Here is a 72,089-nt window from a genome sequence, read left to right as displayed (position 1 = left end):
TTCATCTTGGACTGCAGAAGCACAGTTTTGTTCATGAGGGCAGAGATTTATGTGGCTACATGCACGCAAGCATACTCATTTTGTTGACTTGCTGAGGTATACACGTCAGGTATCAGAGTGGATAGGCACAAGCTGTACGCTAGAGATTGAGACTCCAAGTGCTGTATCACAGACCATTTTATATATTTTGTCCAGAGCAGCTACTTCATACAATCTGCAAGACAAAGTTCCTCTTGGGTTTTCTTTCTGTCACACCTCAGTGCTTTGGATGTATGAATGCTCTGTACCTGGATAATGCAGGCAAGAAGAACCACTGGCAGAGCCCAGTGTTGAATCCATCACACCATCAGAGATAAGACTATGTGCTGTGATAATGCTTTATGCATCAAAAGCAGTTTGTTATTCAAAGTCAACCTGGTTTGAGATGTGATTCAGGTAACGGTGAACTTCCTGGCAGAAGGAAGCAGGAACACGTAACCCAAAGCCATCCCCATCACCCCATCAGCATGACTAATGAAGGTGATGCGTGCTGAAAGAGTGAAGAAGAGAGTATCTTTCCTTGAAGAAAGAGAAATGGAATTGAGACCATAACGTTTTATGGTTTAACATCTATATAAAGGGGTCTGAAATATCCATCAGCTCCATATCTACTATAGTTAGTGGATATACCTATTAATGGCTATTAGAAATCCAAGGTTTTCAGACAGATTAGGATGTGTGTGATATGGAAGACAAAACAAAGGAATATTTGCTTTATTCTTAATGAATATCTTGCCCAGATATTCATTAAGACTACATTCTAAGATAGGTAGCTACTTAGTCTAATACTTAACTTGTCCTTCTTAACTTCTGATCAAAAGATTTGCAAATTCACACTCTCAGAATGGTATATTGGAAAGGCAAATCTTGGAAAGAAAGATAAGAATAAGAAAAGCTCAGCTTTTTTTTTTTTTTTTTTTTAACATGATTCCCATCCTGACTGCATCTTTGCGTGAGACGTTTTAAATATTTAAGACTAAGACTTATAGCCTAATTTTCTATGCATAGACCCCCTTAGGTATGATTTAATTAACAAGGGGTGCTTGAATACACTAGTAATGATAATTACTGCCCCTTCTTTATTCCACTGGAGCAAACAGATTTCCTGTCAACTCACAACCAAGCCTCGTGATTCTTTTCGAGCTGAGCAGAAGAATCTACAACAGACAGAGGTCATGCTGACTACAGCCCTGAGAACAACACTATTTTTTATTGATTTCCTTTGTCCTCTAAAAAAAATAAATTTAAGTCCTCAGTCCTGTAGCTTAATGTTTGATCTGGCCAGAACTGCACTCCAGTAGTTGAATAAATGACCCATAAATTTTCAGTACTATATAGTTGTTTTATGTTTAAAAGCGCTCATATAAAATTTCATTAGCCCATAACTTTTCGTAGTATATTGGTTAACATAAGGAGAGTTCTAACCAAGTAAAATATAGTTATGTCATCTTTATTATTCCCCTACCAATAACCAGGCACAACTTTCAGACCTGATGTAAGAGGGCATATCTTAATCTCAGTCATTAGGGTCTGTCTTTAGCTCCTGATGTCAAAAGTTAGAAAAAGGAAGCCTGTTAGATGAAAGAGAATGTCAGTATTTGATGTACAACCCCCCTTTTCAACCCCATTTCTTGCCCATAAAATTTATATCCATAGAAAATCTGAACATTTTTCTAGCACTATTCTCAAGCTTTTATTTCCCAAGCTTTGTCATACACTTCACCTAAGAAATTATGAGTTTCATTTACATTTACTCTGAATCAATATGTTAATTACTTTAGTCTCTATGTGTGTAACAGAATTAATGAGAGAAAAAGAAAATGCATCTTTCAACCCCCCTTATTTTCTGAACATCTATGAAAGTTCTGTAACTGAAATCAAGACAGAAAACTCATGGAAGTGTTGGAAGAAAGTGTTGGAAGAAGTGCTGTAAAGAAAGGCCAACTTATTCTCTTACTTTCTCTTGCTCAGTGGATAATTGTTTTATACAAAGTAGAACAGCTCAAACACGTGAACTTTACAAGAACATCACCTTTTTCCACCAAAGTGGGAGCAGTTGCAGTTCAAATCTTTCCTTCTCATTAGCCCATCCAGGTTGGACCCTGGCTCCCATGTTTCTGGGAATTTTTCCAGTTAGAGGGTTAACTGCTGATGGAAGGAAAAAGCAAGATTTAAGTAGAACTTAAGCATGATTTTGACAAAACTAAAATGTGAATGAACTTGTTTGTTTGTCTGAATAAGTTCTACTAAGCAGCGCTCTATATCATTTATGTTAATTCAATTGATTTTGAGGACATAACTGCAGTAATAAAATATAAAAATAAACCAAGGTTCCCATGATTGCTCATATGGCTAATTGTTAGCTTCTCTAGTACTACTTTGGCTTATGCTAACTCCTAGTCAACTCCAATGCAGTTTTGAAAATAATTGAGGCAACTGTTTAGGAAGGGAAAAAAAAAACAGATGCAAACAATGCCATCACTTGCCATCAAAGCCACAAAACAGTCTTAGCACACTTTGCAAGAATAGTCATAGCCAGCCTGTAATTTCCTATTTCAGACTGTGCCAGATTCTCTGTAATAGGCAGCAGGTTATCTAAAAATTGAGGCTTAAAAAAGACAAGTATCAACTTTCTCTGTACCTTCCTTCATCAGTAGGGTACATTTTAATTCTTTTTTCCTTTGTTGGTATAATTAAGTAGACTGTACTCTGTGATGCATAGCCATCATCTGGCAACAGCCCAGTTACTGCACAAAAACAGGTGAAAATCTTATCTCATCAATTTGAGAATGCATCTATTATCTGGAAACCTTGGAAGGACAACAGACATAAACTACAGCTATTGTTTGCCCTAGCGGCAAGGAAAGACTCCTGATTAGTGATTATTTACAAACAAGAACACAGAGGTCAAATAGCATGATGCTTTTATGTTGGCCTTCTGAGAGACTGCACATAAAAACATGTTTGATGGATAAAACAAGTACTACTGATCATGATATAAAGGGCTTGTTTTTTTTTTTTCTAACTAGGGACATTTGCCGATGGTATTACCTCTGTTTAGCAAAAAGAATATTCACATATGGGGAAAACAGGTTCACTGGGAAAATGCCAGCAAGATGAAATTAAAGCAGCAAAGGAGTAGGAAGCTTTCAACAAATGAGAAACTGGAAAAAAAAAAGGCAGCACCTTCTCATCTGTGAGGCTGCCATCTGGGGAGAATTTTTATCCTGTTTGCCTTTCTTTACAGCAACAAAAGATGCTGGCTGAAAAAGCAAACAAACCATAGTCACTTTGCAAAATGCAGGTGGTGCTTATGAAGCATTGCTTGGGATTCTCCATGCTAGAGGAGGCTTCCCAAGGTGAGGGAACAGCTGCTGCAGAGGGGAGATATGCTTATGGAGCAGCTCTGGACTGATCCTAGGAGGGTGCAGATTGTTTTCCCAAGCAGTGCCTGAGGGCACAGAGCAGCCCACTCTTTATAATTTGCTCTTCAAATCACTATTCCTTCTGATATGCAGATTGCTATGTCCTTCTGACAGTCTTTGTTCCCAAGCTGTAACTGAAGTTCAGCTCCATCTCACTGTTGACCTATAATGTAAGCTGCAGGGAGAAGGGAGACCATGGTATGTTTGGGACACAGCGGTGGATCCTGTTCTACAGTGACAAAATGGTCACAGCAAGGAGATGACAGCAGGAATGAAAATAAATCAGCAGCAAGATTTTTATTTGTTAAGTTTTAAACACTCTTTTGTGAACTTTCTTGCAAGTCAACCTAAAATAGAGCAAATCAAATTTAGTGTCTGTGGGGGGAATAAAAGAACAGAAGATGATTTCCTTTCTCTTTAATTCCTCGGGCAAAACACATTGAAAAGTACCTGTACAATATTAATGCAGTGTAGAATAACTCCAAGAAGACTAAGAGAAAGACAGCTCAATTCCTCCACTTAAGGAACCAAGCAGATGCAGGTTCAAATTTCAGACAAACCAGGTCTGGACACTGAAGTACCCAAACAGTACTGTGGGCATAAAGCTAGTTTCTTTTCTAAGGGTAAATGCCTGCTCCTGGTATCTATGTAAATAAAATCTTGGCTACCTTATGGCTATGTTTATATGCACTCCTTTTACTGCACTTGAGTAACAAGAACAACATGGTGCTTTTAGAGCTCACATGAGCCACCATTATATTAAGGCTTATCAACAGGAGATGTTAGGTGTTAAGCATCTTCGAAAACTATACCTTTTATTTAGGTGCAAAGCTATCACAAATTCTTTTTAGGATTATTATTTTTTCTTCTGCTCACGCCTGGCTTTTTTCCTTTACTTGGTGGAACATGATCAGTTTTTTATATCATGATGTCCAGAACTGAAAACTGAATTGTTCTGGCTCAAAACCTGCAGAACAAGGAGGCATATCTTCTCAATCTGAGGTTAAATGTACTCACATCTTACTACTAGAGACATACAGAAAAATCTTTCTACCCATAATTCACTGCCCAATCAATTATTTTCTAAGAGATTTTACATTTCAACAGTTTTATGGCTAAAGCTCATATCAGAACCATTTTAACTGATATGCTGAGGAGGACCATTTCGTGCTTCTGTCTAGAAGAAGTATCACATTTTCACTTGATGAATGCTTCTTGGACCAGCTTTTCTGGTTTAAGCCAGAAAACTGCATCTCTTGAGAATGCTTTGCTCTCTGAAGAATACATTTAGATGTGTGCCAGCTTTTCAACTGTAAAATCTATAAAATAATGTCATGGTGTTTTAATGCAATGTTTTATGAGGATAAGTTTTCTATTGTTTTTTAAGTTTCATGAGTACTGGCATGAAAAGCATTACAGAAATGACTGAATATGTTACTCTGACATTCAGGGCTTAAAATTCCTCCTCAGCACTGAGCTTTGTGTTGCTTGGACTACTACTTCCTCTTGCATGTGACTTCATGGAATCAACTCTTGACTGTCTTCTGCAGATAGTTTGAATCCTTCTCATCTTCCTGTTTGATTTATTGGCTCTTATTTACTCATTTGAATCAATCTTTTCCAAAAATCTTTCAAATTTCATACCATCTGCAAATATTAATGCTGTTACAGACTTCCTTATCTGTAAAACACACAGGACAGAAGTACACGTCCATCAAAAGAAAGATGTAAAATAATGGTTTTTCTGAAAAAAAAAAAAATCTATTTGTAATATATCACTGACCAAAATTATTTGTATTATTGCATGGAAATACTGGATATATATGAATTGTTGACATGAACAGCACAGTCAGGTAGGTTATACAGACTTGTTTCTCACCTGGCAAGATCTGATTCAACCAGGGATGAACCTAATCTAGTAAATCTTTGCTGACATCCACTGAATTTCTAGGGTCCTATATTAACCATCTGTTAGAGTGATTTCACGACATAAAAATATCCGAAAGCTTCTGAGAAGTAATAAGTTACATTTATAAACACATATGTTCAAAGAATTTGAGGCCAAAAACTTTGTAAATATTGAAAGCACATTTACTTAGAGAATCTAATGTCATTTTTTGTAGCTGTGTCTTCTTTCAAAGCCTACAGTTCTCAGCTGCCAAACCAAGCAGTGCAAATCAAATTTGTTTTAATGTGGGCTTTAAAAGGCCTCTGTCTTGTGTCTCAAATCAGTAGGGCAAAACTAGGAGCACAAAACAAAACTATATACAAATACCTGTAAAAAAAAGTTTAGATTTGGATTTCTGGCTCCTGAAGTTTGTATTCAATATATAATATATTGTATTCAATATATTCAATATATTCAATATATATTCAATATATTGCAACATGACCCCATTATGTAAGCTGAAGATGTGAAAATAAATAAATACATAAGTAAAATGTTATATTACTACTTTTTCCAGAGGACTATCATGATGGGAGTTTGCATAGTGCTATTTTTCATCTCCTACTATTAACTGGAAAAAAGTAATACAACAACAGGGTTCATCTTGCAATGAAATACTCCAAATTTTTAAACTAGAATTTGTTCACAAAACTGTACTGATCATCATGATTCATGGAGGTACTTAAACACTGTAGATATTTGTGACATCCTATCATGTCCCTCTACTCACAATTAGCACTGAAGCAATATAAAATATAACACCAGATATAATGGCTGTTAAATGAGATCAAACATTCTTAAAATAAGTCAGTGCATGTGGATACCATAAAGCACTTACAATACATTCAGTCATATCTAGTAGGCAGCACAGAAAAACAGTGCAAGATTCTGGAAAAAAAATATCATATTCTGATTCTCATACCGCTGTTTGTGTTCTCTGCTTGATTCCCTTTCTTTTAGTAAGTACCTGATTATCAGTGCTCCAAGTTAAAAAATGTTGTATCTAATTATTCTCACAGCTATTTCAATTATGGTCAAACAGGATGGAAGTTACTTTAATTGTCTTAATACTTCAAGATTTAGAAGATTACTCTTGAAGCATCTAAAAGCACATCCTTCTCTGCTTTCTCCTTGCTCCCTGGGAAGAGAGAGTTATCTGACAGCCTAACCTGGTGTTAAAAGAAGGTGCCCCCCTACTGTCACAGTAGTTCAGAAGATTGCTTCCTTGCCATGCTGCTGGACAAAGAGAATAAGCAGGTGCATGTATAAGTATTTGTGAGAGCACCACCCGTGCTTACCCCAGGGATGATGTTCAGCAGTGAACATGATTCCTTAGCTCTATCTGAACTGTCCATCTACAGATTTAGAAGGGCAAGGATGTCTGAGAATCAAATTTATCCACTCTGAGGATTTTTTTTCCTTCAGACACAGGGCAGCAACTTAAGGGTCTACAGATTTGACATGGTCCCCCACCACCCCTTATCTCAAAATTGGAGAGAGATGGATTTGAAGGGTAGACTATTCGGTGGATAAGGAATTGGTTGGAAGTTTGCAGCCAGAGGGCTGTGGTCAATGACTCAATGTTCAGGTGGAGGCCAGTGGTCCATCTTGGAAACCATGCACTTTAACATCTTTATCAATGACATGACAATGGGATTGTGTGCACAGGTTTGCTGATCATACCAAGCTGAGTGGGGCAAGTGATACAGCAGAAGGAAGCGATGCCATCTGGAGGGCCCTTGATAAATTCAAAAGTTGGGCTCGCATGAACTTAATGAGGTTCAACAAAGCAATTTGCAAAGGTAGCCCCTGCTGAAAAGGACTTGGGGATCCTGGTAGATAAAAAACTTAACATGAGCCAGCAATATGTGCTTGCAGCCCTGAAGACCAATAGTTTCCTGGGCTGCACCAGAAGAGGAGTAGCCAGCAGGACAGGGTAGGTGATTGACCCCCTCTGCTCTGCCCTCAATTGGAGTACTAAATTCAAGTCTAGGGCGCCCAGCACAGGAGGGATGCAGAGCTTTTGTAAAGTGTCCAGAGGAGGGCCACAAAGATGATCAGAGGGCTGGAGCACCTCTCCTATGAAGGCAAACTGAATAAAAAAGGCTTGTTCAGTCTGGAGAAGAGAAAGCTGCAGGGAGACCTCATTACAGCTTTCAGTATTCAAAGGGAGATTATAAATAAGAGGGGAATCAATTTATTATACCAGTAGATAACAGTAGAACAAGTGGGAATGATTTTAATCTAAAGGAGGGGAGATTTGGATTAGATGTCAGGGGGAAGTTTTTCACTGAGAAGCCTGTACAGAACGGCTGTGGATGCCCCATCCCTGGAGATGTCTAAGGCCAGGCTGGATGGGGCCTCAGACAATTTCATCTAGTGCTTAATCTAACAGTTGGTGATCCAGCCTGGGGCAGGGATGCTGAAACTTGGTGATCTGTGAGGTCCCTTCCAACCCAAGCCATTTTATGATTCTATAATTTTCCTCAATTAGTCACCTGACTCTTCCTATGAGACAGTCAGTCATATTTTGTATATGATCAATCTGAAATTTTAACATAAAGACTTCCAAGGTGAAATTAATCCCTCTTTTGAAAAAAAAATATATATATAATTAACATTATATAATAGTAATTATATAATACTGTTATATAATAATCAAGATGCTGATTTCAGATATTAAACAATGTGAAACAGGATATCTTTCTGAATTATATAAATGTATACATTTTTCAAGCTGGAAAAGACTGTGTTTGTAGAATTTCCCAATTTTGATGAACTTTATGATGGCAGAACAGAAAGCTCGAAGAAAATTTTCTATTATCCCTGGTAATAAAAACCGCTCCCACACTTTCCTGCACAAGAGTAAAACTGAGGTTACTTTACTTCTGGTGCTCTGCTTAAAAACAAGCGTATGTTTCCAAAACGCTAGCAAACACTATATTACTTCTTAAATAGACTTCTAATAGAAAAAGAGTCTTTATATCTGAAGTATAGTTGATAGCACAGAGTGGCAAGCATCTCTATTTCATTTTGATTACGTGTCCCCATCTTCACTCTGGTTATAAATACATTGGCAATTCTCCAGAGAAGTGTCATAGCTTAATAGTCACTTTTCTCCTGAACTGTGATAAATATAGGGTAATGTAATTAATGCAGCAGGAAGAAAAATGCTGCTCTTTGAGGGGGAGAATTCATAAGTTCCCTCATGTTGTCCTAGCAACTTCGTGGAGTTGACATAGATTCTTCTCTTTGAAGGAGGAGTAAGTATATGTCATTTCAGAAACAGTGGTGTTATCTGTCAAATTACCTTGAGCACTGAATAGAATAAATACTGTTTTTGCAGTCTGACTTGGAAAAAAAAAAAAAGCCCTGCATGCAAAAATTTATAAAATAGATAATCAAGTAGATGAACTTCGGCTCAACTCAAAGTTCCCCAAAATAAACAGAAACAGACTTGTATGTTTCAGTAGTTCTATCTGAAAGACTAAGTCTCTTTAAAAATCAAAGCTGAATTTCTTTATTAACCCCCTCAATAAATTACAAGAGAATTGTGTCAGCATACTGTAAAAACTTTGGTCCTGCATCACTAACAGGAGAAAAAACTTCTTCGCATTTAGTGACAAGAGGAATGGTTTCAAATTAAAAGAGGAGAGAATTAATGTACATATTAGGAGGAAAATTCGTTACTTGGAGGGTGGTGAGGTACTGGCAAAGGCTGCTGAAATAAGCTGTGGATGCCTCATCCCTGGAGGTGCTCAAGGCCAGATTGGATGGGCACTGGGCAGCCTGATCTAGTGCATACTCTGCCCACAGGGTAGGTCCATTCCAACTTAAGTCTTTCTGTGATTCTGTGATGATTATTGATGTTTCTGCCTGTTCCTGGAGATCATAGACCTCTAAAGAAGATAAAGTAAAATGTATAGTGCTATCAGTTTGACCATTCTTCCTTGGGATTATCCTTTGGTTTGAGCTGCTTTGAGTAGTTCCTTTTGGAAACAATTCTCTCTCTTGTCCAAATACTGGCAATTCACAGCTTTCTTCCTAATCTGCACAGAAGTGATCTGCTTGTGTTCGGTTCCTTTCCTGCTGGGCAGCCTCCATCAAGTTTTTCTGCTAGATGAACTTTGTGTTAACATCAAATAAAGTCTGTAGTTTCCTTCATTTTCAGTTCCCAGACCTGTACCTGCTCCCTGTTCATCCTCCCATCACATGCTTCTGCTATTGTGTTTCTTTATCTATTCTTTTAAGGATTTCCCTTCAGTGCTCTTTCTTGGCTTGGATAATTCCTCCTTCACCTGTATGACAGCTGCAGCTCAAATCCTATCCTCTCTGGAGACCAACTATTCCCCCTCAGTTCCAGGCTGCCTCTCATCTTCCTCTGACAACTCCTCAAAAGGCTCAGATTTGATGTTCTCCCAGCTGTCTCTGTTTCCTGTTCATAAACTGTTGATTTTCACTGCTCCTTTCTGGTTAATGTAGATTCAGGTTTGCTTTTTTTTTTTTTTTTCTCCAGTCAGTATGAAGACCGAGGTTGCTGCTTTTACAAGATGCTCAATCTGCCCTTGAATCAAAGACACATGCTCTGAATCTCAAGTATACACAGGTTTATTTGACTTCAAAGGAGCATGAAAATATGGACAAAAATAATAATTATATGGAAAAAAATAATAATTATATTCTCCTCCTCTAGAAATAGCCAGACAAGGGAAAATATTGTGGAGCAATTACTTCTACTACGATTCCTCAGGGCTGGCAATGGACTTCAGAATGTATAACATTTTCATAAATGATTCTGAAATAAGGCTAATACAATCTTGAAACAGCTACAGATGACAAAAAGAGGTGGAATGAAAACATCTATACAGAATGATCTGGAGTACATCAACATACAAAACAATTCATGCCCACAAGCTATTGTAATAAAATCAAATTCACATTATACATCCAGAAAGAAAAATGCAAATCATATCTACAGAATGGATGTGTATTGGCAAAGCAGTGACTTAACAGGAATCTAGAATTGAAACAGACAAGGAGAGACCCACAGGGATGCTGAGTCCAAGCAGTGAAGCAGAGGCAAACCAAGCAGCAGGACAGGTCAAGTCAAATTCAGATTGGAAATAAGATTAAGTTCCAGCTGCAACAGTAATTAAACAAGACCTTCAAATCAAGACAGAGCACATCTTTGAAAGAAAGTCACAATCTTTAGTTCTATAAATCTATTATAGCTTAATGAACAAGCAATCAAAGGAAACAAGGATTCAGACTGAAGTTGTACTTTTGCTGCCCCCTGGAGACTCTTCCCATTGAACTAAGGACCTCAAAAGTAAACCATGACATCCATAAAGTTTTTAAGTCTGCACAGTAACACTTGAAATTGAAATAGCAGGTTTGTTTTCTTCAGCTTAGTTCATTATTTTCTCTGGTTTTTGGCCTTTCTTAGCAAAGAGTACTAAGTAAAACCAACAGTCAGAATGCATCATAAAGGAGACACAGACTATATAATGCAGACAGAAATCGACTTATTAGGCCAGATGCTCTATCACCGTAAATCACTGTAGGCACATTGTTTTCTCTCAGCTGCACTGAAAAATATCTAATTCCCAAAACTGGGCTTTTGCTAGAAAAGGTTTTCACATAACCTAGAAGATATATTAACACATGTCAAATAGTTACAAGATGCTGCAAAAGATTTTGTGATGTTGTTCAAGAGGTCCATAAGAAAGTATGGAGTAAGAAGGTGTGGAAGAGACTATAAGAAGATTTAAAATGCATCAAAGTGCTATTAATTCAACCAAATAGTCCTATTCAGTTAATCAATTCTTGCTTCCCTAAGGTCAGGATGACATCAGAAACACCACACATCTATTGTTTAATTTGCCTGTTACAAAGTGCGAAGTACTCTGAATTCCAGTTTGTGCTATTCAACAGTTATTGTTAAGCTGAATTCTAAATAATGATGTAATGAGGATCACTGTAAAGAGCCAGCCTGTCTCTCTCTTTGGAAGATAACACTTCCTAGGCCAACCCGGTCTTAACAGAAACAAACCAAACCTCACATACCTTGTCACCAGAATAATGCTCCATCAGTGTTATGCAGTTAGGAATGAGTCACTGATAGATCTAAAGAACAATACGTAGGTTTCGGAGAAGAAAAGTACCACAAAAAAAAAATTAATCACTGTATTGAATTATCTTTGCTCAGGATCCACGCAAGGAGACTCATGAAAAACTTTCCTGAGAAAACTACTGATTGTAGGGGGTTCCCAATCCTGCTCCTCAAAGTGCCTATATCTGACTGGGAAAGGACTTTACCTTTCAAGGATAACACAAGATTTTCTTAACGGGCTTGTGGAGATGTGTGTTAGCCCTCAATAGTGCAAATTTCTATTTGTTCCTTTCATATCTCTTAGAAAAATGACATTTTTCCCTAAGTAGATAAAGCCTTAGCATCTCTCACCACACTTTCTGGGGGATGCTGATAGTAGACATGTATGACCATCCCATCAAACACACAACTAGTCATTTTCTTCTGAAGGCAATCATAGAATCATAAAATGGCATGTGTTGGAAGGGACATCAAGGATCATCAAGTTTCACCACCCCTGACATAGGCAGGGTTGCCAACTGCTAGATTAAGCAGTAGATGAGATTGCCCAGGGCCCCTATCCAGCCTGGCCTTGAACATCTCCATCCACAACCACTCTGGGCAATTTGTTTCAACACCTCACCCCCTTCTTAGTGAAAAACTCTTCTGTTTTTCTTTTTTCCGATAGGCCTTTCATGGAACCTTTCCACATCATTAAAAGTTTAGTTAATATTACCAAAAACAAAAAAAAAGAAAAAAAGAAAAGATTGCCAAGCCTTGTGTGCCTGTGAACAGGATAACACAAGATTTTCTTAATGGGCTTGTGGAGATAAGTCTGAATACAAACTTGTGGACCTGTGTCCTTCTGCTTCAGTATCCTCCAACAAGGCTAACATGTTTCAAAGTAAGACAAGCCCATTAAGTACAGCTACAGGGCAACGTGATGCTTAAGAAACCAGTTTCCTCCATTTGGATATATAAAGGCTGTCTGATGTCCTGAAGTGCGTATCTTTATGTCCTTTTTTGATAAAGTCTTTATTATTTTAATTTCCTCTAATGTTTCATGAGATTTTCTCATTATCTATTACCCTTTTTTATTCCTATTATGCTTCTGGCTTCAATGATATCAAGAGACAGTAAGGTTCAGAGGTTAATTGTGCCTTGTATTTAAAAAAAGTACTTCCTTCTTTAACTGTGTTCATCTTTAAATAAAGCTAAAATAGAAAGTGAAAAAAGAAATCAATTTAAGATAAAAATGAAAGAAAAAAAGAGTGAGTTAAATTATGACACTCAAATAATTCTTTCCTGGATGCCTTGGGGAAAACTTGATGGCACTCAGAATTTAATGCAAATTGCCACTGTTAAGGTTAGATTAAAAAGAAAATTTAAAAAAATAACTCTTAATCAGCTCCTCAGCGGGTGTGAATCAGCTTAGTTCTTTGGGAGTTATTGAGCCTGAAGTGATTTATACCATCTGAAGATCATGCCCTTTGATCTTTAGCTATCTAATCATTTTTATCGATCTCCAGTGGTCTTCTTTTAACATATGTACATCTTTGTTATGCCACAGCATAAAGAAACAGACACGTACTTCACCCAAGGTCTCACCCTCCTTCTTCCTCTAGATGACCTTGCTGTTCATTAATTACAGAATCTACTTTATCCTTTTTTACAGCAAATACTACTGATCTCCATTTAGTTTGTGACCCACCATGCAGTTAGTAACTCCCCATGTCATATTAATAATGCTCCCTCCCTGCTTGCAAACATGTACCTCTCACCATGTATTTTGCACTTAGACTTCCTGAATTTCATATCACTGATCTCGAATAACTTACACATTTATAATTCAAAATGATCTCGATTAATTATGTCCTTTACTTTCATTCTTTCTCCAGGAACTGCTGTCCTTTCTAACTATAAACTCAGCTCTGCATCAGAATCGTTTTATTCCAGAAATGTAACAAGTAGTACAACACCAGCATATTGCTGGCCAGGCAGCTAACTACTGAGACTCAATATACCAAAGCTCAAAATCAAAGACTGTCAGATCTAGTTTACTATTTTTATTGATATAGCTGTTAAAATTCACATAAAAAAAATCTTAACCTCTCAGTTTTAAATACTCTTTCCAACAGCTACTCCAAGGAGTTCACAGGTCCTTCTGCAAGGCATAATCTAAAAATGTAACACGCATACTCTCAAATCTTACAAAAAATAATAGGATTCCTAAGACAACTACCAATTTGTGCAAAAGGACTCTTAATATATCCTTCAGGTTTTACTTAACTCAAGAGTCTGTATTTCAAACAGTTAGGGGCAAAATTCACACTATTTACACCTCCAGGGGTTTAACTCATTTGTCATTTGTTCATAAGTATCTTGGGACATTTAACATGCCCTTGGACAAATTAAACATTCACATGAAGCTGACAGATATGTTAAAGTACATAATGGAAGCTCTATATTCCTCTGGTCCAGGAAACTTTCTGAGAAACCAAGAGATAAGTTGAAATGGGATAACAGCATCTTAAGAAGCACTTCAAGTTTAAGAAGCTGAATTGTTCCTTATAGATTTCTATACCAAATTAAAAATATGCCATTTAGTATGTTGGTGTTTGTTTATGCATAAGAATCACAGAAATGGAAGGGTCAGAAGCGACCTCTGGAAATCACCTAGTCCAACCCCCTGCTAAAGCAGGTTCTCTATAGAAGATTACACAGGAAGGTGTCCAGGAGGGTTTTGAGTATTTCCAGAGAAGTAATCCACAATCACTCTCGCACAGCCTGTTTCAGTGCTCTGTTATCTTCAAAGAATTTCTTTCACATGCTCCTCTGGAACTTTGTGTTCCAGTGTGTGACCTTGTCCTGTCACTGGGCACTGCTGAGAAGAGCCTGGGCCCATGTGCTCGACTCTTGCCCAAACTTGGATTTGTGTGAAGGACACTCCTATACACAGGAAGACTATATTGCAGCTATGCTTTTTTATGCCTCTAGTCTACGTTTGCTTCTGACAGTTAATGAGTCAAAAAAGAGTTGTTCAAATCTGCTTGACGTACTCTATAAAAAAAGTCTTTAAAAGAACTGAGCACACAGACCTCATCTCTGCCTGCACGCCTTCCACTTGCTGGAAGAAAATGACGAAGCAGTTGACATATTCAATGACAAAAAGTACAGTATCTCTATTTTCAGTGTCAGCCAGCAACCAGAACTATTCCTGTGGACATGTGTTTGCAATGTAGGCAGTAGTTCTTTCTTTCTGAAAGATCTAAGGAATACAAGTGCAATTCTGCTTTTCATCCTCACTATAAACCTTTTGTTGTGCTCTCCTACTGAGATGTATCTTATCTCTTTGTCTTCAATATGCACTTAGAGGTGGAAAAGCAATGTATAGGTTTCTCTGCCAAGAACATATAGCTGACTCTCTCTTTTGCTCTCTACAGATGCAGACATTGCTGCCTGCAAAATGTCACAATGCCTGGAAGACATTAGTTCCTGTGCAAGGAGCAGCAGACTCATCCTGACCCTACAGAAGACATAACAATGATCCACAGATGAAAGTACTTTAAAGAATTAGCTGGGGCATACCCTGTTTCTTTCATCAGAAATAACAGTCTTCTATTCAACAAAATTGTATGAAAATGCTGAATTCTGTTTCACTGCTGATTAAACAGTGACAATCATCATTTGTGAAGGAAATACAACAAAAAGAACCATTTCCCATTAAGTGCACACATTTAAGAATAGTATTTCCAGACAAAGCTGAGCGCCTGTTGACAAAATTACAAAATATGTCTGGATTTTATAAAATTGAGCCTGTAATCTACTGAAGTACAGAGGGGGAGTGCGGTGATAGATTGAGTAATGGCAGCAAAGCTGTCCAAAGGAACCTGCATCAAGGTCTGATCCTGCATCTCAAAGAAATTAACAGAAAGTAAAATCACTGCTTTCAGGGGCCTTAAAAAAATGGTTCATTCAACCATATAAAGGATTGTGTAAAGCTTAACACAGCCAGGTACATAGGAGAGGTGATTTAACATTTTTCTCCTATACCAGAAGCTGGCTATAAATAAATGAAGCATGGGAGCTGTGGGGCTTCCCCTTCCAGCTGTGGAGGTACCTCTCCCCTGTTGTCAAGCTATCACCAAGGGTCAGATTTCAGCTGTGATGCACTGAAGTATAGTTCCATGACCCTGCTTCCAGATTGACAGTGACATGACATTGATGCGATGCCATATCAAATGCCTTTTACACTGGTTTAAAGTTTTTAAAGTCAGAATCTTTCTACTCAGAAGTCAGTCTTTCTCAGAGGTTTTGCTAAAGTGCTGCTGCAGGAGAGACACAAAGACACTTAACTGTATCATAAACACACTTCTTCACCTAAGGATTCCTATGTAGACACTAAATTATACAACTGTACAGGATTTTCCTCTTTTGACTTCTAAAGATGTTCCAAGAGGCCTTCAAAAAGGGCCTTCAAAATGGAAATAGTGTGACATTTCTATCAGGAGTAATCATTGCACAGTTCAGAACCTCCTTACTCACCAGTGGAGAAGAGTTGGACCTTCTTTATTCATCCACTGCAAGACCTAGAACAGTACAGGCATTTTCAGGAAAGAAAATAATATTTCAGAGGAATAATAATGTTGTGCAACATCACTTACATATCTAGTTTCTTTAATAACGATTTGCATTTCAGATTGAAAAAAGATTTGAAATAATCTACTGCCTTCCATCTAATTATGAAAATTATTAAAATAACACAATTTAGTGCTAATGTACTAAAAATTTACTAATGTAATTTTGCTCAGATGATTAAAATCATACAGAAGAAAGATCCTAGAGAGAATTGTGTGAGAATTAGATTTTCACAAGAGAAAAATAAATTACCTTGGATAAACGATGAAATAATCTGTTACTTAAATCACCTGACAACACAATTACTCTCCCAATCACTGGAAGAAGTAATCCCAACTCTTTCGAGCCCGGGCATTTGCAGTTGCTGCAGGAGCTGTCTGAGTATAGCTTTCTTTTTCACTTTCTCCACCTGCTGGCCATGCTGAAAAGCAGCACAGCACCTACACAAAAACATCTGACTTCAATGAATCACATCTAGGTACTTCCATAGGTTATTAATAAAGTCTTTCTGTTCTATTTTTTACTGTTAAAAGTGAGATCAGAAACAAGGCACTCAAACAACACTGAAAGAAAGGACAAAAGGTTGTTAAAGTTCTTCAAAAAGCAGAAAATGACACTCAATTGAAGCATTTTGTATCTGCTTAGATTCCAAATACAAAAAAAAAAAAGAGTAATTGCTGGACTAAACTGGACAGAAAGGGTCGATGTTAACGCTCACAGCATTATCAGACCATTGCTAATAGGTGATGTGATGCATACACTACTGGGTATGAAGTCCCTGAAACAACCTCACAAAACATTTAATACAACAGATGAAAAAAGGGGGAAAGAAAGGGGGAAGGGAGAAAAAGGGGGCAAAGTGGGGGGAAGGGGGAAGGACCACAGTAATGAAACCCATACAGTTACACAGTAAAACAGAGATGATGGTAGCAATACTTGTTCTGTGCTTCATGATGGATCAAAGGCCAGTAGAGGTGGCTGCAGAGTAAAAGCATCATTTCTGGGAAGGTCATGCATCCAAAGAAAAATTTAAAATAACACCACCACCACCACAAACATGTTTTACTGCCAAAAATAAGGCAAATTGAAAACTATTTTCTCCATATTTTCTCCCTAAGAAAAGGGTAAATGATTTTCTCTTCCTCTCTCAGTTCCATGTTTATTCACTGCATTCAAAAACACTTAGATGAAGCCTAGAATTTGAAGTAAAATGCTGTCATGTCACAGCTTTTACAGTATTATGTATACACCCCACACAGTATCAATTAGCAGTGAGTTTCTTGCTTTTACAGCAAAGTAGTCATCGAAGCATTCAAAATCCAGGGCAGGATTTCTGGGAGAACATTGCTTTTTTTTTTTTTTGTACACAGTGCCTGGCTAGCTGTCAAACAACAGGGCAGACGGGCAGCTTGACTGATGGTGTTTCCAAAACACGGCAGGTGCTTGCAGCTTCAGCAGGCAGTGCTTGGCCCTTAAGCATGCACACCACCACGTATATGGGTAGGGTTGAATTTGCTGAGCCCTTATGCAGTTTTGTAAGGAGCACAAGGTGGCTTGTTGGGAGGTTAATGCAGATAGATTCAGTGATCCCTGAATGATTAACATCCTTCTTTGCTGTTACAGAGCTTTGCCATGACGCTCGTGCTGCAAAAGAATTTGAAGTTATACTCACCTATTTAGAGTTGCTGAAAGCTGTTATAATGAAATTGGGTAGGGAAGAATGGAACTGAGTTGTGATTGATAAGCAGATTTCACCTGGCAGAATTTTAGCAGCACCCCATTAGGAGCTACTTACAGCAGAAATTGTAAGAAGTAACTGAGCACTGTGAAGTATGTCTACCTGAAAAATATGAAGTGATACGAGGAAGGAACTACACAAATTCAGCAGGTCCAAAAACAGCAGACAATCAGAATCACAATTCATAAAGCCTAATCATGAAACCACTGCTTCAGGAGAGGAAATACACCAAAACCCCAAAGGAAAATTTTAAGATGTTCCTCTCAGATGCAGCATGATACAACAATCAGTAGAGGTGATCGTGAAAGGTATACCTTGTAATAGGATGATGGCATTATATTCCAGGAGAATATCCTAATAAGTGTAGTATTTGTTTGAAAATACTCCTTCAGTCATACAAATTAGCAGCAGTAACAAAACACAACCAAGCAGGTGTGCATGTCTGACTTCAGCTGATGCTAGATGTTCACATACTTTAGTGAACCCCTGCCCCAGTATCTGATGTAGCCGCCACTTGGTCATTTTTTTCAGATTTTATTCTTCATTTCTGCTGATTTTGAAATATGTGCCATTATGATGGCAAAGCTCATGATTGCTCAAGTCTTGCTTATTTTATATTGCTAGATAAAATTAGAATTCAGCTTAAAAAAAAAATCACATTCTTTAGATCACTGAAACATTAATTATCCTTTAAAACTGAATCTGAATAAACAAGCCCCAAAACTTGCCATACCTTCAGGCCCATATTTGCTGTCAGACAAGCTGACAGACTTCCTCTAAAGGCTTAAGGCTACCTAGTAATTCATAACATGAAGCATACACAGTAATTTCATAAACAGACAATGTAAATGATACAAACACAGAAAAATTAACTGGTTTGAAATGTGCCAGAGAAGACTTCCGAAGATGCATATAGATATTCCAAAAGGAAAAATAATCTCTTTTTGTTACATTTCAGATGAAAACCTAAATTTCAGTCCTTTACTGAGGCACAAGAGAGGAACCATTCAGATTTTTCTTATGCCAAATATTATCTGTAGATTTTATGAAAACGTAACTCTTCTACACATGCTTTTATAACATTTCCAGCTACCAGCATTTCTGTGATTATAATCTGTCATCTAACTCTCCTGTCTCTGTGTGTTGTGACTATCAATAACAGCAACTGTTTTCCCCCTACAATGACAGGTTTCAAATAAAGCTAAATTTACTAATGGGTAGTGATGGCAGTAAACTAGGCAGCAAAATGACAGTGTATAATCAATGATTGAGACTTCAGGCTCAACCCGCTTGTGTAAACAGGTTTTTATTAAGAGTTTTTATCCACTACTGGCCGTCATCTATTGTGAAAATGGAATATTATATTAATGATCTTCTAAGACTGTGGATCATAGAGAAAGAAACAAGATACAGTAATCATATAAAATAGATTTTTTTATGCTCTTAGCACTTACCTTCAGATGTATGTTTAAGCTAACATTTCTATAAAAAATAAGGAGAAAGAACATTCCATTACCAATTCTCCAAACAAAGAAGACTAACTACAGATTTGTTGGATGGCTGGCCACCTGCAGTGATATCAAACTGAGAACAGCGACTGAGAATTTGAGACAGATCTATATGTTGGTGAGTTTAGGACACAAAGTCTATTCAAAGGAAATAATGTGCTATATTAATATATTAATATGCTAGTTAGCATAGCATTTCATAAACAAAAAGAGTTTTAGAACACTAGAGTATTAGCATGAGTATTTGTAACTTCAGTCAGTCAGGCATGTATTTCTTTCTCCTTTTGTCAGAAAAAAGGAAATAAAAACAATCCTTTTCAGCTTCTGAACCCCAACTTAATGCAAATCCATCTGACTTAAGGCCTGCACAGGTGAGTGAATTCTAATTCAGGAAATCACATTTTTAGTCAAGCATACTGTACCACAGCAAGAATCATCAGGGAAGATGGCAATAACTGGAAAATAATTTTAAGTCTGTTTCTGGTTTTTACATGTGGAAACGAAATCTTCACCTGGAGGAGTCACCAAATATACCAGTAAATAAGCATCTCAAGGAGCTCTTCTTACTCTGCATGTAGCCAAACAAAAGCTAAGGCAACAACATCACTTGATTACATGTGAGTAATATATATATATCATTCCATGTCTTTTTCTTAACTCATGCCCTTCATAAGCAAACCATTTTTCAGAAATTATTACAACAGTAACTACATATTATCTTACTATGCTGTCCCACTCCAGGGAGCTGTACTTTAAATGGCTTACTCTCCTTTTCCTTATTCCAACAACTTAACTACATGCAAATACCCCTCAAAGTATAAAGTTTCTCTCTTTTAAAATGTTTATGCCCTGTAATCTTTGTAACAAAGTACTGATTAGTGTTATAGTCAAGATGTTGTATATGCCATTGCAGAGCCTTTAGGAAAGGCTCAGTCAACCACTGCCCCTGTTAGAGGAAGGCAAGGGAGCTGTACACACACAGCACATTAGATAACGTAACACACGATCTACTGCAATTATTAGGTTAGTTACCTTTTCCCAGGATCAGAAGAGAAATGTAAAAGGAGAGAAGGAGAACGCGACACTTCAGAGAGTTCTTTGCAATCTGCTAGCTGAAAGGCAAGGAAGTAAACAAAGCGGCTTTGAAACTGTTCTGAAAATTTTTCCAGTTTCATCTTTCACTATTCCTCTGCTTGGTCTTCAATTGTTTCCTTCCTTTGTTTTTCAGACTCTGTGTGTTCTTACAGAATTCTCAGATGCATTACTCACTCAGCCCTAGATTTCTTTGTCCTGTAATCAGTTCCAAGTTCTAACCTTCATAATTTCTCAAAGTTTTTCGTCAAATCAGTAATCATTTTGAATCAGTACAAAAGAAAGAAGGAATGGTATGTTTTTGGTTTTGGTTTTGTTTTGTTTTTTTTTTTTTTTAAGAAAAACAAACAAAATCCAGAAATATACACATATTTTACTATAATCTTTTCATATCAATGGTACAGAAAGTAAAATATAGGAGAACTTGTAAACTAACTAGAAAAATAAAATAGATTGGAACAAGAAGAGAAGCCTCCAAATTTTGCAGGTTCTCATGCACTAAACAGTCCCAAAGTCAGTCAAACACACGTACACAAGCTACAACATAAGTGGCAGCATTTTATCATCGTATATGTTTTTTCTTTTTAATAGTCTCAGACTGTCTTAGCTCCTCAGTCCCATGAGCATATGGACAAGATTCAGAAGGCAAAGAACAACCGTCAGGATGATGAATGAAAAACCAACAGAGACGTGTTTTAAATGCTTCAGCTGAAAGGCATCGTTTTACTTCAGGCTTAGTTTTCCTTGACGGCTTCTCTTTTCTCCAGTCACGAATATGAACTCTCCCATCTAAAACTAAGATTAAAAACAGAAATTCAGCTGTTAATATACAGCCATGGGAATCGTACTGGAAAAAATGCATAGTGACAGTCAGCAAATAACATATTTTCAACAAATGGATCACTCAGACAAAACTAAATGTACCATTTATACAGAAATAGAAAGTAATACACAAGAAACTGAAGTAATATAGAGATAATCTAAAGAAAAATAATTTATTTCCCTGTGAGATGTTTTACTATCATGCTGAGGCATCTTTTTAGCATCTTCATAGAGGGTGTTTATAGAGGTAGGGTTTTTGTTTACCAAAATCCATTAAAATAATTTATACTAAAATGCTCAGAATCTAGACTGAAATTTAGACTTCTCAGTCAAGTTTAACTGGATAGGAGGAGTAAAACTGATAACCAAAAAAAGCCAAGCCAAACAAAAAAAAGACCTATTGATTCCTTACCTTCAAATACTTGATGATTGTTCTTGAGCAGTGTTTGCAGGCCTCCATATTCACTTTTCAGCCTCTTTAAAGTCTCCTTATTTAAATGTTCTGCTACTTCTTTCAAGGAAAGGCTTTCTGCAATAGATGATAGTGTAGCTATGAAAATGTATATATCTAAAATCCTAGTGAACCCTAACTTCTGCATAAATTACTGCTTATGAACAGAACCTAAGAATTACCTATCAGTACTACAGCAATGCTGTGCTTTCAACATCACAAATATGAAATATTTTCTATGTATGTAGTCTGTACAATGGCAGTTTTCATTCAACAGTGCTAAAGTCAGAATTTGTCTCCTCCCTTTTTTTTTTCTCTTCAGTAACATACAATCTTCACTGTGCCAAGCATGTATATGAACGTAGTAAAAAGAAAATGACTCAAAGGCACTTCTATAACAACAATATATAACAAAGTACAGCAAGTAAATAATGAAATGGATGCAGGAAAATGGAACTTACTGAGCGCTTATAAAATAAACAGCAACTTCTTTTCATTCTAAGGCTAAAACAACTAAATATTGCTCATTATGTTGTAAACAAATGGCACTTCAAAGCACTTCTTAGAGAATTATAGCAAGTTATTATCCAAAAATATATTTCAAATCCTTTCCATCTAGATGCAAAGTTATGTTTCTGAACACAACAGCTTTGTTGTTGTTTGTTGTTGGTTTTTTTTTTTTAATTGATTCTGTCCTAGTATGTAAGTATCGAGTAAAAGAAAAACGAGAGAAGTTTCAAAATACATTTATGCACCTTATTTGCACTTCAGGGTGCAAAATAAAACACCACAAAAAAAACAAAAACAAAAACTTTGCTACAATACTGTTGTAAGGATAGGAAGCAGTACATATAGTTGCTTTAAAACAGTTCTGGATCACCCAAAAGAGGCAGCAGTTACAATCCAGTGATAAAGGGGGAATAGTATCTTTCCTGAGGATCAGTGCTCACTGAATGTTCCAAAGGAGGTGATCTCCAAGCAGAGATGATTCCCTTGTGGCTGCCAGCCCTTAAATGAGGTTAGGGAAGGTGAACCCTGGGTCCTTCCAGTCACACAGGTGAATGGCTTCCATCTGTGCTTCCAAGGGCTGGCCATGTTCTTTCAAGAGGTAATCATTGGCTAAGGTCATAACCTAACTGCTCCTACACACTGTTCATAGTATTTCCTAAAGTCTATCTTACTTGCCAAATTTACAACCATAAATTCATCAGAAAATACACCCTTCACCAGCAGAAGCAAAAGGCAATGGAACAATGTTAGACAGACTATCTCACCTCCTTGATTCCAGGTATTCTTATTTCCACCATGCGTATTAAAACATGATTTTGCAGGGACTGCATTTAACAGCAAGTTTGCCACATTCAGAACAACACCATCTACAAAATCCCGAGGGAGGGCAGCACAATTTCTAGTTTGTTCTACTTTTTCTCTGGGTTGAAATCCAGGCATCCAAATTCCAGTAGCAGTCTCCATCACATTTTCAGGGAGCTCTGAACTTGCTCCTTTGCACACAGAGTGATCATTATCATTAAATCCATCTTCTCTGTCACGTGTAACCACAGCACAGGTCTGACGATTACGAATAAACTGTGTTATCTGCTCATCCATCAAAGAATGTTCTGTAGGTGAATAGATCCTGTTTCTTCCAATAAGGCACACCTATCTTAGCAGAAACAAGATACATTTCTATTTATATTGTAGCATTTATACAGTCTATTTCCTATATCAGAGTATTCACTCAACAACCAACATGTCTTATACAGGCTTCTACACCTAACTGCCAGATGTCCATTGGAACCCTATGCTCATTAACATCTGAGGGTTTTTTTTTTTTTATTTTATTTTTTTATTTATTATTTTTTTTTTCCAGTTTTAGCTTTTAAATACTGGTGACACGGAAAAAATCCAGCAGCCAAGCCATAACTCATTTTGCCATACAAACACAGCTCCCAAATATAAATAGTCTGACAGATTATTAAAAAAAATAAAGCTGAACACCTCTTTCTGCTCCAGAAACATTTCACTTTGAAATTCTTGATAAGAAAACCTACAAAGCTAAGTGCAAGTAACCAATATTGGCATATGGAAAAATTAAAGCAATATAAAGTGTAAGAGTTTCCCATCCTTCAGAGAAGTATATAATAAATAACCATAAACCATTTCATCCTCTCTTGTATTTCAGGTTGTAACTCATCAGTCCAAAATTACCCTTTTTGTTGATGGAATTCTAAGGCAGTCTTCTTCCACATGAAAACCACAGACACGTCCCACTTCAGCAACAAAATCAAGATATTCTCTGTACTGAGTCTTCTTGCTTTGTCTTCGGCTGTATTTTCCATGGAAATTGAAGAAGCAACATGGCAGCACAAAGTACCTACATGAATAGGAAGACCTACAAGAAGGACAATGAACTGCTAAACAGAAAGTTATTTCCAAGAACACACAAATTTAAGAAATTACCCATCAGATAATAGCAATGATGTAAAGTTTTATGAAGTGACAAAGCTTCAAGAATTTATATTTACATGATACTACTTCAGGATATTTATTGGTAAATTATTTGCTATAGTAAGTTACTGTGCCAACTTTGCAGAAATAAATCTCTAGGCAATTAATTTATTTTTAAACAAACTTCACATCTAAGAAATAAATACAAAATTAATTTTGAAATTTGAAAGCAGAATGCTACACTGAATTCTGTGATAAAATAAATACATCTTTCGTGTTCTTCCAAAGGAAAAGAGAAACACTTCATAAAAAATAATCAATTGCCATCATAAGAAGCAAATCTTGCAAGAACAGCTGGTGGGGTTACAAAAGAAGCAGTCTTCACCAAGCATCCATAGGCAATAATATTTCTATTAAATTCCACTCCTCCTGCTTCCCTAGGACCACCAAATACCTGGCAGCAATCACAGGTATCCATGGAGTTAATTCATCTGAATGGTTTCCTATCAGCCAGTCAGTATCTGGAAAGAGATGACTGTCACCTGGCACGATAGAAGACTCCTTTAAAAAAAATATATAGATAGATTTTATTAAAAGTTTCTTTAATTCTATTTGTTAATAAAGCACTAATATATATGTAAATAAATATCATATGTCACTTATGATTTCTTGCTACTTGTCACATTCATTTCTGCTATGTGTATTTTCAGAGTCCTACTCCCTGAATCCTGTTGTGCTTAAATTGTTCCTAACCTCATAAAAACAAGAATGAGGAACTTTAAATACAATCCCTCTTTAAACTGATTTTACTTTCCAGTTTTTTGAAGATTGTGATTGCAATCAGTTACCACAATGCCAATACAGCAGCAAGCCATAGACTCACGAGTTGGAAGACACCCTTATAGGTCATTTAGTCCAACTGCCTTGCAATGAACAGGGACACCAACAGCACAACTGAGTACTCAGAGCCCTGTCCAGCCTGACCTTGCATGTCTCCAAGGACAGCACATGCACCACCTCTCCAGGCAACCTGTGCCAATGCCTCACCATCCTTATAAGGAGGTTTTTTTTGTTTTTTGTTTTTTAAACAATATTCAATCTAAATTTCCCCTCTTTTAGTTTGAAACCATTTCTTCTTGTCCTGTCGCAACAGTCTCTGCTAAAGAGCCTGTCCCCTTTTTCTTACAGCCTCCTTTTACACACCCAAAGTCTGCTCTCAGGTTTTTCCAGAGTATTCTCTTCTCAGGCAGAACAGCCCCAGCTCTCTCAGCCTGTCCTCGTTTTTGCAGTCTCTCTCTAGACATGCTCTAAAGGGTCCATCTCTCTCCTTTTCTGTTGAGCCTCTTTTGAGGTTCAGCACTTTTGTTCCAAACAGCACAGTGCAGTACAAGATCAGAGTTACACTCAGAGTGACTCTGTTGTTAATTCACAACTTTGGATATTAACATATTTTATCAAGTACAGCATTGCAAACAAAGCTGTTCGCAATTGTACTTCCAGTAAAATCAAGGATTGTCTCCTAGTGTTATGTTTGCACAAGTAATAGGAAATCACCGTCTTCAGCTGAAAAATAAGCAAACTGCAAATATGCAAGAACATGATACAGCATTGCTCTATTAATACTCCCTTATAGCTACCTCTAGTACGTATGGGTGGCACTATACCAAAGCCATATAATGCTTTAGACAATTGTCTACAATCCACTGTGTTTAACTGTATTTTTATCAACACAGTCTGAAGCAATGAACAAGCAAATAAAGTTACATACATTTGCATAATACCTCTAAATGAGTTTCTGGTCCATACATGTCCCATATTTTTCTTCTCCTCACGTCAATTCCTCGACCTAAGTGCTGAAATATTTGACCAACAAAGTGTCATTTTTAAGTACCATTTTTAGTAGAAATTCTCAAACAAATCTATGTATTAGCACTAACTTCTTCAGTCACACAACAAAATACAGCTTCATTTCAGGCAAAAGTCACTAGTCTATACAGTCCTTGCTGGAAGAACAACCATCCAACCACTGAAGTGATTTATTGGTGTCTAAATACACTTTTTCTTGCACAAGCTGGTAAGAAAAGGAATAACTGGAAATTAAGTTAGAAACAAAAAATTCATTAAGTAACTGTATATGAAGTTCAGAATCCTGTGTAGAAGTAATATGTACTGCAAATTAAATACTAATTAGTCTCATGAAACTTTCAGACAATTTTTGATAGACAATAATGTAATTGTCAATGGGGTAGAAAAAAGAAACATCCACAGGGAAATACAGCATCCAGTATCAGACCAAATTTTTCTGGTCATACAAGAACAAGGTTTTTTTAATGAATGCTTCCTCTGCAATTTTATTAGGTTTTCCCAGAAGTTCTAAATGAAATTTTCTGAGACTGACAGACCCAATGGCACTGAATTTTGTTGGATCTCAGAGAGCTTCTTTGCTACTTTTGTTTCAAAACATGTATCTCAAGAATCTGAATTTTGCTGCTGCCAAAAAAGCAACACCCCCAGAAACTAAGCTCATTGGTTAGGCCTTTCAAAATATGAAATCTCACAGCTGCTTTTTATGTACAAAAACATTTTCAGGCTTTGATGAGTAGACTTCAGTTTTAATAAAATTCATTTAAAAAATCTGCTCTAAAAGTAATACAAGAGAGAATCTCTACTTTAAAACTACCCATTTCTTTCTGATAGGTTTACAACATGATTAAATTATACTGTTACTTTTCCTTTTCCCCCCTCTTTCCTTCCTTTTTTCCTGCTTCAGAAAGATAAATAGCTTTAAGGACAAACCGTTGCACTAATAAAAACAGCTAATTAATCTAAAGTTTCTAAAGCTTTGCTAAGACTTTTTCTTGGTAACTAGGGAGTAACAAAGCCTTGTTCTAATAACAAGAACTAACTGAATTTTGGCTACTTGCATGCCAGATTAAAGAAACAAGAATACTGAATTATATTTTTTCATTATTTTAAAATGCACTCTACTTACCCCTTCATTGCTAAGAATATGCACCAGCAGACCATTTCCACATCCCAGATCTACAAATGACTGTTTCTTGGCCAATCCTTTTTCCTTTCTCTCTTCTTCCCAGAGAACCTAAGACAAGAAAAGAAAGCTTTTTTGACTTACACTCTCACAGACAAAGGAGATGTGACAGAAGGCAGAGAAAGCAACTTGAGGAAGAAAGAAAACAAACAAAAAAAAACCCACAAACTCTAGAACTGCTAGTGGAGGCAGGGAGATCATGTGTTAGAGTATCAAGCTTTTTTTTTTTTTTTTTTTTTTTTTTAAGTGCTAAGCAACCTTCAGTCACTTCTGAGCATCTGGAAGTAGAAACTAATAAAGAACACAGAGGTAAAATAAGCTGATACAAACAAATGGCCCAAGAGATTAATATCAAGAAGAAAGGGGAAGTAGCAAGCAAACTTCCAACAGTGTATCTGCAAGTAATACTATGGAAGAGCTTATATCTACTGTATAGAAGAAAGAACTCATGACAATGCTGAAAATAAAAACCAAAATGTTTTTTATAATCAGCTGGATATAAACCGCTACATGCAATTTCCCACCAACTTGGTAAGAATTTTTCATTTACTTTGCAAGAGTCAGCTGCCACAAATTCTGAATCAGTTTAAGGGATCCCAGAACTTTCAGCCCAGTTCTGGTCCCTGATCTGTAGATAAGAGCTTACTCCTACACAGTTACGCTATTTTCAACTTGTTATCTTAATAATTGCATGTTTGCCTGCAAGACCTGGAGTAGACTCCTGCTGTGTCTGTCAAAAACTTTTTCCACTTCAATGATGAATGTGTACTCTGTAGCTTCTTAATGTTTCCCTTTTATTTTTCCTATGAATAACAAAATTGTCAAGAATATTTACCTATGGAAATAAACATTTGGTACATTGCTGCTTATTAATTTGCCAGTTTAGCTAGGGGAAAAAGTAGCAGAAAAGCCGTAAGATCATCAGGTTGTGTTTAAATTTTTAAATGTAACAATCATTGCACTTTTGTACTCCAGACTGTATGCTTAAATTAGAACAAAAGCAAAAATATCAAAAACAAACAAACAACCACAAGCATACACTCATACCCTTTTATCATACCCCCTCCTTTTTCTTTGTATCCCTGTTATAACTTCAGGTCAATTGAAAAACTGCAACAACTACAAAATGAAAATACTGATTTTCTTCAGAAAGCTTCTTCTGTTAGAAAACAGAAGCTTGTAAATATTAGATGAAACAGGCTGGGAGAACTGAGGTTCTTTACCCTAGGGAAGACTCCAAGGAGGCCTTACAGAGTTCTCCAGTATATTAAAGGGACTTAAGAGTCCCTCCCCATCTTTCCTGTATTAGAAAGTGTAGTGATAGGACAAGAGATAACAGCTTTAAACTAAAATAGGGTAGATTTATATGAGGTAATTGGAATAAATTCTTTACAATGAGAGCAGTCAGGCACTGGAACAGGTTGTCCAGAGGAGCTGTAGATGCCCATCCCCAGGACAGGCTGGATGAGGCTCTGAGTAACCTGGTCCAGCAGGAGGTGTCCCTGCCTGTGGAATCGGGCTGGGACCAGATGGTCTTCAAGCTCATTTCCAACCCAAACCATCCCATGATTCTGTCGTTATTAAACAAAATAGCTCCTTACCAGCAAATAAGTGGCAATGGCAACATCTTCATAAACAAACTTCTCAGGATCCGTCACTTCAGGCCATACCTTCAGAGGAAAAATAAAAATAAAATCATTTTAAATACTTCAAAAAGTGCTCAGTTAAAGATGAATATCAGAGCTCTTTAGCAGGATTCTGCACTTAGCAAGTTTTGTATTTTAACCTGATCAAAATATGGACAGAAAACAAATACGAACTGCAAGGTTTTGTGATTCACAGGAAACTGCATAAAAAAAAAAGTCTGCTATTGTTCAACCAGTAAAGTTTCCAAGAATTACAGTTTCCAAGAATTTTAAGGCTCTGAAGTAAACTGCTGTACCTGTTCATTAGAGTATGCATCATTTTGCTTATTCTAATTCTTACAGCAAAAATACTAATATTATTCCTATTAAACACATCAATAATATTAGTATTCATAAATTTATTTTCAAAACATAGAATTACCCTGGCACAACAGAACACTGTTCTGTTCTTGATGTTTTACAAGATCATTTACCAATTTCTTCATTTGTAGCTAGACTTTGGACTCTACCAAATTATGCCATACAACATTTAAGATTGTAATCATTTTTAGGTGTTTCCAAGATAAAAAACACTGCTTGACTCAGACAGATATATCCATGCACCTACCTTAAATAGAGCAGTAAATGTTTAGCCTACTTACTAACTATTGGTGCTTCCTGACCCCTTGAGGCTTCGAAGGACATACCATATTTATGCTTAATTGTGAAAATGACTTAGTATTTCTATCCACTGATCTGCTGCTATCTCCTTACATGAAGGCAGTGTTATGGTAAATGCCTAACTCCACATGATATTTAGTGCAAATATGGCTCAAAATTTTGCTTTTCCAGTTTAGTTCTTCCAAATACTATGAATTTTTTTTTTCCTTTACATACACAGTAAAAGATGAAAAAAACAACACAACAAATTATACTGCATACAATTCAAGTAAATTACTTTAAAACAAATAGTGATAGTGATAAGACAAGAAACAACAACAAAAAGCAGTGACAAGAAAGAATGAGGTCACATTTGTCAGCTAACTTACCTTTACCATCTCCTTGTATTTTTCTTTAAGGTCTTGATAAACCTTGCTGTATTTTGCTACAGGAATGAGTGACAGCGTACTTCTGAACTCACTGCATTTTTGCTCCACAGACCACTTAGCCAGTTTGGACAAAAGTACATCTCCAAGCCATGATAGTTTGGGGTATGTTATTCCATCTGAAAACCAATCTTTTGAAGATGGAACTATAATAGACACAGACCTTAAAAAATAAAATAAAAACTTTAATGAAGTAGAGTTTACTTATATTTCATTACCTCAAGTGGAAAAAAAATAATAATAATTAAGTAGAAAAAAATCAGAAGATCAAATAAAGGTATAAGAGTAGACTGAGGAATAAGGAAAAACATCAAACACAAAGAAAATAGGAAAGTTACTGAATAATGGAACAGTATTCCCTGGGTGTGTTTGACAGCTCATCACATGCTAATTTAAGTACTGTATGAGAAGCTGTGCTAACCATACTATGATGACTAGGGACTTGAATATGACACACAACCTGATTTACCACGATAATCCAAACAGTGACAAGTAATAGTGGGTAATTAACAAAAACATTTTAAAGAATTAGGAGGTAAATACATCACTTGAGACATTTCATTATTACCTGATTTTTAAATCTAGTTGTATTTCCTACGCTATATGAGTGTCAGCAGGAACAACCATACCCTCAACACTCAGGACCAAGCGGGAACAGCCTGCAAATTTTAATGTCTGAAACTTCGCTGTTTCCAAACAGCAATTTCTAACTGTATTTCGACCTTACTAAGACGTACAGAACCTGACATCCATCACAGATATAGCCAGCTCCTCCCAACAAGAAAACGCTACACACAGAATAAATATATAAATTTAAAATTGAAAAATATTTTTTACGTTGATTTTAGTATTTTGTGTTTAACAGAACACCATGCACTCAGATCACACCAGTAGTCATTTATTAATTACACAAATTATGAAAACCAAATTATGAAATCTGGATATCAATATTAAAATAAGATGTGATCCTCACAATAATTCAGGATTTCCTTTCACTTGCAGCACTTACCATTCCTCATCTCTTACGTGTGTAAGTTGAATTTGATATATATTGCATTTTTTAATTTGGTATTTTCCTTCACTGTTTTCCTCCAAAGGCAGGAAGGTTACAGTTCCATTGCAAACATCTGAAAATATATGTAAACAGCAATATGTTAGTCCATAGTACAAACTACCTTGTCCAGTACAAAAAATAAACTCATTTCCTTGCTATATTAACTGCAAACTATTGAGGACAACGCTTTATTGCTACTTTCTCCTACCACACAATAAATCTGGAGTTCTGGGATGTACATTTCAAATTAACAGAGGCATAACATCCCACTGAGGCTGGGGATGCTCTGTTCCTGGAGGTGTTCAAGGCCAGGTTGGATGGGGTCCTGGGCAGCCTGATCTAGTGCTAAATGTGGAGGTTGGTGGCCCTGCCTGCAGCAGGGGGGATGGACCTTGATGATCCCTGAGGTCCCTTCCAACCCAAGCCATTCTGTGATTATATGATTGTATGTATCACTCTAACATTAGGCAAACTATCAGTGCAATGTTATCAAGTAATGAGATATACTATCAGCAACAATTTTGTTCTGGACTGCCTGAGAAGGTCTGTTTTTAAGTAAAGTTCCATTACGTAACATTTAAAGTGATGTTCACACTACTGATCTCTCATCTGTGGAATAAAATGCTTATGCCTGTGGACAGAGTTCCAAAACTTACAGACTTAGGAAGTGCTGAGATAAGCAGACTAATAGATGGCCATGCCCCTCAGTACCTCTACCATATTTCAAGAAGTTTTTCTGGAACTTCTGTCACATTTCATTTCCTAACACAACCTATACAATTAACTCCTACACAAGGAAGAACACAGTGCCTTTTGAAACAACCAATAAAAACAAAGGAGATGGCAGCAAAACACAACTGACATGACACAACCTAGTGCTCACATGCTACATCTTAATGCTTAGCATCTTAATTTATTCCCTGTTTTGTTCCTAGAGATAACTCTAATGGAATTTACGCTGTGCCACACAGCATACAAAATATATCCATTATTGCTTTACACACTAGTTGCAGTAGTAGTTTTTTGAGTAGTACTAGTGTAGTGTTTTTAGCTTCTATTTATCCAGGGGGATTTCTTTAGAATGATGTTTCCTATTCTGAAAACTGTCTGCTAACATCAAAACACTCTAAAAACTGCAAATCTCCAAAATTACAATACTATATCGGTAAAATAACCAAAACACCAACGGTTTCCAAAAGTCCAGACTTCCTGTGCTTCGGTTTGTGGCCATTTCCCCTTGTCCCGTCGCCACTCAGTGCCGGTGCAGCCCCACGACAGAACACAAACGCCCGAACAAGTCACCTTGCACCACCAGCTCCTTCACCGGCGGGGCGAGAAGCCCTGCGGGCCGCGCCCGGGGCAGCAGAGCTCTCAGCACAGCACGCAGCTCCCGACCTGGCCCGGCCGCGAGGAAAGGCAGCAGCTCCCCGCGCACCTCCCTCCAGAGCCGGCCAAGCTCCGCAGCCTCCGCCGGCTCCTCGCCGCTCCCGAGGTGGAGAGACGTATCTCCGTCCTCCCCGAGCAGCACCGCGCCCTCCGCCTCGACGGCGGCGCCGCACAGCCGCCTGTTGGCCACCTGCGGCTTCTCCAGCCACACGCGCACCGCCGCCCAGAAGCCGCGGGGCAGCACCGCACCGCCGCCCCGCACCGCCGCCGTACGCAGCAGCACCATGGCCGGCAGGAGGAGGAGGAGGAGGAGGCGGAGCGTCGCAGGCTGCTGCCGTCACTTCCCCAGGCGGAGACGGCGGCGAGCGGAGGTAAACGGCGCGTCCGTGCACTCCTGTAATTAGCTGTCAGTCGGCTGGACTTGTGCGAGGTGTTTGGCGTGGTCCTGCCAAACCTCACCTCTTAATTGGAGAGATGCGGGAGATGCTATTAGGTGGAGAAAGGGTTTGGTCGGGTGGTCGCAGCCAGAGAGTCGTGGTCAGTGGCTCTGTGTGTAAGTGGAGGCCGAGCAGTGTTTCCCAGCGGTCCATCTTGGGACCGGTGCGCTTTGACATCTTTAACAATGACATGGGTGACGGAATTGAACGTACCCTGAGCAGGTTTGTTGCTGGTGGTGAATTGAATGGTGCAGTTGGCACCATAGATGGAAAGGAGGCCAGCCAGAGGGACCTGGACAGCTTAAAAAGTGGTCCGGTGTGAACCTAATGAGATTCAACAAGGCAATGTGCAATTCCTTGCACCTGGGTCAGGGCAGTCCCAAATACAAGTACAGACTGGGAGAAGCAGTCATTGAGAGCAGCCCTGCAAGGAATGACTTAGGGGTTCTGATGAGCAAAAAGCTGGCAGTGTGCTCTTGCAGCCTGGAAGGCCAGTGGTATACTGTGCTGAGTCAAAAAGGGAGAGTCTAGCAGGGCAGAAAGATTGTCTCTACTTTGCTCTTGTGAGGTTTATCTGAGTACTGCGTCCAGGCCAGGGGCAACCAGCACAATAAAGATGTGGAGCTGTTGGAGTGGGTGCAGAGGAGGTGCACAAAGATGATCAGAGGGCTGGAGCAACTCTCTTCTAAACAAAGGTTGAGGAATTTGGGCTTGTTTAGTTTGGAGAAAAGAAGGCTCCAGGGAGAGCTCTTTCCTGCCTTCTAGTATAGTAGTTGAAGGGAACTTGCAAGCAGGACTGGAATCAGCTTTTTGCACTGTCTGATAGTGATAGGACAAAGTGGAATAGCATTAAACTAGAAGAGGGGAGATAGTCATAGAATCACCAACATTGGAAAAGACCACCGAGATCGTCCAGTCCAACCATCCACCTGCCACCAATATTTCCCATTAAACCATGCCCCTTAGTACAACATCTGAATGTTTCTTGAACACCACCAGGGACAGTGACTCCACCACCTCCCTGGGCAGCCCATTCGTGCACCTAACTACTCTCTTGGAGAGAGTATTTCCTAAAGTCCAACCTAAATCTCCCTGGTGCAACTTAAGGCCATTCGTTCTAGTCCTATTGCTAGTTCAATGGGAAAAGAGGCCAGTCCCCACTTTGCCACCACCTCCTTTCAGGGAGTTGTGGATACAATTGTTGTGATACAAGCCAGGATGCCATTGGCCTTCTTAGCCACCTGGGCAAGGTTAGATGGTTTGATGTTACAAAGCAATTCTTTACTCGAGGTGGTAAAGTACAGGCACGGGCTGCCCTGAGAAGCTGTGAGAAGCCCCATCTCTGGAGGTGCTCATGGACGGTTGGATGGGGTCCTGGGCAGCCTGATCTGGTGGCTAGTAGCTCTACCATGGCACTGGGATTGCAACTGGATGATGTTTTGGTCCCTTCCAGCCTGAATGACTGTATGATTCTGTATAAGGTTCAACTTACGCTGATTGCAGTACCTCATTATAGAAATGCTTTTCTGACTCCTTCTGTTCGAGGAAGCACATCTCAGCACACTTCGGTATTAAAAAGTACCTCTTCCTGCAATCATTATTTTGCACTTCAACCAAAAAAATCAAGTCATCTGCCCTGAATTTTGGCAGTTCAAATAGAGATTCTACAACTGAAACTCCAAATAGGATTGTCTAGTCATAAGCTTTAATACTTACAGATTATTAACTTCCAGATAAAAAAGCTTTTTAACTCAGCATTTTTGTGTGAAACTGTAGCAATTTTCAGTGAGTTCTGAATAATCCATATTGTTATTTTCTGTCATGTCCATAGGCTGATTTCAAAACGTCAGCAGAACTCAGTTCTATGGGGATGAAAGCAGCATGGAGGTGATTCTCTGGGGTCATCTTTGGCTGTATTTCTTATTGTAATTGCCAGTTTTGATGTACTAATTAATTTTAAGGTTGCTTGCTTAGAACTAACTTTTATCAAAACATAGTGGGAAGACAGAGAAAAAAATTTTTTTTTTTTTTTTGCAGTGCAGACCCTTTTCATGAAAGCTCAGATCTTTTTAATTTAATTTTTAGCATTTCAGCAATCTCGCTGATCTGCAATGTAAGTAAAGTTTGACACCTTTAAATAAAACTGCAGTGTTTTGATGCCAGATTTTCTCTGTTCTGAGTTAGAAGCCTTGAACTTCTGCCTGATTTAACTGCTTTCCAGTTCACTTCTGTTTGCTGGTAGGAGGTGAATGTCTGTTTGTTTAGCATCGGGCTGAAATGTTCTTTCCCAGTGCCTGAAGTTTGGTGGGTTTTTTTTGTTGTTTGGGTTTGTTTTTGTTTGTTCCAGCTTGTAATGCAATGGAAAGTACAGTGATAGTAGCGGGGTGGCCCAATCCTTAAATGAGGTCTGGGAAGAGGTGAATCTGGTCTCCATCCTTTCTGGTAACTTAGATGCACTGCATGCACCTGAGCTCCCCTGGCTTGGCCCTGCCTTCCGATCAGGTGCTCAGTCACTGATTCAAGCTGTGACTTAGCTTTTCCACTACACATCTCATCACTGGAACTGCACCCAGAACCCATCTGGAAGTTGCACATGGAAATACTGTCCTGTAGTCTTCCTCTGCTGCGTTATTATCCTGTTTTTAGTAGGTTGAAAGAAACGAAATGGATGAAAGAGGAATACCAAGATGATAAAGAAAATGCATGACAGAAAAAAGTAGAATGCCAAATTAGCTGTTTCTTTATGTTTAGTACATTTCAATAGGCCTAGCTGAGCCCCTTGGCCAGCCCTGGGTCCAGATGTCCTCCCAATGGCTTTGGGAATTGCTGCTTCTAGCCAGGCTCCCTGTTCTTGCCACCTCCCATTCCCCTACTTGGGTACTGATGCCTCTTTGATGCCTGTCACAAACCTCTGCCATCTGAGTGAGGGAGAGAAATTGCCGAACGTGATGTGAGCAGGTAGCAGCAGGGAGCACTGCGTCTTTGCACTTTGGATCTGGTTATTACAAACTGAGGTTCAGCTTTTCTTCCAAAACACTGTAGGTTGCACCTACTAATAATGAAGTGCTGCTGATTTTGTGAAGTTTTGCAACACAGTGGAGAAATATTATGGCCCACAAAGGTACAGGAAAATGGCATCAGAATTTTTGGACCTTGCTGCTTTTGATCACAACTGCAAGGGATTGAGGCCAAGTCAGCACAGAATAAGAGAATTCAGAAATAAATTTGTAGTGGAAAGGTGGACTAAAAAGGTTAGAAAGCAAAACCACTAAAATGCAGAATGAGAAGTTAAAAGTTAAGGAAAGAAAAAGGAGAAAAATGAACCTAAGCACTGTGTTCCCCCCATGCTGACCCACTTGATTATTTGCTTTGTGCTTTCACAGTATCATTATGCCTGATAAGAGTCATCCTTCTGTAGTCTTTTCTTAATAGCTCTTTGGGAGAATTATTAACATCAACAGTATATATTAATACACAAATGCAATTTATCTGCAAATCTCTGCAGAAATTCACAGATCAAAGTATGGATTGATACCTGCAATAACAGTATTCTGCTCTGAGAGCAGTCTCATTCAATAAACTGTTGCCATTTCTATAATCAGAAAATTAATCATTAAAGAAAATCTGGAACTTAAGTCTTGATCTGTCAAGACTGAATTCCAGCTGCAGAAAACTGAGTTCTTTTTTCCAGAGAATATAATGGTGTCGAGAAAAAAATACTGTAAATTATCCGTCTTAATAAATAGGATTCAACAAATTTTGTAAACGAAATTTGAAAGCTTCATTTAAAATCAGTCAGTATATATTTGCATAATTCAGCTGTAACTTTTCTACGCTGATCTGAAAATGCTTCCAGTTTATGTTGTGGTATCTGTCATATCCAGAAATCATTATACAGTCATTTGAAGTATATCACTCAAAAAATTTCTTTGTCGTCTCAGAGTCTATCCCATTTTGGCAAAACAGAAGTGCAAAATCATGATTTTGTTGTGTTAGGATATTGCTCAACTATTTGGAAGCATCCTTGGGAAGATTTGGGAAGAACCAAAGTCTTTGTACAGATTTTAGATAGTGGGAAAATTCTATTGTGTTTCCTGAAAGCATGAAAAATTTAGCTTATATTGCAAAATAGGTCATATTGCCAAGTTGGAAAAGAAAGAAAACAACACCAAAAAAAAGCCTTAATGTCAAAAGATTATTTTTTTGAGAACTTTGCAGATGTGTGAAAGTAAATGATTATGACAATTCCTGAATAAATATCTTGTGGGATTGGGAAGTTTGCTTTCATACTTACTGACTTCACTCAGATGAAGGAAATGCAAAGATGCAGAATTTTACAGGAGTTTGTTTCTTGCAGTTGGTGAACATAACGTTATTAGCCAGTTTTTTTATTAATATATTCAGCCAGTGGAAGATAAGGGCGGAGTTCCTGCCAGTTCTCTGAAGTCTTCTGACTTGTCTTAATATGTGAACAGCAGCTCATCATTTAAGTTATTCAAAAACAAATCTTAACACATAACCAATAATTGTTTAAATGTTAACTAGTACAGTGAGGATAATATTGGCATTTCCTGTATTTGAACACAGTCTTGTTGTGCATGTTTGTGTGCTTTTTTATTTTATTTTACAGTTCAGGTAGAAGTGAGGTGGCTTAATCACTTAAATTATGTTATTTGAAACATCCTATTATCTTCTCTGGATCACCCCTTTCTTAATACAGAATATTAACTAGTGCTGTTCCTGCTTTATATTGTTTTAAATTGTATTTAAAAGGTTTAGATCATATTTTAATAACAAAGACTATGTAATTCATTTACATTTGATCAAAGGCATTTTTTCCTTAGTTTATGCCAAGGCAACTGGATTAGAAAAATGGACAGCCAAGCTTTTAGTTGGCTCTGCACTGCTTTACTCACACACCACAGAACAAGTCTGTGGGTTTAATTAACAACCCTTCTGATTTCTTAATCTGCAGTACTTCAGTGCATAAAGTAGATTTTCTTTGTTGCAGAACAGTTTGACTAACAATGGCACCCACACTGAGTGTGAAAGAAACCACTGGCAACCAAAGTTCCTGGAATACTTTGCTACCAGATTTCCCGAAGGGGCCTCTCTCCAAATATAGAAAGAAAGCTTCCTTCAACTGGAAAGAGATGGCGGTGTTCCTCGATGGTGAAGATATCATCCGGCTAAAGGTAAGCAAGCAAGACAGTAAGCATTTTTAATCTTGGACTTAGAGAAGCAAATACATGATTCTCAAACACAGAGTATTTAATAATAGTCTTTAGATATGGGGCATGAAGAAATTATTTTTGCACATCTGTTTTTCAGAACAGAACTGAATTTCTAAGCAATACATTGCTATCTAATAAGGCACGACCAGGTGCAGCATTACAGAACTTCCTGGTCCTTTTCAAGCTGAGAGGAATCTGTATTTACCATGTTTCTTCATGACAGGCATTAAATCATATATCTTCTGGCTTTACAATTTACTTAAACTCATCTGAGTATATCCCACTACTAAACATATCATTTCTGTCATTCTTTGACCTGACATAAGTTCCTACTGTCTTTGTGTTTGCAATAATGCTTATGTGGTGTATGTTGGATAGTTATGCTTGCCTAACTGAATGAAAGCTACCCCTACTAAAAAAAAAGATTAATTGCAACACAAAAGAGGGTGTGAGAATGCATGACTTGGGAGATGGAGAAGGAGACAGAACGAACATTTTGATAGTGATACAGCATTTTGTGAATTTAAGCTAATCTTGTGGGTTCATCATAATTATTAAAATACTTTAAGGAGAACCAGAGGCATTGTTCTGCATCTAACTGGTACACTTAAAAGAATGTGCAAAAAAGCAACTGCTCTGTGTCTGAGGGAGTTTCAGAACCATATGGGCAAATTATTAACATGGGGAGATGGAATGACCCTAACTTTCAAAGAAGAACATGGGGAATCTTCTCTTATTCTTCTTTTTTACTGTAACATCCTCCTCAGAAAATAGGAAAGGTTTAATTGTTTTTCAAGATTTTACCAAAGGAAGTTTCCAAAATGACACAAAAGACAATTAAAAATATATGGATATCTTCAAGACAAAGAGTTCTGAGGTAAAAAATACACCGTAGCTTATTCTTGTGAGCACCCACCTGAAGTACTACGTTCAGTTCTAGGGCCCCCAGTATAAGGGCACATGGACCTGTTGGAGCAGGTCCATAGCAGAGCCATGGAGATGATGAGGGATCTCCACTGAAGAGTCTGAGGGAGTTGTCCAGCCTGGAGAAGACTCCAGGAAGACATTATAGCAACTTTTCAATACATAAGGGGTGCCTACAAGAAAATTGGAGAGATTCTTTTTACAAAGGCATGTAGTAATAGAACAAGGGGTATTGTTTTGAAATGGAGAGTAAATTTAGATTAGATACTAGGAAGAAATTGTTTATTATGAGGGTGGTAAGGCACTGGAACAAACTGCCTGGAGAAGGTATGGATGCCCCATCCCTTGACCCATCAAGGCCTGGTTGGATGGCCCTGTGCAGCCTGCTCTGGTGTCCCTGCCCATGGAAAGGGGGGTTGGAACTAGATGATCTTCTAAACCAAATAATTATGTGATTTTATGATTCTATCTAAGAAAAAAAAAAAGATAAAAATTAAAACTTTGAAAGTTGTACATCCATATAAAATGGGTACATATGATGATTCTGTTAAAGGGAGTACATTTCTGCTTTCACCTGGGAGCAGAACAGTTGTGGTAGCCTAGTGCCTTTACCATTATGACATATTTATAATTAAATGCTACCTCTGGAAGTTTTTGTACTAAACCTAAGTACAAGTGCCCTTTAGAGGCCTATTTAGTGAAATAATGAAGCAACTATAAAAAGCAGGTAACTTTTACCAAACCATTCTCTTACAGTCAGAGTGAATCAGTCCCACACTTATTATGTAATGACAAAGGAGCTTTTATAATGTTGAGCTTCATGAACTGCATCTATAATGATAGACAATTTTAACAATTTCAATTCTGTGAGCGTTTTGCTTTATAAACTTAAATCAAACCATTGTAGCTTAAGGCCTGGTATTATTCTAGATCAGCATTAACCTGTTTTGTTAATTCTTTTGTATTAACATTCTCAAACCATTGTTTTTCCTTCCTCAAGAACAGAATCTTCTCTGCTCTAGAAAGTGATCCTGTCTTTGCACATCATGCTGGAGAAGAATTGAGCCGTGAGAAGTATCAGGAGCTGACATTCCTACGCTGTAAAAGACTCTTTGAATATGATTTTCTTACTCAGCAAGAGATCATAGAGAACCCATTGAAGATATTGAATTTGGTTATCTGTATAGGAATGTATGATTGGTCTCCATGTCTCCAATTTTTCTTACACTGTGGTGTAAGTACAGCTGTAAAAATATTTTTGAAGTATCTTGTAACACTCTTGTTTGTTCAGTTGCTTTTCTGCCTATTTTATTAAAACAATATCTTTTCCCAGCCCATTGTTTTCAATAATCAAATTCAGTTTGGCTTTTTAGAGGACTCAAGAGATCTGGGGGGTAACTTTAGTAGATCTTTGTCAGCTAGTTCTCAGTTGGAATCTTGACTGGTGAATGGAACAGCATGGGCACAGCTACTATTTTGCCGTCTTCAGTTCCACCTTCTTTTGTCCCTTCTCTCTCCTCTAGGCAGTAGCAGCGAAAAGAACTAGATTTTATGGGCCCTATTTGGTGGCTGTGTCTTTACTACAACTCCATATACAGTTGTCTTCCTTGCCTCAGACCCTGGTGTGTTGATTCAGGGCAGAATACAGAAATAACAGAAATCTGTGTAAAGATGATCACTGGCATCAGTGGATGGGGTTCTGTTCATCAGTTCCTCCCTAGATTAGTCTCTTAGAAAGAATACTTAACATGGCTATTCAAATAATATTAGCTGAATTATTAACACTCACTGCAGGGCAGGAGAGGTCTGGGATTTACAATTTTGCTATATGAACATTCATCTTGTAAACTGAAGGTATCTCTAAAAACAATATTCTTGTCTGGTCATGAATCAAATACCTTCAGTTCCCAGCAAACTAGAATATTCTTAAAGTTTTACTTTATTCAAAAAGATATCCACATGCACAAGTGGAAAGTGAGCTCACAAAGCATTTTTAAGAGTTTGCAGTGAAGGCTTGATCAGATTTGAACAGTGAAAATTTGCTACTGCAACAATAGTCTTTTTATCCCAATAAAACAACATTTAGTCTTTGCTCTCACTTGTTAGTGTTATTTCCTCAGTAAAGAGGCTAGGAAAAGATCAAGTCCTGACTTACCTTCTCATGGTATAGTCCAAGTAGTAGTTTTCTACTTGGCATCCTACTTTACCTGATCTCTTTAATGCACATCACTACTACAAATTCTTATGCTTATACATTTGTGTTTTCCATCATGAGGTCACTCATTTCATTCAGTATTTTCTGTATTTACAGGTATTTGGAGGTACAGTTTTGAGTGCTTCAAAAAGGTTTGCAGACTTTGTGAAGAAAATTTATAACATGGAGGTAAATTTCTTTTGACAGCTTTTAAGAACTGGGTATTTTCATAACATGGCACTCAATGCATCTTTGCAATATTTTTGATCTGTATAGGTACCTAGTTGCCAATAACTAACAAAGTAATCTGAATCTGTTTTAGTCTATCCAAGTTAACATGCAGACAGAATTTGGAGACTTCTCCCAAAAGACAATATAGATAACACTATGCCAGTTTTGCTCCTTCCCCCTCACAGTCTTTTAATAATATCATAGCAAGTTTTATGCTTAGACACTCCCACATCTGCATCATACACTGTGCAGCACGTATCCTTGGTGAGATGCTAGAAATATTCAATAGCAATGCAATAAACTGGAAAATATTAATTTCTTAATGCCATAGAAACACCACACAGAGTCCAAAAGCGAGCTAGAACCAAGTGCCATGCACAGTAAGTGAATCCTGTCTGATACAGAAAGGGCCAATCCTAAGCAGCATGCCAGTCAGCATTCACTGGCTTGATGATCCTCAGGCCTATGCAAGGTACACAATTGAGTGCAGTCAAACTGAGCTTCGTGCTTCTTCTATTATGACCTTTCTTATCTTTTTTTTTTGTCAGCCATTCACCTTCTTTGCTTATTTAATCTTCTGAAATTATCTTTCAGCTCATAAACAGCAGCCTACTTCTACATTTTTTATTTTTCGATGTTTTCCAAAGTTTATAACTTTGTATATACACTGTGGGCCAAACCAGTCTAGGATAAAGGGATGCACAATTCATTGTGGCTTTAAGCCCAAACAGTAAAGAAAATCAAGTGTATGCATATATGGATATGATACAAATTTAACCCCTGCTAATAATTTAGACTACTTGCCTTTGTAAAAGTAAACAGCTTCATTCTACTTTTCCCTTGACTTCAAAAATGAAAACTGTTTGTAATGAAAGCAAACACCCATTTTCACTGCACAATATTTCTCTCAGCCCAGACCTGAAAATTGTCCATCTATGCCTGTCTAAATAAGTCAGCCATCAGCAAAGGAAAAAAATCTTTTACCTTATTGCAGGCTGCGTAGGTACTCCCACCCTTAGGATTGTATCTGATTGGCTTCTTTGCAATGTAAGTTACAATCTAACAGTTGAATTTGCAATCATTTGCAAATTTTATGGTTTTAATTGCCCTAATTAACTAGTCTTGAATTATACCTTGTATCTCTTTATTTAGATTTTTGGATGTTTTGCTCTTACTGAACTCAGCCATGGAACAAATACCAAAGGCATACGGACCACTGCCACATTTGATCATAACACTCAGGTTGGTTGTTGCTGCACAGTAGTAGTGCTCAATGCTGTTTATCTGAGGTTAGTTGTTTTTTTGGTTTGGTTTGGTTTTTTACATTCAGAAAACACAGTACTTGGATTTTAAAAATTGGAATGTTAAAGCTATGTCTACATTTCAGGATACATATATTCTACAGAATAGATGCTGTTCCTGGTCCCCTAGTTGTCCAAACTGGGAAATACACTGCCTTTCACACTGTTAAGCAAGCTTCCTCTCCAGAGAAAACTGCGTAAGAAGGAGATGGTCCCTGTGCAGATTGCAACACAGTGTGGACTCAGCTCAACTTAACCCAGACCCAGGGAATGCTTCAGAATCCATCACTTTGCTTTACTATGATAACTACTTACGGAGGCAATTCAGAGGCTGAAATTTAGGCCTTATGATCAAGTCATGAACTACTTCTGCTCTAAATTTTTCTTAGCCACATGTATTCTCTCCTGCAAGAGAGATCTCAGCTACTAGGGCACAGGACAGAATGAAAACTAGATAGTCCATGGATGTTTTCAAAACATTATCTTCATCATGAAGAAGAACTCAGTAGCTTTTGTCATTTTGATCATTTTGCTCCTCTTTATTTTGTGGCTACAGGAATTTATCATCAATTCTCCTGACTTTGAAGCTGCAAAGTTCTGGGTTGGTAATATGGGGAAACATGCCACGCATGCAGTTGTGTATGCCCAACTCTACACTCCTGATGGACAATGCCAAGGATTACATTCCTTTCTTGTACAGGTAGGATAGAAACATGGTTAATCTTTTGTCTTTTTGTGGGGCTGAAGGATCTCAAAGATTTATTGGTAGTACTGTTTTTTATGTCTGACCAGCATTTACTTTAAGTAATGCCTTCAACATTTATTACAAACGTAGCAAGTGCTTAAATGTTCACTGTATTTTTGTGGTGATTGTACAGCCAATTTTATGTCAATTTTATGCAGTTGGAAAATACAGAATAATTAAGAGATTATCACACTACCAATACAATTAAAATAATCAATGCTATATGAAGTCCTAAAACTCTTGGCTTAAGGTGAAAAGTTAAAAAGTTGTGAACAGTAAAATAGACTGAACAGAGTTTACTACAAAATCAGGGAATAGCTCAAAAGTTGAACATTCTACACAAGTTTTTTTGGTTCCTTTTATATTTTTTAATACCTAAATGAGGTTTCAGTTCTTGTTCAATCCATGTTAAAGTTTATTTAACACAGTAGTTTAATTGGCCTAAGTAATTTTTATTATGGGATCTATACCCCAAATGAAAGGATATGTAAGTGTGATTTAAATCCAGGATTATGTACTTGGAAAAACAAAGAGCCTCCTTTAATGTTAGTAAAAAAATACAAGTTGGAAATATTTTCACTATTTGAAAAGTTTAATCAAGAACTTTCATTGTTTTAAACTGAAACAATATTTTCTTCCATTTCTATACAGATTCGAGATACGAAAAGTCTCCTACCAATGCCAGGTGTGATGGTTGGTGACATAGGGAAGAAAATTGGGCAGAATGGGTTGGATAATGGGTAAGTCAATCCATTTGTATGAGGAAGCACTCTACAGTATATCATGTGTAGTGGTGCAAATATCCTGTGTCATTTCTGTCTGTACTTCTGAGATTGTGAAAGAGCTGGAGTAGCTAGTGGCTTTAATTTGTTCTTATTTAAGTTACATATGTATATACATACATATATATATATTCGCACATAGCAATTCTGAAGAACATTGAAATTCAGTATTTTCTATTCCTGCAACTTCAGATTTTTCATTTCATTTACTTTTTAGAATCTAAAGTGCTGCTGATAGCTCTGGGAATGTCCCCAGGCAGTCTTACAGTCATAGTCTGCGACAATAATACTGAAATAAAACCATGAAGTTATGAACTAAAGTATGTCAGCCTTTAAATTCATCCAGTTGTAAGCTCTCAGTTATCTTGAATGTTGATTTCCAGCCCACAGCAAGGATAATGGAGGTCCACAGGCAAGGTTTATTGTTAGTAAAGATATTAGATTAGTCTGACCCAGCAAGGCAGAATCTTAAACCTGAGTCAAAGATCTATTAGCTGTCTTAATCACAGGGTTCCTGGACCAATCCTGTCCACTGCAGAAAATAATTTTTGTGTGTGGTTGAAATAAAGAAGTTCCATGGCTCCATTTCTCAGTCATGGTCTGATTGGAAGGAGGTAGGGAAACTGAGGTAGATTTAGGTATATGAACAACCAATTTTTAAAATTAATATTTTAAACTCTCTGCTGTTTATATACTTCTGGGTAAAGACAGAGATTAAAATAGTAAAGGGAGTGGGAGTTTATGTAACTTTTTTTTACTTCCAATTTTCTTTTGTATGTTGATTCAGGTTGTTATTCAGTTATTGTTCTACATTGTGTGCCATTGAAGTAAACAAAGTGTAGACATCCTAAGGTATATTTCTTTGTAATGTAATGGCTTTGACTGTCTTTCCAGAAGGATGTAGGTGTTCTGTAGGTTTTGTTGCCTGTACCAGCATTCTCCTGTTGTCCCAAGAGCTTATAATGTCAAAAAAGGAACTGAAGTTTATATGTATACAGATAATTCTCATCAGTGCTCTGTTACATGAAGGTACAGATGAAAGGGAAAATAAAACATGCAGAAAAGGAAGTTGTAGAGGAAAAATGTGAGAAGGTGCCTGTAAAAGAGGTTCTAGGGTTTTTGGTGGGATTATTTTGCCTGCATCTGTGTTACAAACTTGTAGCCACCAGATGGCACAGCAGCATGGGCCTGAGCATTCCAAAAGTAGTTCAGTTTCATATTTCAGTACAAATAGTCAAATTCTGCTCCTCCTTCTTAATTTGCAGTAATGTTTTAAGCACAACATAAGGAAAAGAGAAAAAGTAAAATTTTGCATGTAATTTATATGCTCGTGTTTATCTAACAAAGCAGGTTAAATTAGATCCCATTATGCTATGACTTAAATTGTTACTTTTAGTCTCTACTGCATGCTTTGCCAGTTTTTTTCAATTTACTTGTGAAGTCTGGTTCAATTACTATAGACACTTCAGTGTTACACTCAGGATAAATGGTCAGAATTTAATTCAGAGAATAGGGAATTTAAAAAAGATACCAGAATTTGTTCCTGTACTTGGAGAAGTTTATGCTACTGTTTTTCAATGTAGGTACGCAAGTATCCTAAACATGCATAGGATGCACGGGACATGAGGAAGAAATTCCCCATGCTCAGAAAATGACATTAATCATAAAATAATTATAAAATTATTTAAAATTTTATATTTTATAAAATATATAAAAGACTAAATAGATGATTATAGCTGTCTCTTCTAGTTTTAGAAAATTAATCTTCTCGGTTGTTTGAAGGGTGATTTATAGCTAATGCAAAACATACTGTTTTCAGTAGGAGAAAGAATTTAAGAAGTAATGTGGGAGATTTTGAAGTGTATACCCAGCTGACTAGTCTGCTCCTTCAGAATCTGTCTTTCTAAATAATGCTTTCTTAGCATCATTGCTAGAATGTCCTAAAATCACATACTTTCCAAATCAATGTAATTTCAGCTACCTATTAAAAAAGATGAAATTGCTTTAAAACATTTTAAAATCTGTTCCTTTCTATCACACAAAAAATGTTTTGTAACATATGTATGCATGATAAAAGACAGAAGTACAATTTTTTTTCTTATGGTAAATTTAGACTCTTTCTGTGTTTTATTACCAAAAAATAAATCGGGCTGCCACCAGAGGATGCAAGTGCTTCAATCTTTATTTTCATAATACAAAGATGTCCAGCACTTTTTGAAATGCACTGATCACTGAGGTCCCAAAATTGAAATATCTGGGGTAAAAAAAAACAACAAACAGTCACTAAAAGCTCCTGAGTATTTGGAAGTCAGGGGCTTTTCTGTAATATGTGTGGCAGGTATGAGAGGAGAGAGACATAAGACGAGCTTTGGTAAATGCTGATGTGCGTTTCTGTTTCTTCTCTTTGGTTTTGGGGCTTTCGTTTTGTTTTTGTCTACTGTGGTTCAGTAACACTGCCAATATTATCCATTACTTCAGTGCACATCAGTGATTGGCACAGAATCAGTGGTGAACCAATTTTGTGTCCAGTTTTAACTGCTGCTTTCCCCATTCAGAAAGAGAAAACAACTGACTATGAGGAGAGTCTGAAAATGAGTTCTCTGTTTCTGAGGTAGTGCTGAACATACCAGTCTATGTAAAACAAGTTGTGAGCTCATTCAGCTGTATCTGCTGCTAGCAGGTATAGTTTGTTGAGTGTACAGAAACTATAGTAAGTGAAGATCGAGTCAAATTAAGCTATCAAAGGTACAGCAAACTAGTGTCAAAGGGAAAGCTATTTATTTGAACTGATTTTTTTGTAGGGGAAAAAAGGATCTTTCTGGACAAAGGAGGATTGTTAGCATTGTGTAATTATAATGATGGACTTCAGAAAACGGAAAATTTTTCACTAGCAGTTTAACATTTCGTATACAGTTAACATGCGATCTCTCTGCACATACAGCCTGCAAAATTGTTCAGTTGTATTCTCTAACAATCTCTGAAGCCAGATTCAGTGTTCTGGATACTGGAAAACAAACACAGCACCCAAGAGGGAATGGGTAAACAGGAATTGTTGGTCAGAAAAGCAGTAAGTGATGTAAAAGAATCCCTACTGGAAAGAGATTGTATTCTGGGCTTTCAGAACCTGCAATTCCTTGCATGCTAGAGAAGTCATCATGCATCATATATCCTCAAGTCCTTTACATTAAGTCTTTTAAATGGTTAATTAATTTATTTATTGTGTGTTCGGTAGTATTTCAGTTTCAGTGCCAGGAATTCATAAAGATTCTGCTTCTGCTGTTTTAAGCATAGACCAAAGAAAAGCGTGCTCCTTCAAAGAGTTTTTGTCTACCAGTATTTATACCCTTAAATCTTACTTACATTTCCTAATGGTTGCAGTTATTTTACTAAGAAAGTAGGAGCTGTAAATATTAGAGCCTTAATAGTCTCTCAGAGCTGCATTTTACAATCCAAAGCAGAAGTTGGTGAAGATAAGTTGTACACTATGCTCCTTTGGGTTTTTGTTTCTACTCCCACACTGCCTTTTCCTTTGTGTTGGAACAGGCATTTGTGTAGCTGTGCAGTGGACGCAGCTAGGGAACTGGAACTGTCTGAAAATTAATCTGACAAAAATATGGTCTGTTTTCAAACAGATCATTTGTCAGGTCTGGTTCACTGCAAGGCCACAGAAGAGGCTGTTCCTGTACAGGAAAAGGGACAATACAGGGATGTAAATAAGAAAGCAAGTATAAAGATCAGTCCTGTTTCTCAAGCAAATAATGCTTTTCTGTATTTTTTATTGCCCTCCAGCTTTTGGCCAGTCACAAACAACTGTATAAAGAGCAACAATAACGAAGCAGCTATGAAATAGAAATAATTGTTAAAAAGCTATCTGAATTTATTATCATCAATCCTTGCAAACATGCCACTTTCAAAGTTAAACCAAATATTTTGCGAGACATATCTTGTATATTTGCAATTTAAGTCAAAACAGTGACTTTGCATCATTGATGTTTCCCTGTTTTGCCCTTTCCACCTAGTTTCTACAGTCAAGGTGAAATATTGTATGGATGCATACAGTACTGTGCACATTGCTAAGATGTTACAATGCTGAAGAGAACTGCCTCATCTCCTCATTTTTGTCACTTTCCAGTACCTCAAATCTGCATAGCCACAGCCAGTACATTGAGATGCCTGTCTCAGTAACAGGCAGTGGCAGTACTGAAGGGAAAAGGGGGATTCAGATCTGGTCACGCACTTGTTTTATCACCAGCCGAGCTAGGGCTTCACATCTGCAGTGCATTTCAGACAACCTTTTTTGTTTTCTTTTCCTCAGCAGAGCTGTGTCAGCTCTTGACTTTTGCAGGAGTCTACACATTCAGAACTCCTTGCCAGACTGGCACTTAAACTCACTCACTTTATGGTGAGTGGGTCTTAGTGTCTCAGTGAAGTCTATTAAGATAGGATTAGGAGGCCTATGTTGTTTTAATATTACTATTGGGCATTTCTGTTGCAGACCTTCATTCTTAGATTAGCATCCTGTTTATAGAAGCTGGAGCTTAAATTCTGCCTTGCAGATTTCCCCAGCTTGTCTGTAATTCTGCTCAGCTCTAACCTTTCTGTGAGTTTCAGTATGGAATATGCAGTGTTTTCTTTCTCCTCTACAAGTTTTTCACCAAACCTTTTAAGTATTATTCTTCCCAAGGTTTACTGTGTCTCATAAACAGCCATTGATTTGTAGTCTTCCATTCATCTGCTTCCTTTTTGTGCCTAGAAGGATGGAAGAAACTGTCAGTGTACATCTCTAACATAGTCAATAACACAAGCTGTCAGGAAATGCATTTGTGTGGGTTTGAAATTCACTGAAGCATATTTGAGCTATTTGTACCATAGGTAACAGCTTATTAACTTAGTACTGGCAGAAGGACTCATGGCTTTTCCAGCTGCTCTTTTTTTTTATCAGCATTACTGCACACCAGATGAATTACTATTGCATGATTTAAAGTCAGGAAGATTAACTTTGCTTGAAATGTTCCCTAAACTACTGGCCAAAGAACCCAAACAAAAATGCTACTATTGGAATAGTTTTTAACTCTGCTCTTCTAATCTAGGTAGAAATGTACGTAGTACAGTTGTTTTACACATGTATTAGATTCTGTAAAATTCCACATTTCTTTAGAGCTCTATGAAACATATTTGAAGTGACAGCTATCTGTCTTTCCTGCAGAGAGGTTTTAATCTCAGGAACGCTAATTGCTATGTAGAAGAGACCCTAAGTAGGGCAGCTTTCAAGCCTATGGTCTTGTCATCACCACGTGAAATGCAGCCATTTTCCAAACCTGCCGATACCTGATATCCCCATGACATGTGTGTGCAGTTCCATTATTGTAAGATATTTCTACTTTTTCTCAATTATTTAAGGAGATTTTCCCCTGAATGCGTTGACAGATGTGGTCTGTGTCTGTTCACTATGCTTCCTAGGCTAATAACCATTAGAAATGTAATAGTTGACTTCATTAAATCTTACTATTTATTTTTAATATGTTCCGATATCAAGTTCAAGTTGGATGGAATGTCTAACGTTTTCAAATTGCAAAGTTCTTGGAGAAGGAGCATAACAGCAGTTGGCAGTCAACTCATAAGGTTGCCTAACTCCCAGGTCCTATAAGGTTCTGCTTTTATTTTCAACACTCATGGACAATATATCATATTTCTTTACTTGTGAGAGTTTTCTACGGGATTTTTAATTGCTAATTCTGTCTCAATCCTTGGCTTCTCAAAGTTTTTGCCATTGTACATGCTTCTAATTTGATAGCAGCTTACAGAAAAAGGAAATAATAATCTCTAATGGCCATTATCAAAGAAAAAATCTAAACTTTTGAAAATTGTCTTAGAGTATGAGCTAATTTTCACATTCATAAAATAGGTTGTTATATAATAATTTGAAATATAGTATTATGGTTCACTAGCTATGGAAAAAAGTGATTATAAGAAGAGTATGCCTTTTTAAATCAAAATGATTCTAGGTAACGTTTAATAAGCTGCAGAAGTAGCTACTTTATACATATGTCTGACTGTAAGTATTTTCCAGTAGTTACTGTCTGCCTTATTGTTTGAATACATTTGTAGCTCCTAATCTAATGTTTAATTTGTAAGCTCTTAGGAGCAAGCTCCTACTTGTTCTGTGGATGTACAACTAGCAGAACAGAGCACTGAACTAGGAACCCAAACATTGCCGTGCACATTCACTTGTAATTAATGTAATGAGTAATAAAAAAAAATAACCTCTCAGGCTCTATCTAATGTGCATGCTATTGCTTAATAAATAACAAAGTTGCTATACATTTTTATGTGTGATGGATTTTACTTGGTATATAGAGAGTGGAGAGAGTGAATTTAACCAAAAGATCTTTTTTGAATGAGACTTTTTACTTTCAGTGATAAGAAAAAATATTAACAAAGATGGATGTGACATTTTTTGTTAATGCTAAATTGGATTCTGTTATGAAGTTGTGTTGCTTCACTGAAACATGCACTTAACAAAGCACTTCTTAGAATGGGTAAGTCCTGTTAGGATAGCCTGCTTTTCTCTGTGGCTAGGTCTGAAAATACTCTGTATCTCTAAGGCTGAATAAATTCAGTATGCAGATATGTTTCCTTGGAAACAACTCGTAATTTTAAAGCATGTGCAGCAGTGCAGCCCGTATGTAATTTATTAATGTGAAAGACCTGGATCTCATGGGCCTTATTAAGTAGATCAGCCTGTATTGGCAAGTAAAAGGAATTTGCTTTGATTACAAATACAGCTTTTCAAGTGCTATTAGATGCTGAGATATTAGTGAGTGGAGCAGATATTACTGCTGTTGAGCCAAGTTGTATTGCCCATTTGGGTGAGACAGTTCATATGCTTTCTTCCTGAAGAATATGAATACTTGGGACATTCTGCCAGTTCTAATAGCTGATGCTAGAGTGTCACAATTTAGAAAAGATAATGTCACTCATTCCTTCTTAATATGGCACATTCCGGGGAATAGGAATCCTAGTTTAAGTTTAAGCAAAGAAAGGGTCTCATTTCAGTCCCTTCTTATTGCACTGATTCAGCTGGGTCCTCATTTGTATTACAAATAATATGAAAGAGCTTCACAGGTCTGTATTTTAGAGTCACAACAATGTAGTGTCTCTGTTCCAAAGTATTTACTGTCTCCAAACTGCACTGAGCAGCACCGCAGTGGCCAATGGCCAGTAAGCCATTTGGTTCAGCAGAATTTCCTGTGGTGAGGAATTTTTTGGAGTCAGAATTGTCCAGTCTAGTTCTGAACAGGAGAAGGAAGTTGAGTTGTTCAACTTCCTAAGCTTTTTAATAACTGAAACTGAGATAACTAACTTTCCTACGTTTAAACACTGAGAGTTCACTTCAGGTTTATGGGTTGTTGGTGAAAGTGTCTGATGCACTGACTTTGTATAAGGTCTCTAATAAGTAACTTTGAAGTAACTTTATCTGCTGTCTCTCCCCTTATAGAGCATACATTTCTCTTCCATTAGTTGTTCTTTTTTACTTATTTACTTATGGAGTTGCCCTCAGTGATCTTTTTTAAGCATCATCTTAATTATTGAAAAAGCCTCGAGGTTAAGAGTGATTGCAAATCATTTCCCAGCTTGAACTTCCTCTACTGCCCTGAGTACGAAAGCCTTTGTTCTTCCAGGCATACTTTGTGAAAATTACTTCCCTGGCTTGATGGATTCACTGATAAGCACTGTGCAGTCTTGTTTTTGTTGTGACTTTCTTTTTCTGTAATGTAGACATTCTACTCTACTTCAAGGTAGATTTTAAGTTATTTCTGTATTTGTTTGACCAGGTTTGCCATGTTCCACAATGTCAGGATACCTAAAGAAAACATACTGAATATAACTGGAGATGTCTCACCTGAAGGAAAATACTCAAGTTCTTTCACGGTATGAATCAGTTTTGTTTCATTAATATAGTTCAGTAAATACACAGAGGTTGAGCATGTGGCCCTCATAGGTTGGGATGTGCTTGATACCTTGACCTAAATGGCTGGTGAAGCAGTTTGATGTGAATGCTGATATTCAGATTGTCTTTCAGAGATGACTCAATTCACCTAATTGGTTTTACTGATTTCCTGCTATTTAAACTACCTTGGCAGTCCCATAGTAGCTTACTTTGGATTTTTTCTGAACAGCTTAACTGAATGTGTCAGTAAATAAAAATTTCCCAGTCCTGGGCTGGGCTTCTGATCATTCTACCAGAATTGTATCTTTGAGGCAGGCAATGAAGTATTAGCATCACCATTTAGTTTGTGCTTTTTATTTATTTCTTTAGGATGTTAAGGAGCGTTTTAGTGCAGCTCTTGGATCCTTGTCCACTGGCAGAATTCTGATCACAGCAGTTTCTGCAACCAATTTAAAGCTTGCCTTATCGATAGCCATTCGCTTCTCAGCAACTCGCCGTCAGTTTGGACCGACTGATGAAGAAGAAATACCAGTTATTGAATATCAAACACAGGTAAAAACTTTGGACTTTGCATCTATAGATTTTTATATAACGATACACAGATTTAGAGCTATTGCAAATCAAAATAGTGATGCTGGAGTTGGTGACATTAAAGTTGTCTTTTTCATCTGAAGTGTAGATCTTGTGCAGTTTTGGGTGTTCTGCCCAACTCAAGATCTCCTTTCACTGCTTTTGGCCTGATTTGGCTTTCCAAATAAGTTCTTGGAATAACTAAAATACAACAAAATATTCATATCTCTTTGAATTACCTAGAAACATCTGTCTTCTAAAACAATAACCTTTTCTGAGAAGGACTCTTCTTTATGCGCACTAAAAAGTATCAATGAAGAAACTAGCATAAAAAATGTCAGTGCATCTTTTGCAATTATCCTCATTTTCTCTTTTTTTTACTTTATTTAAAGGTGTACAAATCAATGACATTCAGTGTGGTGATATCTCAAGCCATCACTACTTTTGAGAGGAAATTTTTTTCCAAATAATATGCAGATGAAAAACACCTTTTGATCTGAAAAACAATAAAACAGGAGTAGTTATAGTAAATTGGGAAATAGTGAGAGCTCAGATCAATTGAAAGAGAAAGTTCACTGTATAAGAAGTTTTAAAAACAAACTTAACCAGTTTGTGCATGCAAAGTGAGTGCTTTTTCTTTTTCCCCAGGCTTTGCAATTAGTCTTGCAACTTAGGAAGTTTTCACAGCTTTCAATGAACTTTAACAAAAGCTGCTTTCTTTCCACCTTACTTGAATGAACGTGGGGCAACATCCCACTTCCTTAAGCCTCTGGTTTGCTCAGGTTCATCCTGTTCTGTTGGCTATGCTTGCTGAATCTCTCTTTCCCTTGATGCTATTCCACAAAAGCCTTCTTAAACAGCTTCCCTTTTTCTTTATGGGCTTCCATCTGATTTGCACATTAAGATGTTATTTTCTCTTCTATCCAGCCCTGTGCTTTTTTTCACAGAATGCAGCGATAGCTAACCTACATTCAGCAATTAACAAAGAAGTGATATAATTACACTCTCCATGATGTTGATACTGAAGAAACATATGAATCATGACTGGCCCCTGGCATGCCAGACATTGTGTAAACACAGAGAAAAAATATGTCGTTGGTCCCCAAAGCTACAGTGAACTTTTGCACTGGTTTAACAGGATGTTTATCAGAAATTCGTAAAATTCATGGACTGAAATAGTGTAACTGTAATTTATTTATAGACTACTTACACTTAATTATGTTTATAAAGACTTACTGCTAAGTTGTCTTTGCCATAAAATACAGTTCTTCAATTTGAACAAAGTAAAAATGAACGTGTTGTTTCAAAATTATAAGATAGTTATGTATATAAAACTATAAAGTATGTATGTTTATCAATTAGTAATCAAATCTATTTAATTATTATTCCAGCAATGGCGTCTTCTTCCATATCTGGCTGCTGCATATGCCTTAGATTATTTCTCCAAATCACTGTTTGAGAACTTTGTGGAATTTTATGCAGGCGTGTTGACAAAGCAAAAGAGTCAGAGACAGGTGAGATATTTACACATTTCCTCTTAGCTGAGTTCTTATTACAACAGTCTGGAAACTCTTAAGTGAAGGACCTACTTAGAAGTCTTAGGTCATTTTACAGTCAAGAGTGACATCTCAGAAATATGGTAACGCAAAGTGATGGATAAAGCTGCGTTTAGAAGAGCACTCAAATGAGTTTTGATGGAGTGGTTAAAGTTTTATTGACTTCACTGGTATTTAAGACTATGTTTCCTTGCAGAACTGTTTATTGTAATTATATGATAGTGTAAATTCAGTTTATGACTGTTGTGAATATGGTACTGCAGAAGGTATTTATCAAAAACTTTCTGAAACTATGCTATTCTTAATTACTGCACAGACTATGTAAGTCTGGCTTGAGTTTGGAATTCATATGCAAGCATTAGGAAATACTCTTTTGGAGAAGAACATTAAGATTTTTGAGTCTTAATGCTGAATTTCTCAGCCACACTCAGTCCATCAGAAGTTACCCCTTCATAAATGAAGTAGTTTCATCTATTGGTCTCTGGGCAAGCACTGATTCTCAGCCAAAATAACTGCAGAATGAATTTTTTTAGCATATAAATTATATAAATGTACTTAAATCTTGACAGTTTTAACTGTTAGGGCCTATACAGTGGCTGTGTATTGCTAAGATAATTTAAACATTCATATTTTTCCTGCTAAAATAAGGTCTGTGATGGATTTCTGTGCTAGTGGTTAGATATTCTAACAGAAGAAGAGTCTATTTGATTGTTTAATGTTTTATCTCTAGAGATCTCCAGTGCAGTCACTACTGTTAGGCAAAAAACTGGCCTTCAGAGACATACTGCAGTAGAAAAAATCTGATTCTTCACAATTTTAACAATTTAATCCTTACAAATTCCTTTTGTTCTAGAGGGGATCAAAAGGGAAATAAACAAACAAAAATGGAGAATTGCTCTCAAATTGTCTTTGGTGGTATTAACCCAACATCCAAACATTCTTTCAAAGGAAGGCCATCATTAGTAGTGTAAATGCAGGCTACGGTAATTCTCCGGAACTTTGGGGGGGATCATTACAATTTTCAAATTCTTGGAAAAGTGGTGCTTAAAAGAGCAATGAAGACCATGGAAGGCAGTGAATAATGTAAATATCCCCTCGTTGACCTGAGAGAAAGAGATTGTTTATATCACAGAGGAGGCAGAAGCTTTCTCTCGACATGCTACCTTCGACCACCTGCCACTCGATTTCTAGAATGTAATCAGTGAGTTATCCCATGCAATGCCATGTCAATTAGCACATCCCAGCCACCTACCCATATGTCCATTGCCTGGCACAAATGTTTCCTGTCCTATATGAGAATGTTAGTATCCAAAAGCTTTTGTGGCAGGTTACTTTGGGGGGAAGCAAAAGGAAAAAAAATGCACTTACATAGATCTCAGAAAAATTGTTACTGACTTGTAATTTGATTTTCACAAAGGCTGATTTAGGACGTGAGATTCATGCCTTATCTACTGCCAGCAAACCACTGTCTTCTTGGACTGCTCAGCAGGCAGCCCAGGAGTGTCGAGAAGCTTGTGGAGGACATGGATACCTTGCCAGTAAGTCACAAACTACTGATGCACTGATCAGAAGGAGAATCTTTACATTCACATGTAATTTGACTGTTGTTCAGAGAGTCATAGAATAGTTGGAAGAGACAATTAAGATCATCTAGTTCCAACCCCTCTGCTATAGGCAGGGACACCACCTACTAGACCAGGTTGCTCATAGCCCTATCTAGCCTGGCCTTGAATGCTTCCAGGGAGGGGGCATTCTCAACCTGTCGGGGTAACCTGTTCCAGTGTCTCACCACCCTCACAGTAAAGAATTTCTGCCTAATATCTAGACTAAACCTGTGTCACGTTGTCTGAATTTTAGGCATATGTTTAAAAAGGGCATTTTCCCTCATATCTGTATTTTAACATTTATTTTATACCTGACAGTACAAAAAAAAAAGGACTAAACCTGTGCAGTATCTGTACCAGCATTTGGACAGAATAAGGGTCTGTATGAATCAGTCTTAGTTCCGAAAATAAAGATGCAGATTTTACTGAGGAGAAATCCCCTTCTAAGATGAATGCCACACTTTTCTAAAATCTTCACAATATATTCATTTTCGCAAACTAAACAGTGAAATTCCAAGCTCATATGTTGGTAAGAATGTCTGTACATACAGGAGCAGACAACTATTTTACATTCTGTCACAGAATAGTTATTTAATCCCTCATAGTTTCCACTGATGTATAACAATGTATTAAAATATGCACTTTCTTTTTTTAAAGTGAATCGTCTGGGTGAAATCCGGAATGATAATGATCCAAACTGCACATATGAGGGAGATAACAATGTCCTGCTTCAGCAAACCAGCAACTACTTAATGAGCTGGATGAATTGCATTAGAAGTAAGTTTTGATTCTGGAATCATTTGTTGGACTCAGCAGTGAGTAAATAATGGAATTAAGAGGTATTTTCCAACTGAAAGCTACTGATAGGCATTTAATCATTTTGTAGAGCATAAATAATGTGCTGCAGACTCCATCATATGATACATTCACAAGTACACAGAAATGTGCTGCAAGAAATGTCCTGAGTCTTGCAGAAGCTAGCTAGATGTTTAGCCATCCCTAATTATGTCAAATAATATCTTATTTCTTGAGAAGTGCAGTTTAGTTCAGTGAAACTACTACTAACATTGCTGAAAGTCATATCACCTGACTTTGTGGCAGTCTCCTCTGTCAGTACCTTTTGTAGTTCTGTAGATAAATGATTTTGTTTTAGTTTCCTAGCAGTGTTTGCAGTTTCCTAGCAGAAAAGTTAGAGATGGGAATTGAATCTTACAAGACTCATAGGCAGAGATGTCAGTTTCTTCAGCACTTGTCCACCAATTCTCATTGGCCTGGGTCATAATAAAATGAGTATTGTGCCTTAATTGCACGTGACCTATCAAGAGGATGCATGGCTTTATAGTGGGCTTTTAGTTCGAAAGAGTCTGATTTATTTTCTTGTAAGTCATTTTTATTTTCTCTGTTTTTTCAGATAAAGTGCCTTTTGAATCTCCTCTTGGAACAATAAACTTTTTGCAAGACTACCATCATATCATTGGCTGGAAATTCAAAGCCAATAGTGTTGACGATTGCATGGACTCCTCAGGTAACCTTTTGGTGTTGTTCAACTCATAGTAGGTCTTAAATTCCTTTCAGACTCAGAGATTTGAGATTATTAGGTATTTGTCATATTACTATTTGATGACTTTCTTTGTATTAAATATATTAAAATGCATTTCATTTTAAAATAGCATTCTAGAATAGCATTTGTGATCTAGGCTTTTTGCCACTACACTGTTGTTTTCAAGTGAAGGGGTAGGTTCTCAAAGTGTAGACTTACTTCTACTTTTGTATTTTCAGAAGAGACTAAGTACCCTGTAGACCTAAGTCTTAATATAGGAGAGAATATAACAAGGTAAAAAATTTCATGAGATCAGAAAATACTTGTGCCAAAACTGAACTGTGTATATACCTTGTCTTTTTGCTTTGGTTCAGTTAGAACTAGTGCATGGATAGGCATGATATGTCATCACTGTATCCTTACAATCTATCTTACTCAGCATTTGTTTATTCCAGCTGCAGTAATAGGCAAAGTGTTACATTAATGGATTAATTAACAACACCTTCACATTTCATCTCAGATAACAAATGAGACTGTATTAGAATCTGCATGTGAATTCTAGCATTTTAAATGTCAATGTTAAGAATTTTGGCTTTCTTCTCTTTTGCGCAGTTCCTTTAGCAGCATATAAATGGCTGGTTTGCTACTTGCTCCGAGAAAGTGACCTAAAGCTGAGAAAGGAGAAGCAGTCTGGGCACAGTGATTTTGAGGCAAAAAACAACTGTCAGGTAGTACTTATTTAGCTTTCCTATTTTACTTGCTTATTTTCATTCACATTTGCCAGATCCTGTTGTTTTTTTTATCTTGTGTCATTAAGTAAAATTTCCTGAAGCACAAGGCAGCAAATCATCTAACTAATAATATGTAATTCCTGTCCATTTGTACTGAACATGATAGAAAGAGGACAGTTATGGTCAGCAGAAGTTTTCCAAGATATATTTCCTTTCAGAAAAGTTGCAGGCATATGCTGGGTGGTGTATGTAAGTATGGTATCACAACTTCTGAAAACTAAATCTACTACTATTAAATCTACTGCGGCATCTGATTATTACATCTCCATCTGCTCTTGTGGCAAAATACATACCGTAGGAAAGAATCTTGCTCTGGCAGGTAGGTAAACTAGATGACCTAATAGGTCTTTTCCATCTCCAATTTCTATAGTGCAAAGTACTCATGAAAGATACCAGACTGACAGCATTGGAACCTGAAAAGGAAACATTGACAATCTACAAATAGCAGATCCACTCTCTCACCAGAGTTTTAACAGCTAGTAGTGGCTTAATTCCAAATTTCAGTTTATATCCCTAAAGTCCCCAAATTCTTCTGTTACCTCCATGAGAAACTGGCTTGTATCCAAGAAAAGAAAACTTGCCATTTGTCACTGAATAGAGAATCTGTTCCCCGAAGATGGGCAATGTGGTTCACCTTAGCCTGCAAAGCTCATTAAAAGCAGTGGGAAGGAATATTCAGCTCTTTGCCTATAAAAAGCCAACCTGCCTTCAAAAAGGGGTGGTATCTATAAAACCAGTGGTGGAGGTAGCCTTTCCTATTCTAGCCCTTGAAGCAGCTTACTAGAGGTCCCCTTTGGGGTTAAATTCAGAATGAGAGTTGCCTTCTGGTTGAAGGCAAAATAAGTTCCAGAAATTCAAATCTGATTACTTGTCACCTGGCCAACTCTTTTAAGGCTGATGCCGGAGTCAGCATGTTAGAGAAGATGGTCTGCACAGCACTATGAATATTATTCACTTCACTTCTCTTTTATGTTCATTGTGCTAAAATGTAAGGAAATGTAGGCACACAACTGCTTCTCAGATAGGCTTTGATATAGCTCAGGTTATTAGGTTTTCTTTTCTTCCCACAATTTGTCTCCAGGACAAGAGGATTTGTTATTTTAAACAACATACCTCAAAAACATTCAAAAACGATTTCCAAGCTGTGCTTTAATTCATATTTGATTTTAAAATTTCTGAGCATGAAGAAACACTTCTCTGTCAGCCCAGTGGCTGACTAATAAATATATAGTGTTTTCTCTTGGTATGGTAGATCTGGAGGAGATTCCTAACCTGTGTCCCAAGGCAGAAAGGGAAAAGTGCTTTATATTACTTCTCTATGATGTCTCACACTGGCTGAAAGATTACCAACTTCAGAAAGTAGGAAGATCCATTTATTTTCAGCCAGGAGCTGGATAGAAATAATCAGAAATGTAAGTAAAGGTAAAGGAGGAAATAGAATTTGTAGGAGAGAAGAATATGGAATTAATTCTTAATGCTTCATTTGGAATATTGAGACCTCAGTCTTGTTAGAGAATTAATATTGCAAAAGTTCATCTAGTAAGGGGGAAGTCATCCCTAAACTTGCAGGGAGTAAACATTTGCAATTCAAACTTGCATCTGAGATTGAGCGTAAGTATACCAGTGTACAGTTATCAAGAAAGAGACAGTGATTTTTGGAACATTCCTTTTAAAATCTAACAATTTAAATGAAAAGATGATGCAAGTATTTTTTAATTAAAAAAAAAAAAAAGGAAAACTGATTGAATAATTCTAAATGATACAAACTGAATAAATGAGCTAAAAGCAAACATCATATCAGTGCAGCAATCAACCACAACAACTATTCTATAATCCCCTTCTGTTCACGTATGTTTTCAGTCATCAGTCTATTTCATCATAGGACATACACCATCATACCTTAAAGGTGAAGTATATAAAAGTAGACGAGTCTTTTTATGTAAGTGCAATCACTTAAGGTTATATACTTCATATTAATAGTGACTATGAAATGTTGACTTGCTTTTCTGATCAGATAGTTAGCAAGGATTAGTTGGATAGTTCCTTTAAAACATATTGCAGTGAATCCATGCTAACGTGATCAGATTTTATTATTTAAATGAACTGTTGTAAGTTTTCAAGGGTTTACTGAACCCATTATCATCTTTATAAATTTCTAGATAAATATAATCCTACTTTTGTTATTCTGGAGTTATGTAGGTTTATTAATGACCAGGAACTTAGCAGATCTGATTTTTCATGGTCTTCTCTCTAATGTAGCTACTTGCTCCTATTCAGTCTGGGTGCAACAAGCACTGCCAAAACAATGTTTATGTTTTAGGTGTACAGTATGTGTTCCCTTTAGATTGATAAGAGAATGGAAATGGAAAACAGTGGAAAATTAGGATCTCATTTCTTAGGGGCATTTCATATGGCATTTTATGACTAAACTTTGCGAAGAATTTCTGGAAAGGCTTTACTCCTGGAGTTTCTTTTTAGACTTTATTTAATCTCAAATTGTATCAGTAGGTCTAAGTCAACAAATCTCCACTGATGTCATCACAGAAGCACTATTTTGCAGCAGCTGGGAATTGTTTCCTTATATTCATTTCTCAGTATCCTTCTCTGTTTTTTCCTAAGGTGTATTACTGTCGATCATTAGCCATTGCTTTTGTTGAACAAACAGTCTTACAAAGATACCATGACTACACTCATGATCCCGACATAACATCTACTCTGCAGCCAGTGCTTAAGAATCTCAGTGCTCTGTATGGACTCTGGTCTTTAAGTAAACATCTGGCTGTGCTCTATCAAGGTGAGACAACTCCCTGAGTACACTGTTCATGTCATTTTATAATAGCCCTAAGATTAGAGACTTTCTCCCATGTTGCATTTTAGCAAGAGGAAGGATATTAGGATATAGCATTTTCTTATTGCCCACATAATTTAAAACATTCATTCTGCACACAAATTTCAGGAGCAAGGATCTGGAGCTAGAAATTAACCCAGAATACTTTTTTATATTAGAGATGATAGAGGACTCACAAATTTTATTGTGATGAAATGCGTGGGGCAAAAACAGGGGATCCAAATTTCTTAGCTTAATGGTTTTGCAGTTAACAAAAGGCAGTAAATGCAATTACAGAGGAGCATCTGTTCAGTCTCTCAAATATTGGATGGGTAAACTCCTTAGTAAAAGAGTTTCATCAGTGTAATCTTAATTGCTGTAAGCTTCTTTGAAAATGTTATTGTGAATATATTTGCAGGTGGCTATGTTTCAGGTGAACAAGCTGGTAGATTTATTCAAAATGCTATTTTGGAGCTTTGTAGCAGGGTAAGTATTTCAATATTGTTTGTTGTGCTTAAATAATAATATAGTATATGAAAGAGACATACCATTTATTCCATACTCGGAAGTGTAAATTAGAAGGATATTGACTCAAGAGTTTCTGAATAACTTCATATAAGAGAAGATTAGTAACTGATTGACCTTAAACCAAGTCCTATTTTATTTACTAGAAACTGAGAAATAATATAACTTATTAATTTGTTGCCATTGGAAAGACTGCAAAATATTGTGATTCATTTCTGTTTATTTCACTATTGTATTAACTCATGAATTGGCTTTGTCAACAAAAAAGCTTTTAAGACTACACCTTTTATGTGTAAAAACAGTACAATATTGGTTAAAATGTGCTTTAAAACTCCGAAGCAGAGGAAGAAAACATTTAAAGTATAGCTTCTTTTTGACAATTGCAGCAAGGAAAAAGAGCAAAGTAAATTGTGTCTTCTTATTGTGGGTTTCTCTTAAGTTACCTCTAGCTGGTACTTTATGAAAATAATCTTTGTGCTGCTCTGTGGTTCACAGGTAATCATAGACAACTGCAGAAGTTGCCAAATGTGTGTCTTTTCCTTTTAAACAGTTGAAAGATGACGCAGTTGCCCTTGTTGATGTCTTTGCTCCTCCTGACTTCATTCTCAACTCTCCCATTGGTAAAGCTAGCGGGGAGGTAAAACTTCTTGTGTTTTATATTTATACTTTTTATTTTTGTGTTATTCATAAAGGGAATGTGCACAAAGGGACATAAGCAAATTTCTTATTCCTCATTTTCTCTTGTCCTACTTTGTATTCTAATGATACTAGGCTTTTGCTGTCTGCTTCAGATGGGAAACTTAGGTCTACAGTGTTTTAAATATCTGACTTCTTTAGGTCCTGAAACAATTGTACTAGGCAGCTTTTCATTTTCCTTTTTTTTTTTTTCCCCATTCTGTAGTATTTTTCAATAAACAATGCAATTCCACCAACCTATACTAAAGCCAAAATTCTCTCAGCCACTTGTGACTTTGAAACCTGCCTCCACTTGAAGACGACACTGCTTTGCAGTAACCAGAATGGAGAGCGTGTGGTCAGGCACTCAAAGTACAGTGCTACCTTTGCAACAACAGTTCTCAGAGTGCCTTTGGTAAAATGCACTTTTCACATATCAGCTTCCTGACTACCTGTAAGGAAGTGCTTCCCAAGTGTCATACCAGCTTCCTTCCTGTGTTCTTCTCAGTGATTCCACAACTGAAGGAAAGTTGAAAAGTAGCCCCAACACTTTGCTCTTTGCTCTCATGCCTTTGAGGAGAGGCAAACTATAATCATGATTAATGCATAAAAACAGAAAAAGAACAAAGTATAAATGGGAGTATTCAAGGTAGAAATGTTTCTACTGTGGACTATGCATAATTCTGAAGAACTTCAGTTATGAGTAAATAATTTTCTGTTTGGCTGCAATAACTAAGCCTTTTAGTAGTGCCTGAACACAAAAAATTAGTGGAGAGTTCCACCTCAGCTTAGTGACTTACTGTGGCTTAGTTATTAGCCTATAGGAAGGAACATTTAATGATAGATCTATTCTTTCAATTATTCAATTATATTTAAATATTTTAAAATATAATTATTTTTCAAGACGAAAAGAAATTTGTTTGTTTGTTTTACTTGATTTGTGATAGATTCACAGAAGTCTGCATCTCTTCCTTACTCTCACCATTCTACTCTGCTTTGACCATCTCAGAACTACCTATCAGGAAGTGCTTCCCAAATGTCATACCATGCAGTATGTGGCAGTTTGGTACTAGCCAGTACAAGGACCAGCATTATTATAGGGATCTCTGATTTTAATACAAACGTGAAGGAATGTGTCTTATCAGCATCTCTCCTTACTTTAATGAGTATATAAGTTATCCCCTAGTTCTGAAATATCTTTTCAGAGGTGTCATAACCAGACCTACAAGCAGGATTCAGGATGTGGTTGTGCCATGGATTTGCTTTGCTAGGTCATAGTGCCTCTCTGCTTTTTTTTTGCTTTTTTTTTTTTTTTTTCTCCTGACATATTTAAAGATCTGTGTTCCATTGCAAAGCCTCAGCAAACCAAAATTCTTGCTTACTGGCCAACCCTATTCAGCAAGCCAAACTGTGGGATAACTGTTATGTAGAGACTGATGTCACAGTACAGCAGTTTGGTTTAGCATGGAGAGACCCTGCAGAAAATCACTACAGCCTGGGGAGACTGCCAGGAAGTTTGACAGGATTGCTGAGTCAAGTGTACACAATGCTTTTCAATACTCTTTGTCTGTGTCTTCATGTCTAAAGTTGATCACTGTTCCCATGGTGATCAAGAAATACAGAAGGCAGCCCAGATGTTAAAGAGACGCTGACCAAACAGAGTGATTACTTTGGTAACCCAGTCTCTACAAATAAAGGAGGAAGGGCTTGCTCTGCATTTCAAGCCACCTCAACGAAAGGACCGTAATTATCTCTGGAAAGTTTTTTTTCCTTTCTGTAGATTTTTGAGGCTTAAATTTATGAGCACTCCCAAGGTAATAATGAAAGAAGGAACATCATACGAAGACAAAGGATATCTGAATTGGCCAAAAGCCTGTTTGTACCTAATAGTCTCTCTGACACAAAAGTTGTGGATGCTATAGCCAAGAATATAAAATATGGGGCAAACACACAGTAATCTGTTTCTGAGATACTACGCCCTTTCTAGCAGTCAGCTGGAGATTGCTTATCAGTAGCTGATAAAGCTGTCATGTAATGGATTTGACTTGCCTCTCTTTGGGTTATTTTGTGCACTCTAACAAAAAGTTTGGATTGACTTCTTCCACAAATACAAGAGCCATGGGGACTTATTAATGTTAGGGATTAGTATTAGGAATTTGGGACTGTTTCATTTTTCCATACATCACTGAAGTTAATACAATTTATACACTTCTTACAGAATTTCTTCAGTTTATTAAATCTATTGTGAAAGAGTGATGTCAATTTATTGTAGCAACCATGTATCTTCAGCCGAGCAGCACAGCATTTTGGGACTTTTGAAACTATCCTTACCTGCATTAATTGCAGTACAGACTTTGAACAGTGTGAGACAAGCAGATAGGACTGTAAACACTACTGATTTCCTACTGTACTAAATACTTGCTAGAGTCTTTGCAAAATTATTAAGTCATACGGAGAAGGTAATTTCGAGTAGTGATGGCCAACCCATATTCTGTAGAATTCAGGAAGGTTTGCTGAACTGCCTCTGAGTCCATGGCTTTTAACTTCTGCAAATATTTTCAACTCTAATTTGAAAAAGGCTACCAGCCCTTCAGTCAAAGATAAAGTTAATAAAACTCCTGTCTCCTGTCTGGTGTTAGTTCCCTATTCACAGCTATCTTTGCAACTTATCAGAAATGAATGCAGTCATTTTAGTACAAGTCCTGGAGTGATTTGTGCCACAAGCTACAGAGAATAAGCAGAAGAAAAGTTTCCAAATTTACAATGGGCAGCTTTTAGTACTAAGAATTCAGATTTTATTTGAAAGGAGCTTCAATAATCTGGACAGCATTTCCCCATAGAAGCCTGGACAATCTCAGCTTAAATATATTATCTCCGTGTTTATTTCAAGTTTATTTAAAAATTGTTAAATAATGAGCTTGGAATCGATGAAATAGTTAAATTTAGCCAATGTAAGCACAGTGAAAATGTATTTAATATTTAAATGACTTACGTTAATATTTGTTGAAATCACCACAATCCATAGGGCCAAGCCTTCTTTTTATGCAGGTGAGAAGCTTTCCACTTCATATCAGTGACTGCTTTCATACTACATACGTTAATGTGGTATTGTACTGCGCTCAGCCTTACTGCTGAAGATACAACCATCATCCTTCTATAATGTTATTTAAAGTTTTAAGCCTAAGTGAATTATGACCTGCAAATATTTCTAACATCACATTTTTGCAGAATTGACTTCTTATGTACTTTTCATTACTGCTCCACATTAAATTTCAAATTGATGAAGAGTGATGAGCTAACAATCTGCTTATAAGAGAGAAATTTGTTATGTTCAGCCTGAGCAGTACACATCTGGAAGATAAGTTATGTTACTTTTCAGAAATGGATTGAAATAAAGGTAAAAACAGACATGGGTGAGTGCTTTCAGACACAGTCTTCAGGTTTGGACAGAGCAAAGATTTGCTTAATTTAACCTTGCTTACAGAAGTTTACTTTTGATAATACAACTCATGTCAAATTGCAAATAAAAAAATTGTAAGGATTCCTGTTCTTAGTCCAAGGATAGTGTAAATGACTTATACAAATACCTGATTCTTACAGTACTTGGAAATGTTGAGCTTTATCTTTGTTATTACTCTTATCTGTACATAATTATTCACATTCATTATCTAGAAAATCAGCCACAGTCTCATTTTAACCAGTATGTTTGATAATCTAACTTCCAGAAATTTTCCTGGTTTTATTTGCTGTGTAAGTTAGTATTTTTTTTTTTCTTTTTTTTTTCCCCAGTTATATAAAAATATGTGGGCTGAGATCCTTCAAGGCAACAAAGTTCTGAAGAGACCTTCATGGTGGGCAGAATTTTGTATTAATAAACCTGTTACCGGAAGGCTGAGTTCAAGATTGTAAATGAAACAACTTGAAAGAAGCTGGAGGATAGGCCTGAGATGGATACCATATTTCAGACATCAGGAGGAAATGAGTCTGTGTGTCAAACACTGAAAGAGATTTTCATCAAGGAGTGCCAAGTTTTGAAGTAACTTTGAAATAAAGTCCGACTTGTCTCAAGGCCTCTTAATATAATAATGACAGGAGTGGGAGCAACACATCTGCAGACTGTTCATATTTACTCAAATGCAAAGAATGAAGATTCATAGTGATTATTTCTTTGAAAAGTTTCTATAAGTAAAATGTTGCAATTATTCTCTTGTCTTTACAGGCTTATTACAGAAGTTAGATAATTAACAAACATTTCCACTAGGGTTAATGAATAAGCTGAACAAAAGTATTTTTTTCAAGATTCTAGGATAATATTATTAAAATGAAAGGGAATCTCAGGGAAAAAAGGAAAAAGGCATCAAGAACAACAACAGTGAGAAACCTGTAGAAGGGGATGGAAATCATTTCCCACAGCTGCTTTAAGTCCTTGAAGCACTTCTGATTTACTTCATATGCTCTATGTTAAATGAACGGATTGTCCTTTCAGTGCAGAAGAGGATTGGATTTTTAGATAATCTGCCTTCAAGTTGTGTACATACAAGTAATTGAACGTGATTCATACATACATTTTAAAATGTAAGATAGTACAAACAAAAAATTCTTGTGTATGTTCTTTGCTGATTGTAACATTTTCTCTACTGCAAAACTAATGTCAAGCCTGGGATATGGTGACAAACAGAAATTTTGGGTCAGAATATACTCAGATGGATTGTAATAAATATGGTGTTATAAGAACACATGACAGTGATAGGCTTTATTGAATGTATTGGGATTTTTCTCTTTCAGCTATGTGAAGTCTAAAATAATTTGAACTGTTATACTTTTCTTCAGAAATGGAACAGACTAACAAAATTTTGGAAATTTGAATATTTTATGCTGTGAAATATATTTAATATATGCGATGAAAAACTGGTTCCTATTTTCCTTTGTTATGTCTATGAAGTGATGTGATTGTTATACCTAAATTCTATTTTCCTTTTTTTAGTAAACAATAATATCAATCCAAGGAGAATATTTATCATTTGTCAGTTGAGTATTATTTATGATTAATTCTGGCTAACTTTTGGCTGGGGCTATTAAACAAGTGTGAGTGATGTCAGTGCTGAAGTCCACTTGAGCAGAATCAGACTTTTTATGGAGTTTTAAAGTGTCAGTATTTGAAAGTTTGTAAGTAAGTATTTACACAGTGTGATCAGGTAGTTCTGTAGAGAATTCTGCAATTCCATCCAAATCTCACAGAGCAGAGGCATCATTTCTTTGATGGAGAATGAATTGAAAGGACAGTGTTACCGTTTCTCAGAGTACCTGGAGGTGTTAATTTCTCTGAAATATTTTGTTTTTCTAAGAATGTCCAATAGGTGGCATCTTCCAATGGAAAAAAAAAAAAAAAAGGATCACTGCAGCTAAATTCAATTTTATAGAATCATGGAGTCGTTGTCTTCACCATTTTTTGTATATCTCTGGGAAATCCAGCAAGCGTCTACTTGAGTTTGTGTAGACCTGATGGAAGCAGGCAGAGCACATCATGCCAGTACCCAGTGTAAACACCCAGATCTCTGACAAGGGGCAAAAGGGGGAAGAGGTGCCTCACTGCTGAAATTGGGGAGACCAGCAGCATTAATCTGCTGCTCCACATTCTCTATTATGGACTGATCAGCAGCATTATTCAACAGTGTTACTCATGAGTGATTTCACCATCAGTTCTGAGCTCTTTATAAATGACACAGTCTCTTTCTGCCTCTTTCCACATGGCTGGGGAGAAGGAAAATAAAGTAGCAGAGCTGTATAAAAACCTCACGTACAGACCAGAAGTCTGTTTGTGAGGCCTTTGTAGCCCAGAAGAAAAAGAGCACTCGGTACATTTTCTTAATCCAAAAAAAGAAATCAGCTGTGCTGTAGTAGAACTGAACTGAAGACACATCAAGCCCCACAAAACACAACAGGAGAAAGAATCATATCGCCTCTGTAGGAATATATCCCTTAGCAGTTCCTGCTAATTTTATTTACTTATTTTATTTTTACTTAGTGACCACAAGACCTGATGAAAGCTGAGCCCCTCTGTGCTGATAAGGGCTGTACAGGGTGACAGAGAAGTGTGCTGTTTGTACTGAAAAGCTCCTAACTTTGACTAGAGTAAGCACTGCATGGAGGTCATCAGCAACTATATGATTATGGGCAGCTAAAATTGCATACTCAGTAAAATGTGGTGCTAATATGAACTGTGCAAGTCTTCCACACAGCTTGCACCAAATTAAGAGTTTCAACAGAGCCCTTAAATATCCATCCATACAGCTCATTGAAGGACTTGGCCATCTGAACATTTTACCACGCTTTGGATGACAAAGTGCCAAAGCTGGAATAAGTAAAAGTGAAGCAGGTGTACAAGGAAACCATAGGGAGCTGCTCTTTGTAACACCCCACATCTGTGTACCCCCACGCATGGACTTTGCAAGCCAGGTGGTCAGCAGCTGTTGGGCTTTATATGCTGCCAGCAAAGGCTATCTCCATTTACTCATATCCAGTACAAAGCCACAGTGCAGCAAGAGACACGCTTGTTCTGTGAGCTCAATAATTATCAAAGGCTTAATATATTTTACATTCTTTAATCAGTGATTACTATGAATTTCTGACTTGTATGTTAATCCAGGTCAACAAAACCAGATAAGAAAAATATCCTTTTTCTCTGAAGTCAACAATAATCCAAAGGTTATAGAGGTCTCCTATATCAGCTCTTTCAGACCAGATGAAATTGTGTGAACTTGCTGAATTGCAGCATGGATGAAGAAAGATGTAATGAAATTTGGCATTCAGTTCTCTTCCAAGTCATAGGCCAATAATTCAACACCTACCACAAGATGTCATTATAATATGCAGTTTGTTCCTCTTTATAGGACATTAAATAAGAGACCTCTGGCTGAACAGAAAAGCCATTTCCTTCCCAGTTCAAATGCCAGATAATATTGGATGTAACATTTTAACTTGGTTAGGGAGCTGGGTCAAAGGCTGTCAAATAGCTTCAGCCCAGAACAATTTGGCTATGGGAATCTGTTCTTTCAAGCTGCCAAATGAAGGCAGGCAGCTAAGTCTGTTGCCAGAGAGCTGAAGCCAAGCAGATGCCTAAAGGAGCCCTGAACTACAGCTTTTGCTGTGCCCACTGTAGCTTGTCTCCTGGATGGTGGCATTTCTCTTCCTTGTGACTTTGTCAAGCATCCTGCATACCAACAGTATTTCAAACTGGTTTCCTTTGTGTTGTGATTTTTGTGCTGATGTGACTCAACTAAACCAAAAATGTTGTTTCATATCAGTAAAAAGCAAGCTGTTCATGTGCAATAGGACACTGAATGCACACTCCACCCTTGCTGATGTGGCACGATACACAGATGGACATTTCACATTGCATTTTGTAGTAACAGTGGTGTCAGAAGTGGTGACTAGGGAGTCAGATGGAATCATACCAGCTTCAGAGCTGCAGATCTGTAGATGCAGCTTTCCACAGGTGCTTGTTGTCTGCACAGAGGCATGGACACATGCTGCTGTTTCTATCTGTAATCCTCATTCCCACAGTAGTTTTATCTTGTGTTCTGCAGTATGGTAAGTTTCTCTGCTGTTTGCCATTATTCATGTATTTTTTCTGACCTAATGTGTTTTCAAACCTGAGCGGTGATTTAATTCTAATACATACTGCTATCAGATGCACGAACATCCCAGAGCCCGTGCTTCCTCTTGCAGAACTGAACTCCCCAAGTTTTGGTAGTGTGTTGTTATTCCTGACTCTCATTAGCCTGAGATCAGAGTAAGGCTCCGGATCATTTTAGCTCGGTTCACTGGCCTAAGAAGAACTGTGAGCAAAGGGGAGATCACAGCTTGAGGCAACCATGTGATGCTATAATCTGAGGCAGATGGATCCAGCCAAGGGAAGGTCAGCCATGATCACAGCAGGCTGCCCACAACAATGTCAGTGGGAACAGAAGCATCAAGCTTCCTTCTTCCCCAAGCAAGTCAGGCCACCAGTTTATCAAACACAAGCAGAACATTTCACATCATTTCCTTTCAGAGGCAGAAAGATAGATAGCTATAATGTCTGATGAAAGCAACAATTTTACTGGCTACTCTGCCTTTTTCTCTCTCAGAATTTTGTAGTAGGGTTGTACTTGTTCAGTATTTCCACAACATAAATCTTTCTTGAACAAATGCGGCTTCTATCACAACTTCCTTCACTGTGTTTTTTAAAGAATAGGCCAGTGGGTGTGTGGCTAGAACAACTTCCAGTGGATTTCCTGAAACAGATTTACTGGTGTAAACTTCAGTATCCAACATCTGCTGAGATTTGCAGAAGACTGCAGAGATGAGAGTCTGTGGTAGATCACCCCCCATCGGCCCACACTCTTCCTTCCTCCCACAGGGTGCCCTCCCCTGCTTATGTCACCAACCTGTTACCTTCTCTGCATTCATAGTTTTGCTATAAACCCACTTTTTGCCAAATCATAAAATATCCATCGTTATTCTTCCTTTTCCACAAAGAATACTTTTAGGTAGCAAGTTATTTGATAGAGAAGATGTCTCAATTCATGATGACACAGAGTTAGAAAATAGCCTGGGTAAGGACCAACAAAGAGCTCTAGTTATAGCAATACAATATATATATAGCAATAAAATAGATATCAATTCAAAAGTTCATACAAAATAGGCTTTGTCGGACAAAACTGATTTCATTCTTAGAAAAGTTTCTAGTTGTCTTCTAACTTTTTTTAAATATATTTGATATGCAATGTGCATACACACCTCTAAGGCACTATAGTTAGTGTCACATCACATTGTGTTTCAAAAAAATCAGAATTCCATAGATGAGTAGCACACATAAATTGGTTTAAAGACATCCTAACTGACAAAGTCTCAGAAAGTCATCAGTGAGGAAATCCCTGTGTTGCTGTAGGGACATTATTAAGGATAATTCTAGATCTGCCACTGCTTATTATTTTCCTAAGTAAGTATGGAAGTATGTGTAAATTCACTTTTATTAAAATGCGCAGAATTGGTGGACTGATAAATAAAGCTGTGAACAGACTTGAGACACAGCACAGTCTGAATGGCCTGTTAAGTTTAAATCAGCCTTTTTTGCTGATTCCACTATTGCAACAGCTCCCTCAAAAAATAGGGGTACAGATAGATTTTTTCACTCCATGTCAGATAAGGCTGAGATAAGGTGAAGGCCTTCGTCTCCACAGTAGCTGACTGCTGTCATCAGCAACTGCTCTACATTAATGTATTTGGGAGAGAAGTGTGTTTTCAATTTTTAAAGGTTATGGAAGTGTCGCAAGAAGTGTGAGAAAAGATGAGATCCTCACAACTGTTTTTCTTGTCCAGCCCATGACATTCAGCCTCAGACCCATAAAAATGTAGGTCTGCCTGGAGAGTAGAAACTGCATGGTGGATACTGAAGTGTTATTTATAAGAGCAACTCAGGGCAGTCAAGGTGGGCAAGGAACTTGAGGCACAGTAGCAAAGACTCGCCTAACACTTTTTAGACATGGCTAACTTATTGAGAGTGGTGTGGAGGAGGGTAATTTTGTCTCTGTCTGGGCTCACAGATACAAGATTCCAGACGACTGCTTCCTCAGTTCAAAAACCAGCAGAGGATGCAAAAAGGAGCAACAATATTGACTTCAAAGCTGGAGAAAAGTATAGTACAAGGGGAAGGAGGAGGAACTCAATGTTTAGCACATCAAAGAGGAGATTAAAATATGATGTGATTACAACATTAGTGGCTTGTCCAAAAGTGGAAC

The 72,089-nt window shown here is 37.2% G+C and overlaps 2 protein-coding genes across 4 annotated transcripts; one reads left to right on the top strand and one right to left on the bottom strand.

Annotated features, from left to right (window-relative positions):
- Positions 1 to 20,815: 20,815 nt before the first annotated feature.
- Positions 20,816 to 32,754, bottom strand: TRMT44 (tRNA methyltransferase 44 homolog). The gene is made up of 11 exons (XM_031588327.2): positions 32,337 to 32,754; positions 30,990 to 31,107; positions 29,924 to 30,143; positions 28,851 to 28,919; positions 27,193 to 27,300; positions 25,982 to 26,053; positions 24,655 to 24,761; positions 23,961 to 24,144; positions 23,027 to 23,411; positions 21,714 to 21,830; positions 20,816 to 21,274 (listed from the first exon to the last, which is right to left on the bottom strand). The coding sequence occupies exons 1-11, from the start codon at positions 32,704 to 32,706 to the stop codon at positions 21,042 to 21,044; spliced, it is 1,983 nt and encodes a 660-aa protein (XP_031444187.2). The 5' UTR covers positions 32,707 to 32,754; the 3' UTR covers positions 20,816 to 21,041.
- On the top strand, positions 32,706 to 67,308 carry ACOX3 (acyl-CoA oxidase 3, pristanoyl). Of its 3 annotated transcripts, XM_031588328.2 has the most exons (18): positions 32,706 to 32,791; positions 37,869 to 38,052; positions 40,016 to 40,249; positions 41,327 to 41,398; positions 42,593 to 42,682; positions 43,298 to 43,441; positions 44,138 to 44,226; positions 52,104 to 52,200; positions 52,589 to 52,771; positions 54,181 to 54,303; positions 55,763 to 55,883; positions 56,607 to 56,726; positions 57,361 to 57,474; positions 58,102 to 58,217; positions 60,900 to 61,074; positions 61,526 to 61,593; positions 62,183 to 62,269; positions 66,097 to 67,308. In XM_031588328.2, the coding sequence occupies exons 2-18, from the start codon at positions 37,885 to 37,887 to the stop codon at positions 66,214 to 66,216; spliced, it is 2,121 nt and encodes a 706-aa protein (XP_031444188.2). In that variant the 5' UTR covers positions 32,706 to 32,791; positions 37,869 to 37,884; the 3' UTR covers positions 66,217 to 67,308. The 3 variants fall into 3 exon arrangements, with proteins under 3 accessions (XP_031444188.2, XP_089995839.1, XP_089995840.1); XM_090139713.1 differs by lacking the exon at positions 66,097 to 67,308 and having other exon boundaries at positions 62,128 to 62,265; XM_090139714.1 differs by lacking the exon at positions 32,706 to 32,791 and having other exon boundaries at positions 37,981 to 38,052; positions 40,021 to 40,249.
- Positions 67,309 to 72,089: the final 4,781 nt, after the last annotated feature.

The sequence above is a fragment of the Phasianus colchicus genome, chromosome 4 (assembly GCF_987193195.1).
Source record: "Phasianus colchicus chromosome 4, bPhaCol1.hap1.1, whole genome shotgun sequence".
NCBI lineage: Eukaryota > Metazoa > Chordata > Aves > Galliformes > Phasianidae > Phasianus > Phasianus colchicus.
The sequence above is the reverse complement of the archived record's forward strand: the minus strand, read 5'-3'. Positions and strand labels throughout refer to the sequence as shown.

What these genes read in the sequence shown, in the direction of transcription:
- ACOX3 (XM_031588328.2), top strand. Translation starts at nt 37,885, where the DNA reads ATGGCACCCACACTGAGTGTGAAAGAAACCACTGGCAACCAAAGTTCC. An exon ending in AATACTCAAGTTCTTTCACG is followed by an intron (nt 52,201 to 52,588) that starts GTATGAATCAGT and finishes TTATTTCTTTAG; the next exon opens with GATGTTAAGGAGCGTTTTAG. An exon ending in CTGGATGAATTGCATTAGAA is followed by an intron (nt 56,727 to 57,360) that starts GTAAGTTTTGAT and finishes CTGTTTTTTCAG; the next exon opens with ATAAAGTGCCTTTTGAATCT.
- TRMT44 (XM_031588327.2), bottom strand. Translation starts at nt 32,706, where the DNA reads ATGGTGCTGCTGCGTACGGCGGCGGTGCGGGGCGGCGGTGCGGTGCTG. An exon ending in CACGTAAGAGATGAGGAATG is followed by an intron (nt 30,144 to 30,989) that starts GTAAGTGCTGCA and finishes TTATTTTTTAAG; the next exon opens with GTCTGTGTCTATTATAGTTC. An exon ending in AATACAAGGAGATGGTAAAG is followed by an intron (nt 28,920 to 29,923) that starts GTAAGTTAGCTG and finishes TTTCCTCTGAAG; the next exon opens with GTATGGCCTGAAGTGACGGA.